We start from the raw sequence: 70,608 nt of genomic DNA on the forward strand, positions 1-70,608 counted from the left end.
GCCACAAGCATATATCGAGTTATTTGTGTTTATGTTCCAGGATCATGGTGGTCTTGGCTTGCTAAGGTGTTAGAGGGTCCCTTCATGTTTCCGGTCACGAGTTCTCTGAATTCACTTTAATCGTATTTTGCTTTGAAATCAGGATTTGGATAATGAGCCAGCATTGACCCCTTTTCTCTGTAGCATGAAAGTGCTGAGGTCTTAGTGCCCTGTTGTTTTCCTGGATCCCCTTCTTTGTCTTTGTCTGTCTGTTTGTTTGTCTCTGTGTCTTTCTGTCTCTCTCTCTCATGCCTCTCAGTTCAAGGCATGTTACCATCTTGGCTCCACACAAAGCCACTTTCTTTCCCCCTCCCTCCATCTCTTTCTCTCTTCCTCCTTCCTCTGTATCTGTTCCCCTCACCCTTTCTAATGTGTATCTGTATATGCTCTATCTGTTTGTTTTTTTGTAAGATATAATTTCAAGTGACAAAAAGGTAATGCTCAAGTCTCATCTGTATCACATAACGGAGGGAAGGTGCCTTCCTGGAATAACATCCTATACCTACACAACTCTGCATGCCTTCCTTGACCTGGGTTCATATTAAAAGAAATGACAACAGTTTTCTTAAAAATGACTTTAGCCAGTCAAGCAGGATTCTGTTCTGAAGGACCTTCCTCTAAAGGCAGACCTGAAGTCTGTGGAGTGGCCTGGTAAGAATTTTCTGTGTCTTCAGTACAGACAAATGCACTGTCTAGTGGGGAATTTAGTGAGATAAATAGCAAAGTTAAGAATAATGGCACAGAGTAGGAAGGACTGAAGCAGAAGCTATTAGGCAATGGAATCCATGAATAAATAGGAACCATCCCATGAAGGGTGAGCAAGTAGTCGAAGGAAGTTAGCATGAGTAGAAGAAAAGGAGAATAAGAGTAAGATGGAGCCGGGCAGCTCCCATTTATTCTTCTCAGTGAAGGAATACTGCCAAGGGCAGCTGCCTGTTAAGTGTTGCTGTCCTTGTGACCTCATAAAGGTTGTTAAATCCTCCTGTGGTAAATAAGGAAGGTGTTCACATGAAGAGGAACAGAGAAACAAGAATCATGGTAAGTGCACTCTTGTCATTGGAAGCCATTGTGGCCTGAATGATTTCCCAAGTCACCTTAGGACGACTCTTCTCTAAGTAGCAGGCATGTGTCCTTACATCAATACAGACTCCTATAACAGTGCAAGAGGATTCACAAAAAAGTAAATTGAAGATTACTCAGAAAATGGAAACTTGACAAGAAGTGTGTAACATGTTTCTGAAGTACAAGAAGCTTCTAATACTGAGCAAGAAAATGACACATGTCAGCTGTAAGGATGCCACAACAAAATGCGTGCTTACCAATGAGTAATTTCACTCTCGGGTACCATTTGACAATAGTCAGAGACATTTTTGGTGGTCGCAAAAGGATGCTGCTACTGGTGGACTGGTGTGTAGTGAGTGGAGGCCAGAGATGCTACCACAGTTCTGCAATGCACTGGACAGCTCCCTAGTGACAGAATCATCCAGCCCCAACATCAAGAGTGCCAAGGTTGAGAAACACTTTCCTAAACCAAGACACGTTGGTTCAAAACAAATTAACCTTTCTTAGTTCTAATTCTCACATATTTCAAATCAATTCTTAGCCCTTAAACTATGTGCTTCTACTATGAATATCACTAGTCATTATAATTGAAAACATCTGAAATTAAGTACATAAACTTCTACAATTTAAATGTATTATTTTGTTTTGAAAAATTCCACTCCTTATACAAGAAAAGGAATATTTTGAAAGGTTCTCTGAATTGTATTATTGCAGTGTTGCTGATGTAAGTAAAAGGAATAGGCAGAAATAGATATTTTCAGACAATAGGGAAATAATGAAAGTGATGAAATTGCAGAGTCAAATCTGTTACCTTTATAAAGCAAAATGTCCAAAGCCCATTATCCTGTAGCCCTAGTCCATCTAAACGTGCATATTTTGGCCTTCTGCAGACTTAATATACTTATTCAATAGCTGACTGTAGGCATGTAAGTGCTCAATAATGTAGCCATGTGAGAGTTATACATGGACGGGTAAATGTTCACCTAGTGTGATTTCAACTTCAGAGAGAAAAAGATATATTCCTCACTGACAAAGCGGAAATGATTGTCTTGTCTTTTCAAAGTCATTAGATTCTACCATTAGATATAGAAAAATCCTAGGCAGGATAACATACGGATTGAGCATCTTAATCCAAAATACTGAAATCTGAAATGCTCCAAAATCTGAAACTTTTTGAGTGCTGACATGATGCCGTAAGTGGAAAATCCCACACCTGACCTTAGGGGATGGGTCACAGTCAAAATGCAGTCAGATTTGTTTTTATGCATAAAATTATTTAAAATATTTTATCTAATCAGTTTTAGGCTATTTGTATAAGGTGTATACAAAACATAAATGAACTTTCTGTTTAGACCTGGATTACATCCCCAACATATCTCATTATGTATATGCAAATATTTCAAAGTCTTAATAAAACCCAAATCCACAATACTTCTGGTCCCAAGGTAAGGGGATCCTTAGCCTGTATAAAATTTTAATAGCTGTTACCATTTTAATAGGAATTAATCTTAGAATTTTTAGAGATTTAACAGAGGTTTACAATTCTTGTTGTTTTTAGGGTGGAGAAAGAAGAGAGCAATTTAGAACAGGGGTTCAGACTTCAGTAGGGAGCTTTCACAGGGCAGGGGGCAAACCATGAACAACATGAAGCTTTGAGGAAAGCGTAACACATCGAATGCTTCATAATTGAACTAAGTTTCTCCTAAATAGTTTACATTTATTTATCAATAATATTATTTTTATTTTCCTTAAAAATATCTAGTAAGGTAGCTATGACAATTTTACATGTGTGGAAACTGAGGCCTGATTAGGAGTTCATCAATGTGCCCAGGGTCACATAGTGAGCAGATGGCAGAATGGTTTTTTTTTTCTTTTTTTTTTTTACAGGCGTGAGCCATCGTGCCCAGCCACATTTGTTCTTTAAAGTAGTTTTTTTTTTAATTATTATTATTATACCTTAAGTTTTAGGGTACATGTGCACAATGTGCAGGTTTGTTACATATGTATACATGTGCCATGTTGGTGTGCTGCACCCATTAACTCATCATTTAGCATTAGGTATATCTCCTAATGCTATCGCTCCCCCCTCCCCCCACCCCACAACAGTCCCCGGTGTGTGATGTTCCCCTTCCCGTGTCCATGTGTTCTCATTGTTCAATTCCTACCTATGAGTGAGAACATGTGGTGTTTGGTTTTTTGTCCTTGTGATAGTTTGCTAAGAATGATGGTTTCCAGCTTCATCCATGTCCCTACAAGGGACATGAACTCATCATTTTTTATGGCTGCATAGTATTCCATGGTGTATATGTGCCACATTTTCTTAATCCAGTCTATCATTGTTGGACATTTCGGTTGGTTCCAAGTCTTTGCTATTGTGAATAGTGCCACAGTAAACATACGAGTGCATGTGTCTTTATAGCAGCATGATTTATAATCCTTTGGGTATATACCCAGTAATAGGAAGGCTGGGTCAAATGGTATTTCTAGTTCTAGATCCCTGAGGAATCACCACACTGACTTCCACAATGGTTGAACTAGTTTACAGTCCCACCAACAGTGTAAAAAGTGTTCCTATTTCTCCACATTCTCTCCAGCACTTGTTGTTTCCTGACTTTCTAATGATGGCCATTCTAACTGGTGTGAGATGGTATCTCATTGTGGTTTTGATTTGCATTTCTCTGATGGCCAGTGATGATGAGCATTTTTTCATGTGTTTTTTGGCTGCATAAATGTCTTCTTTTGAGAAGTGTCTGTTCACATCCTTTGCCCACTTTTTGATGGGGTTGTTTTTTTCTTGTAAATTTGTTTGAGTTCATTGTAGATTCTGGATATTAGCCCTTTGTCACATGAGTAGGTTGCAAAAATTTTCTCCCCAGAATGGGGTTTTGAATTGAGTTGTGACTGACCAGACAGAATGTACTTTAAAAAAAATTGTCCCTCAAAATCCTTTCATGAAGATTGTGCGAACTAACATTTAATGACTGGCCATAAAGTAAGGAAAACTACCATTACTTGATGATTTCTCTGCTAAATCCTATGCAAATATAGTATAGTAAATACTGTTCTAGTATAGTCTGTACATAAATTACTTTATGCACAATAATAGCTGCACAATTTGTTAGAGATACGCTCAGGAATAAACGAAACCAAAATTCAGTGGCTTGAACAAAAGAGGTTCATTTTACCTGTATCAAGAATCTTGGCTGGGCACAGTGGCTCACGCCTGTTATCCTAGAACTTTGAGAGGCTGAGGCGGGAAGATGGCTTGAGCCTAGCAGTTGAGACCAACCTGGGCAACATGGCGAGACCCCCATCTCTACAAAAAATTTAAAAATTAGTTGGGTATGGTGGTACGCACCTGTAGTCTCAGGTACTCAGGAGGCTGAGGTGGAGGGATCACTTGAGCCTGGGAGATCGAGTCTGCAGAGAGCTATGATCACACCATGGCACTCCAGCCTGGGCGACAGAGTGAGAGCCTGTCTCGAAAGAAAAAAAAAAGGAAGAAAAAGAATCTTATCCTATGTAATCAAGCCCTAGTATTTGTTGATTAAGTCCCTGAAAAGTCCACCAAAATCTCTTCATAAAGCAAAGGCAAGTTTACTGCTTACTGTTGTGTGGGACACCACCACTTGGAGAGCATCTTACTAGCTACTTAGAGTAAGGAGGCCACGGGCAGGACGGTTATGAGATATTTGGTGTCTGGTTTAACGTGGCTTTCTTAACGTGAGGCGTGCTTGAGACTGGGTAAACTTCAAGGTAGAATAGCTAAGGATTAGTGAACGCAGGAAGGCAAGGATTTGGAAGGGACTCTTGATGGGTAAATAGCCAGTTGATTAGTTGGTCTGGATAATCTATTGTCCTGAGAAGAGAGAAATGAGGATTAGTTGAGTGGTCTGTTGTTCAGATAAACAGATTAGGGGATGTTCCTGAAACTAACAATAAAGTAAGTTTCAGTGTTATCTTGGCAAGAGTTTCTCCACTGAGTAAAGTCACTTAGATGCAGATGTGTTGGTTCTCACATTGTAGCTCAAAAATTTCATCAGTGATTCAGGTTTCTTTATTTTTCCGTTCTTACAGTTTGAAGGCAGCTGGAACAGTTTCAAACGTCACACCCACATCCCAGATATTAGAAAGACAAGGGAAAAGAGAAGGGGCAAACAGCTAAAATCTAGGTCACCTGAATGTGTCCGGTTTTTCCAGAAGTCTTATATGTTGGTGTCATTCCATTGGCCACAAGGTCTCATGACTAGCTCTAGCCAGAAGGCAACTGAGAAGGCAAATCTTTAGGCTTTACAGCTTCTCCAGCAGAAGGAGTAAAAAGAGGTTATAAATTGATTTTGTGTTGCTAATACACTGTGATGATTACCCAGATGATTTTATCTAAATAATTTTCTAACTGGACAGTATTAATATTAGTAGGTACTGTGATGAATCATGCTGTATTCCCAGGCACGCTGCCAGGTTATTTACACGCATCACTTCATGGAACTTCACTCTAATCGTATTTTGTAGATATTAGTATTATTCCCTTTATGGATCAGGAAAGTGACGGTAATTAACTTGACTAAGGACACAGTTGGTGGATATCAGAGAAGGGATTAAGAACCCAGAACTATTTTACTCCAAAGTTTGTGCTACACATCCACTGCTTCTTCCAGTGTAAAGATGTAGCACTCAACTGTAATGGACATGTTAACTGTGATTCATTAATGATGATTAATTAACTCTCCTGTATCCAAACAATGCCAGTTACAATCAGAAACTCCTATAATCAGATAATAAATCAAATTTACCTACATATCCAGAATGTTTTTTTACATGATAAAATCTGACTTTAAGAAAAAATAAATTTCACCTAATGTGGAATAAAGTAGTGTAGCATTTTTTAAAATGTACCGAAGGCAATCAAATGAAACTGGTGTTATGAGCCATATTTTTGTTGGCAACTGTTATCACCCAAACACACATATTCAGAATTATTTCATCTTATTCAAAGATTCAAGATTCAAAAATATTTGTTAAAACTCATCTGAAAAACTCAGCTGCAGCCTGAACTTTTTCCTGTTTTCCTATAGTATCCCCACATCTGATTGTTTTAAATAACAATCTCGGTAAAATTACAAAATTAATAAAATTATTTTCTCCTGCCAAGCTGCAGATTCTTCCATGTTTGCACTGTAAAATCAACTAATCGAAAATTTGAAACACAGTGTTGCCTGTTACTTTTTCTGAGTCTATGAAAATATAAATTGTCATCTTTTCTTGCTGCTATTTTGCTATTCAGCGGGTACACAAATGCACATGACAAAATGAGGATCGCCTTATCTGTAAGACTGAAAATAAGGCTTGTGTTTCTCCCAAGTCGTGCTTGCATTTCTCACTGGCTATCAGGTGTCCCATCCCAGCCCCTGCTGTCTGCAGGGGAGCTGAGCAGCTGAGTCTTGCTCATTCCAGGACCTGGCAGCTACCCTGGAAAAAAACCATTGGCAAAGCTGTGCAGGCCCTCTTTGGAGACTAGAGGGCTTTCCTGGTGCCCTGCCTGGGCCGGCAGCTTCCTCACAAACACAGCACACTGCTGGGGACAAGCTACTGGCTTCTCCTGCCTCACACAGGGCCCCTTAGGCCTGGTCCTACGAGGTCATCATCCTTCTGGACAGCCATCTCCCGAGTGCCTTGCCCAGCCCATGTGGCCCCCATCGCCATAGCCCCAGGTGCCACCATTGTCCTGGGTGGTCAGCTCAGTGCCACCCTTACTGGCAGCCCACCCTCCCATCCCACAGCCCAGATTCCCTGGCATTAAGCTCAGTCTCTTGCTGCTACAGGGAGCAAGAACTGTGCCAGGAAGCTGGGGGGTGAACCAGGTGGAGGAAGAGGACCCTGCGTCAGAGGAGAGGTAATGTCCCGGTATCCAGGGCCAAACTGGTCTCTGCCAGCTCCAAGGCTGACAGCATCCTGAGGGGACAGCGGGTCCCAGATGCATGGAGAAGGGGCTGCTGCAGTGATAAACCCCAGACAAACACAGGAGTGATACAATTGTAAGAATCACGAGGCCGGGCATTGTGGCTCACACCTGTAATCAGCGCTTTGGGAGGTCCAGACAGGCAGATTGCCTGCTCAGGAGTTGGAAACCAGCCTGGGCAAGATGGTGAAACTCCGCCTCTACTAAAATACAAAAATCAGCTGGGCGTGGTGGCCGGCGCCTGTAATCCCAGCTACGCTGGAGGCTGAGTCACGATAATTGCTTGAACCCAGGAGGCGGGGATTGTAGTGAGCCAAGATCGCGCCATTGCACTCCAGCCTGGACAACAAAGCGAAACTGTGTCCAAAAAAAAAAAAAAAGAAAAGAAAAAATCACGGGTGATGGGGCAGCGCACATTAAAAAGGGGGATCCTGTGGCCAGAGAGCTGCTCTGGGTCCCGAACGTGGGTAGCACAGAGAGGCACGGCTCGCCTGCCAGGGCTGCACACTCTGCAGTGGCGCAGAGCGCCCGGCGCTCTGAGCGCAGGGTCCCCAGACATCGCGGGGCATCCTGCACAGCGGGGGTGCGGCCCTGACCCAAGAGCGGGGCAGGGGTGCTGAGGACAGGATCTCCGATGCCTCTGCTCCTCGGGCGCCCGCAGTGCTGAGCCGAAGCTCAGCGGGGCTGAGCTCCAGCTGGGGGCGGGGAGCCGGCAGCCTCTAGGCCGGGGCTCCCTCCAGAGGCAGCGTTGCACCCTGACCCTAGCTTCCGCCTGCGGCGTCCAGATGCCGAAAGCAGGGAGCCTGAACCCAAAACTGCGATCAGAGAATCGTGTGTGTGAAGGGTTTCTTGTGTCCTCCGTGTTCCCCTGTGGAAGCGAGTGGAGGTGCCTCCGGCCTGCACACAAGATGCTCTCAGGAGACCCTGAGCTCCCATTGCGCCTGTGAAAGGAAAATATTTGGGGCCCCCCGAAATTACTAAATTAAACTTAAGCTGGGAGCTGCTTAGAACAAACCTGCCTCCCATTTTATTTAAAGTCACTCCCCTGCTCACTGAGATAGATGCATATTTGATTTGCCTCCTTTGGAAAGGTGTTTGTGCTGGGCAGCACCAAGGCGCGGTGCAGGGAACGGCTCAGGACTGCGAGCAGATGCGGGCCAGGACGGTGTCCAGGAGCGGCCGGCGCAGGTGCTGCTGCGTGGTCAGCGGCGCCAGGGGCAGTCGGGGCGTGGGCACCTCCAGGTCATGCTTGCGTTTCTCCAGGGCGATCTCAGGCTTCCACAGGGTCCCCAGGGGACACTGCTGAGAGCGGACGGTCAGAGCGTCCAGAAGGCTCGTCTTACCGCAGCCCTTTTGCTGTCTTGGTTCCCGTGGATCCCGTTGCTCAGGCGGCGCAGGGGCTCCCTGTACTTGGGCAGCGGCTTTAGCTTGTCCAGGCACTGCTGCTGCTCGGCCTGGCTGGAGCCCGCTGGGCTCATGACTGAGCCGCGTTTCATAGGGGCGTTTAAAGATCCGGGTCATGGGACGCTGAAGTTCTGGCGGTGCGCCATCCCTGGGCTCTGGGAGGGTTTCGCTGAGGGGCTGGGCAGGAAGCTAGCCACTGGGCGCTGGGGCAGGGCCGGAGCTGATGCTGGAGTTGGGCTGTGAGACCCGGGCTGGCTGGGTTGAGAGGACGGCTGTTGGGGAGGGGACATCGACTGCAGGGTCTGCACCTGTTGGCCCTGCGACGGCGACGACAGCATGGGGAGGCTGCTCTGGCTACCATGGACTCCGGGAGCCACCACCTGGGGAGCCTCAGCGGTCCGCACCACTGTCAGCTACTGCATCCGGGACTGCACTGGCTGCAGCTGGGCTGCACTTGCAGCTGCCGAACTACCCTTGGAGCTCAGACAAATTGCAGCTGTTGCTGGGCATACATCTGTCCAGGGAATGCTTGCACTTGCCACACCAAAGGCTGGGTCTGTGACTGACTATGGCGGGAGCTGCAATGGTTGGTTCTGAGCAGCTGGAGGTTGCCGGGACTGTGGTGGTGTGGTTGATGTATCCCCTGCAGCTGCTGGGGCAGGACCTGGGAGGTGGCAGGCTGCAGCAGACATTGCATTGGTGGTTGCTGTATTGGCACTGGGCCTGCAAAGCCTGTTGCTGCTGCTCTTGTAGCTGCAGCTGTGCCCTGTGCTGCTGTGTCAGTTGCTGGTTTCGATGATTCAATATAACTGGAAATTTTATTAGTCTTGTAATTTTTTTAGTCTCCATTTCTGTTCTGATTTTGTTTTGTTTTGAGACGGAGTCTTGCTTTGTCACCCAGACTGGAGTGCAATGGCGCGATCTCAGCCCACTGTAACCTCTGCCTCCCCAGTTCAAGCGATTCTCTTGCCTCAGCCTCCCAAGTAGCTGGGATTACAGGCACCAGCCACCATGCCTGGCTGATTTTTGTATTTATAGTAGAGACTCGGTTTTGCCATGTTGGCTAGGCTGGTCTCAAACTCTTGACCTCAGGTGGTCCGCCTGTCTTGGCCTCCCAAAGTGCTGGGATTGCAGGCATGAGCCACCACCCTGGCCTCTGCTCTGATCTTTGTTATTTCTTTTCTTTTACTAATTTTGGGTTTGTTTTGCTCTTGCTTTGCCATTTCTTTAAGATGCAGCATTAGGTTATTTATTGGAAGTTTTTCTACTTTTTACGTAGGGGTTTATTGCTATAAACTTCCCCCTTAGTACTGCTTTTGTTGTATCCCATAGATTTGGTTACATTGTGTTTCCATTTTCATTTGTCATAAGAAATTTTTTAAACATTTTCCTCTTAATTTCTTCATTGACTCAATGGTCATTCAGAAGCATGTAGTTTAATTTCCATGTGTTTGTATGGTTTTCAAAGTTTCTTTAGTTATTTATTTCTAGTTTTATTCCAGTGTGGTCAGAAAAACATATTTAATGTAATTTCATGTTTTTAAAAAAATTTTTTGAAACGTGTTTTGTGGTCTACCATATGGTCAATCTTTGAGACTGTTTTATGTGCTGGGGAGAAGGATGTGTATTCTGAAGCTGATGGATGAAATATTCTGTAAATATGTATTAGGTCCATTTAGTCTACAGTACAGATTGTCTGATGATTCTTTGTTGACTTTCTGTTTAGCTGATCTGTTCAATGCTGAAAGTGGGGTGTTAAAGTCCCAGCTATTATTTTATTGGTGTTTGTCTCTCTAACCCTAATAACATTTGCTTTATATATCTGAGTGCTCCAATGCTGGGTACATATATATTTATAATAGTTATATTCTCTTGAAGAATTGATGATTATATAATAAACTTTATTATCTCTTTTTACAGTTTTTGTCTTCAAATCTATTTTATCTCATGTAAGTGTAGCTACTCCTGCTCTTTTTTGGTTTTCACTTCATGGAACGTCTTTTTCAACCCCTTCATTTTCAATCTATGTGTGTCTTTATAGGTGAAGTGGATTTCTTGTAGGAAGCCTGTAGTTGGCTCTTGTCTTTTCATTGATTGAGCTACTCTGTGTTTTTTGATTGGATCATTTAGTCCATTTACCTTCAGTGTTGTTACTGATAGGTAAGGGCGTACTATTGCAGTTTTGCTATTTCTCTTCTAGTTGATTGTCTGGTCCTCTCTTCCTTTCTTTCGTGCTTCCTGTGTTCCTTTGTATAAAAGTGAGTTGCTCTGGTAGTATGTTTTAACTGCTTGCTTTCTATTTTGTGTATACCTATGATAGGATTTTGTTTTTTGGTTACCATGAAGCTTGTAAAGAACATCTTATAACCAATTATTTTAATCTAATGACAACTTCTTTTTACTTTCTTCTTATGCAGAGTTTGAAGGTCAGAGGTGAGAGCTTAGTGTCTCCCTGGGTCATTCCTGATCACGCGCCTGGCCCTGAGCATCCACATTGCCTTCTAGATTCCCAAAACTGTTGCCACAGCCCTAAATTCCAAAGGGTATCCTTTCCAAGTCTTCTTTCCTAGGGTTTTTCAGCAAGACTATTTTTGCCCCAACTGACATCCTTTTCTCAGATGAGTGGGGTCAGCCATTTCCATTTAAATGTTTTTAACAGGCATTTAGTTATTGATTTGAGATTTTTCTGCTTTTTCATTGATGGAATTCTGCTATAAGCTTCCTTCAGAGCATGGTTTTCAATTAATCCTGTAAGTCTTTTTTAGGTTTTGTCTACTTTTTCATTTATCTTAAAATACTGTCTTATACTACTTGTGGTTTCTTTTTTGACCTTTTATTATTTTGGAAAGTTTCTGCTAATGTTCACATTTTTAGGAGTTTCCCAAATTTCTTCCTTTCATTGATCCCTAATTTGCTTTTCTTATGATGAGAAAATATTCTTTGTATTATTTTAATCCTTCAATTTAATTGATGTTTGTTTTATGGCTTTGCATAGTGTCTTAGAAAATGTTCTGTGTGCATTTGGGAAGAATACAGATTCTGCTGTAGAATAGTGTGTTCTATATGTATCTGTTAGGTGTATTTGGTTTATAATGTTGTTCATATTTTCTATTTCCTCGTTGTCTTGTTTCTAGTTGTTATACCCATTAGTGTAAGTAGGGTATTAAAGTCTCCAACTATCATTGCTGAATTATTTCATTTCTGTCAAGTTTTGCCTCTGTGTTTCTGTACTCTTTCCCTGAGTGCATATATGTCAATAAGTTTTACATTTTCCTGATTAATTTACCCTTTGTCATTATAAAATATCCTTATTTCTCTTAATATTTTTGTTGTTGTTTTAAAGTAAGTTTGTCTAATTTTAGACAATTCCTTTTGTCCCGTTAAGAAACAGTCTATTCAGAAGGTGCCGTGATTGTCCCTGGCAGGGAGGGTTGGTGCCCTGGACTTGGGGGAGATAGCAGCAATGCTGTGTCCACAGGGCTGAGTGCAGCTGCCTAACAGCAGGGACTCACAGTAACAGTTGCCAGGACACCTTGGGCACATTGGCCACAATGATACCAGTGAGGAATATGACAGAGTCCAGGATGTGATACTGCAGGGACACTGCCATGATGAAGAAAAGGGTGCCGGTGGAGATGGCCATTCCCGCCACTAACCAACACAGTGCCCCCTCTCAGTGGCAATGGCATCTTCTCATTTCCAACTCCTGAGATCAAGGAGGCAATATGACCAGTGATGTGCGGTCACTGTGCTGATGGCCATGCCGTGGCGATGCCTACCAAGGAAGTAGACATTTTATTCTAGGGAAGTTCAGCTATGGAGGAGCACACAGCCAGCTTGTAGCCCTCCCTCAGCGCTTGCATGATCCGTGAGCGTGTGATGTTACAAAGACCAAGCATGTGTCATCTAGGCCCTTCAGTTTCATCCTTCCTCTACGACAAGCTTTGTAACAAGGTTGTCACAAAGAACAGACATGAGGCCCCAGAAGGGAGAAGGGGTATGGGTGGGCATGCAGCCAGACAGCTAGCAGCCTCACCTCTCAGACAGGTTGGAGAAGAGAAACAGATGTTCTTGTTCCCAAGAGGGTCTCGTGTGCAACTCAGAGGAGCGGGCCGAGGGCTCAGACTCCCCCGTGACGGGCGAGTTACCCACCTAGAAGAAATGTGGAAAATAGATCAAAATTAGGCACCTTGTTCCTTGCCTCTTACACTGAGGTAGAGAAAGGTGGAACACCAGCTGCTGTAAGCACAGTCCCCAGGGCTGGTTCCCCTGCCACTTGCCCGACACCCCTGAGAAGGCAGCCCCTTGACATCTGCAGAGATCTGGTCTCCTCTTTAGCTTCCACAATGTCCACACCCCAGCTGCTCTGCAGCGACGATCTCCTCAGAATCTCAGATGACAAGAGCTTGCTGCAGAAGAAAGCTGTGACAGGCGCCTCAGATCCTAGAAGGACCCCAGCCCGCCTCTCCAATCTGTGCTGCAGCAAACCCCAGCACGGAGGCCTTGGAACCTGAAGCTGTCAGTTTGGCAAGAATACAACTGAAGATAGTTTGACCTAGGAGCTGAAGACTCGAAGAACTATTATTTCTTAAGCTCAAAGAGATGTTCTTGGAACCAGAAAAGGCTGCTGTCAGGCAGATCTAGCAAAGCAAGAGCCCTGGGCCTCATAGAAAGGGAAACAGGGGTGAGCTATACTGGCTGGGCACCTGGGAAGACACTGAAGGTGTTAATAATCTCGTGAGGGCCAGGGAAATTCTAACGAGGTGATCTCCTGCTTTGAGCTCAGCAGGAGGCATCCTTTGCACCTAGAACCTTCACTCCAGCCGACAGCTCCCTGAGCCAGGGCCAGCATGGCTTTCCTGCCTTGGACACCTGTCAGGGTTGCTGGGAAGAGGGGAGTGCTAGGTCCCCTCGCTGAGTGCATTTTGGGGCTCAGACTGTCTCAGAACAGTCACAGATCAACAATCCCAGGTGGGTCTCCTCTGCTGTTGGTTAAGAAACTCCCAGACCTTCTACAGGCTCCTCCCAGAACCCCCCAGATAACTGTCCACAAACGCTGGGAGCAGGCATAGATGTTGGACAGTGATTCACATTTTCCTGGATGGGAACACGCTTGATCATCAAAATCCTGTGAGGAACAGGGTTCAGAGAGATGTAACTTGCCCAAGCTTTCTCAGACAGGGAAGGGCAGGCCAGGGCTTGAGCAGGGACTCTCAGCTCCTGGGGGCCCAAGCTCCTACTCTGCTGAGGCTTCCTCACCTGGGAGTCACCAGAGACCAGAGGAGGGGTGGCTGGCACCCACCTGAGGATCATCTTAAAGAGGTGGACACGATGTCAGTGCTTTTTATCTCTTGCTAACAAGCAAAGATCCCTATCAAAATGACAACTAGGACAAGTACAGAGCCAAGTACCCCTGGGTGAGGAGCAGGGGCATCAGCCAGAGAAACAGGCAGCAGCAAGGACCCAAGCCTGGAGTCTGGGGCTCTCCATAGGAGGATGAGATGCTGGCAGCTGTGTCCTGGTGTAATTTACAGGCCACAGCATTCACCTATGTTAAGTGCACCATTTGTTGACTTTTTTGTAAGTTTGCAGAGTTGTGCCACCATCCTGCACTCCAGCCTCAGCATCTCCATGCTGCCAGCGGATGCCCCCTGCCCCTCTGCAGTACCCTCTGCTCCATCCCCAGCCCCGGCACCGCTGATCTGCTTCCTGCCCTGTGGATGTGCCTGTTCTGCACATTTCACGTCAATTTAATCCTGCGACACGTGGCTGGCTGCCTCTGGTTTCTGTCTCTCAGTGTCATGCGGCAGACTCAATTTTGTGATTTGATTTCCCAGGTCTCATCACCACACATGCTCTCCATGTTAAAGGGAAAGGCTAGCTTGGAGGAAACAGAGCCCAAAGGTACTTTACATGGATGCAGATTTTCTTCCTCTTAAAAATGCAAGGTGCTTCATGTCTGTCTCTCTCTTTTGTAAAATTCATGCACAGACTGCCTGTGAGACATTGGAAAGGCAGATACCATTTCTGTTTTACAGCAGAGGAAATGACTGTTTGTCCCACACTCATGCAGTGACAGCCTCTGTTCTCCCTGTTACTGCCTGAGCAAAACCAGGAGGGGACACTCAGGAGCCTTATAGTGTCCAGGGACTGTTGGGAGTGCTGAATCCCACATGCGACCCAGCACAGGAGGGCGCCCATCCACAGGAGGAGGGAGAACCTTCCACCATCTGCTTGAGGAACCTGACAATCTCTGGTGTCTGCTTGGGAGGCGTGAGGACATTGGGCCTGTGGTGGGCCAGCAGCTTGGCTGATCTGGTGCTGGAGAGACCCTGAGAAGGCCAAGCAAAACACACGCACAAAGAGAAATAGGAAGTAGACATTTCTCCTCCTTCAGGAGTTGGGTTGCATATTTTTGCAGCTTAGGGTTAGGCATCCATGTGCCCAAAGAAGGTCTTGGGAAAAGGGGGCCATGCCTCATCCCTCCAGCTGCCCACCCTTTTTGAAAGAATATGTAATGTCAGGCAATATGCTGTGTATACTCCCTTACTTATTCTTCAAAATAACCCTCCAAGGAAGGGACCGTTTGAGGTTATCAGAACTCTACATTTAGAAAATCACTCTTTATATCCTCTCCAGCACCTGTTGTTTCCTGACTTTTTAATGATCGCCATTCTAACTGGTGTGAGATGGTATCTCATTGTGGTTTTGATTTGCATTTCTCTGATGGCCAGTGATGATGAGCATTTTTTCATGTGTCTTTTGGCTGCATAAATGTCTTCTTTTGAGAAGTGTCTGTTCATATCCTTTGCCCACTTTTTGATGGGGTTGTTTGTTTTTTTCTTGTAAATTTGTTTGAGTTCATTGTAGATTCTGGATATTAGCCCTTTGTCAGATGAGTAGGTTGCGAAAATTTTCTCCCATTTTGTAGGTTGCCTGTTCACTCTGATGGTAGTTTCTTTTGCTGTGCAGAAGCTCTTTAGTTTAATTAGATCCCATTTGTCAATTTTGGCTTTTGTTGCCATGGGAATTGAACAATGAGAACACATGGACACAGGAAGGGGAACATCACACACCGGGGCCTGTCGTGGGATGCGGGGAGAGGGGAGGGAAAGCATTAGGAGATATATCTAATGTTAAATGATGAGTTAATGGGTGCAGCACGCCAACATGGCACATGTATACATATGTAACTAACCTGCACGTTGTGCACATGTACCTAAAACTTATACCCTAAAACTTAAAGTATAATAAAAAAAAAAAGAGAATCACTCTTTATATATTTTCAAACAACACATTGGTAAACATGTAATGCTGCTTTTTTCAGCATCTCCGAGTGAACAGCCAGTCTTTCATATACACATTGACAGAGAAATCTCTCAATCAACTCAGAGATTCAGAAATTAGTAAGTATGAAAACTTAGTTGCATAAAGAAAAACAGTAGATAACATAGATAGCTGATAAGAGAAGATTTTATACAATTACTGTGAGATATTCTTAGAAACTGACTTAAAATTTGAATTTATGGTAAGGCATTTTAAACTTTAATATGGAACAAATTTAAAGTTTCTGAATAGAGAAATTTCTGATGACTCAGGAATAGTAAAAATGGGTGGGGATCATGTTTCAAATCAAGGAAGGAACCCCATTTTATTCTGAACATGTTAGTTTTGACTGTTTTCACCCTGAAATTTTCACTACTAAATATATTTGAAAGCAAGTCTTTTTTCCTCATTTAACATTTGTTTCATACACAGAGAATAATACTGTGGGTCTGGGATTCAGATTTTGAAATGAAGCATGGACTCTGAGTGGCCCCTTGTCCTTGTGAAAGTGCACTGGTCTAGAGAGCGGCAGTTGGACCCCAGAGTGTGGCACGTGTTCCTGTGTTCATTGAATATTCTGTGATGACCTGTCACGGAGATCATGTGATGATGTATATCCTGCCCTCTATCCCAACTGCCATTGGGTTTCAACTGCCACCTGGGAGACTACTGACTGGTAGCGAAGGGAGGTAGCCTTTGCTGCTTTCCATCTTCTCACTGCAGTTTCTTCACATGGGCCACTTGTCCTTAAAATGTCTCCTTAATTTATTTTTTTAACTTCCCCAGCTCCAATTTGTCTACAGACTTACAAATTTGTTTTATAGTTTCATGACTCAATTTGTATTTTTGATCCTATGAAGCTTTTCGCCTTAAATACTTTTCTCTGTTTATAAAAATGTACTGTTTCCTAGGCCAGTTTTGTACACACTCTTCCATAGAATAGATGCAGAAGAAACACAACAATACTGCCTTCATCATATTAGGAGATCTTGATACCAAATACAGTAAGAGACATTCCATGAAAGGGGGCTTACAGGCCAAAGTCTTCTGAATAGAGATGTGAAAATCTTAAATCAGATATTGGAACAGCTTAAATCCAGAGTTTTTTAAGAAAATAAACAGATTTTCTGATGGGAAACATAATAGCCTAGATAAGAGGTTTCGGGGGATTGTTTTAAATTAAAGACATTTTTAAAAGATAAATACAATCAAGTGGATATAAAAAGTTACAAAATGAAAAAAATCATTAGAGGTTATAAAAGGTTTATGAAAGTCTTACTTCATAGTCAAAATTGACTGGGGTAAGAGATTTATTTACAAGGTCTTATTAAAATTAGCTACAATATTAAAAATACACTAATACCAAACTAAAATTTTGGTTTTAAAAATAAGCTTTTCTTAAGATATTAATTTGTTCTCAGTGAAATTACAAGAGGTAATAATTTTTCATTCTGAAATCTATTATTTTTTGAACTTCTCAGATTTATACCTCAGAAGTTCGACTTTTACTGTGTCTCTTTACACGTAATTGACAGGTCCCATATTATTGCCTTCTGTTTCTTTTCTCCTGAAAAAAGTGCATCTTTTCCAGGCTGGGATGATAACTCTCTCCTTCAAATTTTCATCAGCTCCTTTAACTCTGCCCCCCACCCCCCACCAACACAGTTTCTAATTCTGCTGCTGTAATACTAAAATGCTTATTTTTAAAGGTCTAAAATACTAATGTTTGTCTCAGATGCAACACAATTTTGTGCTCTTGGCTTTTTGATATGTCTTAATTGTTTCCGGTGACCAGGAAACCTCCCATGCTGTTCGTTAGAGCCAGGTGCCCCCCGGCTCAAGTTGCTAGCTCTTCTGCTTACATTCCTTCTATAGTACAATATTCACTCATGACTGAACACACGCCGTGTCTTGTTAAATTCGAGTGCCCTTCTCATCAGGTGTGACTTTGAAGTTATTCAATAAACTTCATTTAGACACTGCCCGCTCTCAGGCAGGCATTAGTTCAGACTGCTGAGATCAGTAGTCAGTGAGAAGACAGTGGGAGTCACCGATTTAATTCCTGAAATCGCTTAAGCACCAGGCTTGACGGCCACATTTCAGTTAACTTCCACACTCAGAAGAGGGAACTGAGGCACAGAAGGGTCTATAGAACTTCTCAGGTTCATGTAGCTTCCAAATAAGGACTTGACCCAGACCTTTGTGCACCAGGCCCCGTGCTCTTGGTCACTCTCATCTGCCACCTTTCTACCTTGTCTCATCTCAGTGTAGGGATTTGCCTACACAGTCGGTCTGCACAGTTTTAAGTGCAACCCACAGTGCAAGTTCTTCCTAACACCCAGCTCAGATTCAGGAGGCTTATTTCTGCAGATGGTGAACAGGGGACAATGGGTCAAACATTGAACTTAGTGGTCCCCAGCCTTTTTGACACTAGGGACCGGTTTCATGGAAGATAGTTTTTCAATGGACCGGGATGGGGTGGAAGGATGCTTTCAGGATGAACCTAGCACATTTATTGTGCACTTTATTTCTAGTATTATTACATTGTGATATATAATGAAATAATTATACAATTCTCGTAGGAGGGCAAACCCTACTGTGAGCTGCACAGGCCAGGGATCTAGGCCACATGCACTTTATGAGAATCTAATGCCATGGCTAATCTGACAGGAGGTAGAACTTAGACGGTGATGTGAGTGATGGCAGTGGCTGTAAATACACATGAAGCTTTGCTTCCAGCCACTGCTCAAGCCTGGTTCCTAACAGGCCACACACTATCGCTGGCCCAGGGTTTGGGAACCCCTGACTTAACCTATTTCCCATTTAGAAAATAAAAGTGCAGCTCACTGGCAGCAAGTGTTCTCGGGGAACACAGAAAATGGGTTAAACTGTGAATAAACGATGCCTCATTTCTCTGTGGTCTTCTGCAGCAAGATATCAAGAGCTGTCTTTATTTAATCCATTTCCCCGAGCGTTGCCTCCAAGATGCAAGATCCTGAGGGCTCCGAAGAATCCACTGTCCATCGCAAATCGATGGTCCGCCAGCTCAGTTTTAGAGACGTGATGCTCCACTGCAGGCCTCATCCTCTTGTGCACCCTGGCAGTCAGCCATCTGAAGGTACTATGGAAATTCAGTTACTCACTCTTGGGAGGAGAAGGATTCCAGACCATTCCTGTGTGCACTCTGGAAGGCAGCCATCTGAAGGTACTATGGAAATTCAGTTACTCACTCTTGGGAAGAGAAGGATTCCAGACCATTCCTGTGTGCACCCTGGAAGGCAGCCACCTGAAGGTACTGTGGAAATTCAGTTACTCACTCTTGGGAAGAGAAGGATTCCAGACCATTCCTGTGTGCACCCTGGAAGGCAGCCATCTGAAGGTACTGTGGAAATTCAGTTACTCACTCTTGCAAGTATAAGGATTCCAGATTCTTCAGGGTCCCAAACTTCAGGCAACTCTAAAATTGCTACACTATGTTCTTCTTTATTTCATGTGTGCCAATTTAAATGTAAAAGTCAATCACTAGTGCTGCAAATGCAGAAGTAAAGATGTATTTCCACTTCAAGTTTGGTTCACTTTTAATAGTAAAGAACACCTCAGACAAGGTTTAGATATTAATGCAAGGTTTAGATATAATGTCTAGCTGATTGTTAGACATTAGCTAAAATGGAACTCTTCCTGAGATAGTATTGCCACATTTTCAAACAGACATCATGTGAAACTTGTAAATTAACCTAAAAATTGAAGTAGTACAGAAAGTTCCTATATACCCTCCCCACTCAGTATCTTTTTTGTGATCATATCTTACATGAATGTGGTGCATTTGTTATAGTGGTTGAAGCAATAGTGGTATCTTCTTCTTAATGAAAGTCTAGAGTTTGCATTAAGGCTCACCCTGTGTTGTTCAGCCTATGGATTTTGACAAACTCATAATGTCATTCATCATCCAGACAGAAGAGTTTCACACCCAAAACATGACCAATGCTGAACCTGTTAACCCCTTTCTTCTTTTCCTAGGACCCCTGACTACTATAGATCATTTATTTTATTGCCTCTATAGATTTTCTTTTGCAAAATTCTATAGAATTGGAATCATAAAGTATGAAGCCACTTAGGACTAACTGATTTCACTTAGCAACATACATGCGAGATTTCATATCTTTCTGTAGCTTAACAGCGTACTAATTTTTATCAGTGAATCATATTCCATTGGGTCATGTAATGGTGTGGGTTGGTCCACTCACCGCCTGAAGAGCATCTCAGCTGCTTCCAGTTCAGGCAATGACGAATACAGCTGCTCTCATTCTTGTGCAGATTTTGCAATGGGTGTAATTTTAAAATTTAACTGGGTAAATGTTTAGAATTTTAATCAGTTGTTTGTATAATAACATTATGTTTCCCTTTATAAGAATTAGGTAGAATTCAGTAAAATCTACTGGGCATTTTTTAAAAAGGTATTGTTGATTTAATTTCTATCATAGATATAAGCCTGCTCAGATTATCTGAGTCTCCTTTGGGTAGTTATGGTTTCTGCCTTTGAAGGAATTTTGCTGTCAGATTTGTGAGCATAGATTTATTCTAAGTATTCCTTTATTATCTTCTTCATATTCATGGGATCAGCAGAAATGATTCCTCTTTTTATTCATATTATTTATAAATTGTGTCTTCTGTCTTTTCTTTGTGGTTAGCCTGGCTGGAGGCTTATCAATTCTGTTTATCTTTTCTAAGAAGCAGCTTTTGGTTTTGTTAGTTCTCTGTTTATTTTATTATTTCTATTATAATGAATATATTTTTTTCTTTGTTAATGTTCGGTTTACATTACACAATACTTTTTTCTCTAGTTTCCCAAGGTAGAAGGTAAGAAAACTGAATTAAGATTGTTTTTAGTTTCTAGATAGCATTGTGAATGGAACTGATGTCACAGAAGTGTGCATTAATAATCAAAATAATACATATTGTGTATTTTTCACCACAATAATGATTTAAAATCCAGTAATATAGATGGTAAGTGCAGAAGGAGCATATGTAGATTCAGGAACATTAAACATTGTAACTTTTTTTAAAAGAGGATATTTACCAGGCCTCTTTCTGTGAGGAGACCCTGTCCTGGAGTGATGCGTGCATTTGTGTGCTGCCTGGGTGAACACTGCCTACTTCACAGTGATGAGGGTGGCTTAGCCAGAGACCCGAGGCTCTGTCCCCCAGGGCTCTCCTGATGGTCTCCTTTGCCTTCCTTCACCACCAAGGAGGGTGGCCCAGCAGCAGCTCAGCCCGTGCTCTCACCCATCTCCTCCGCACACGCCTGTCCTTGTCCTCAGCACCCAAGGCTGCCAGAGGTCCTTCAGCAGCTCCCGTGGCTGACAGTGACTGTATGTTTCCTAGATTTCAGGGACCACCTGGCAGGGGAGCGGACCAGAGGGACTTCCTTGGAATAGGCTGTGGCTCTTCACAAGGTAAAATCTTCTTTCTTTGTCTGAGATGGCAATTTTATTTCTTTAGGTTTCTATTTCATTTGAACTAAGATATGCAAATCTTACCGTGGACATTGTAGATGACTTACAGAACTTCTTGGTGGGCAAATGTATGTGACAGCCCATTACCAAATTGGAACTTGGTCCAGGTGGCACTCATAGATGACAGCTTCAGTAACAAACTGCATGGCAGAGAGCATTTTCCTCAGGAGAAATGTGTTCTTCGTGAAAATAGCGTTGACTGTGCAACCAAAATCATTTTGAAAATCTTACACAAAACTCTTCGGCCTTTCCACAGGTGTCTTCTATGCTTTATTTGGGAGCCATTGCCTTGAGCGCTATTTCCCAGATGGTTTTCTAATGTCACCAACTGAAGAAAAGACCCATGCACACAGGACACAGCATGATCTGATGCTCACAGCATTTTCCTTCCTCTCTGAAAACGGACTCAGCGATTCTGTCAAGCAGTACTTACTCTGAGGTCACCCGTTTGCTAAGGAAAAATCTTAGCATTGAGAAAGGTGACACTTTCCTCCCTGCTTTTGCTAGAGAGACACTTTGGTTATGAGTTATTTCTAGCATAACAGTTTATTTCAGAAGTCCAGCTCAATAGCAGACCAACGCATGAAAAACACATGAAAATTTATGTTGGGAAAATATATATTGTATGTCTGCTTGAACTGTGGGTTCTTGATTAATACAAAACTGGTTGATGAAGGTTGTTACCTTCAGGAAAATGCAAATCTAGTGGAGGGACAAAACTCACAGAAACGTATTTCATCATAGCCACCATGAGGCAGTATATTACGAAGCAAGTCAGTGATGAATGACTGGCAGGCTGGTCTGTCATTTAAGCTACACTCTGTTTCCAGCTTCTGTTGCTTCTGCTGTCTCTCTCCTAACATCTGCATATTCTTCCACTTTGTGGTGGAGGAAGCATTAGGACTGATATAGGGGATTTCCAGTGAGTGTATAATTCAGTGTAGAATTGGCAGGAATATATTCCATGGTTAGGAGCTGGAGAAAGTAAGAAATAAAAATAGACCTTGAAGAATGGGTAGGATTTTCAAAATCAGAGATAAAGAAGCAAGAAAGAGAATTCACTTTTTCAAGTTTCTAAGCAATCATATATATATATACACACACACATATATATTTACATGCATAGACATTTTGCTGGTTTCTGTCTTACTTATGTATACTACACTGTGTCTAATCACTCTGAGGACTGGTATTTCGGGTCTGTTCGAGACACTCAGGAATCATTTGTTCAGCTTGTTCTATATGCTGGAAAGTGTTGCAGGGATGGATATATGCAGTCCTTGTCCCAAAGCAGCTTATGACTCCAAGAGCAAGGGATAGAATATGAACATGTGTCTTAGGGTTACTTCTAGGGGTAAGAATGAGTTCTGTGGGCAGATGCGTACAGGAAGTGGGGAGAGGGAGAATGAGATGCAAACTATCCAGGCAGGAGGCATTGCAGTAATCAAAGTGAACTATGAGAGAAGCCTGGGCTGATGTAAAAAAAAATAAGCTTTGTCATAAGTGGAATGATCAGATAAGTCTTAGAAGGCTGTATTGCAGCCACAGTTCTGATTGGCTACCAATCAGAAGAAGAGGGAAATGAGAATTCTTCTTGGCTTGATTACCTGAGTAAAGGATCTAACCATTCCCAGACAGGCGGCCCACAAGAGAGAAGCAGGTTAGAAGGAAATACCACGAGTTGTGTTTTGGTCATGTTAGGTAGAGGACATTTGAATGCAGAGTAAGTCAAACTCTTAGGGCAGGGGAGTCAAGAATGCTCCATTGCAGTGGTGTCAGCAAAATGGCGGGGAAGGCAGCTCTAAGCTCCCATCCTTCCATAGGAATGTTGAACCAACTTTGTCAGAACCGGGAAAATAATCAAAGGTGTACGGCAACCAAAAGAATGCTGGATCAACACAAAGGCAACTTAAAAATGATATGAAAGCTGTGTGGCATTTTTGCTTGTCCCACAAGCCCAGCTTGGTGATAGTCTTGAAGACGGCAGGCTGGATTCCCAGGCTGGGACCCTTATCCCTTGTTCCAGAGAGGAGAGCACATCTGATTCGCAAGTGATTGTGCTTGTCTGTTTTAATCTTTCCAGAGGCTGCCTGAACATGGTATTCATCATCTCTGTTTTACCTGACCCAGAAACCATTCTGCTAGGAAAAACAGTGGGCATTGCTTGAAAACAGTGTTCTGTGGTTGAAAAACCCACAGTCACCTTGGGCTGGTGGGAATGTAAAATGGCGCCTCTTCTGGATCATCGTTTGGCAGTTTCTCAAAAGGTCAAACATAGAATCACTATTTGATCCAACAATTCTACTGCTAGGTATATCCCCGAAAGAATTGAAAACAGGGACGCAAACATACGCTTGTACACTAATGTTTACAGAAAAAATATTCGCAATAACCAAAAGGCAGAAACAACCCGTGTCCAATAACAGAAGAATTAATAAACAGTGTGATATAAACATAAATGGAATATCTAGCCATGAAAAGGAATTAAGTATTGGTACATACTGCAACATGGATGAATCTTGAAAACATTTTGCTAAATGAAATGTCAGACACAGAACACATTTTGATGCTTTCACTTATATTAAGTACCTAGAACAGGCAGTTGTAGAGATAAAAGGTAAATTACAGCTTGGGGCTGAAGGAAGGGTGAAATTATAAGTTATTGCTTAATGGGTACAGAGTTTTAAGTTGATGAAATATTTTGGAGATAGTTTGTGGTGATGGTTGCAAACCACGTAAATATCATTGATACCATTGATTTGTACACTTAAATGGCTGAAATTGCAAATTTTATACACACAACCCTGACATATTGCCAGAATTAAAAAAATAGTAACAAAAATAGTGAAACAAGGAAGAATGATTTCCTAGACAAGCACAAAACTCCCTTGTAAGATAACTCTTCAATACCCCTTCCAAAATGATGCAAAATTAAGCTACTTTTACATTTTTAAAAGAAAATGCATGTAATCTTAACATCAAAACCCTTAAGTAAAAGTAAGCATTTCTGATCGGAGTGTAAATTAGTTCAACCATTATGGAAGACAGTGTGACAATTCCTCAAAGACCTAGAACCAGAAATAACATTTGACCCAGCAATCCCATTACTGGGTATATACCCAAAGGAATAGAAATCCTTCTATTATAAAGATACATGCAGGTGTATGTTCATGGCAGAACTATTCACAATAGCAAGACATGGAATCAACCCAAATGCCCATCAGTGACAGATGAGATAAAGAAAATGTGGTACCTATACACCATGGACTACTATGCAGCCATTTGCAGGGACACGGATGGCATTGGAAGCCGTTACCCTCAGCAACTAATGCAGTAACAGAAAACCAAACACCGCATGTTCTCACTTATAAGTGGGAACTCAACGATGAGAACACATGGACATATGGGGGGGGGGGGACAACACACACTGGGGCCTGTCAGGAGAGGGGGCAAGGGAGAGCATCAGGAAGAATAGCTAATGGATGCTGGGCTTAATACCTAGGTGATGGGATGATCTGTGCAGCAGACCAACCCGGCACACATTGACCTATGTACCCTGCACATCCTGCACATTTGTACCCCTGAACTTAAAAGTTGAAGAAAAAAGGCCGGGCACGGTGGCTCACGCCTGTAATCCCAGCACTTTGGGAGGCCGAAGCAGGCGGATCATGAGGTCCAGAGATCGAGACCATCCTGGCTAACACGGTGAAACCCCGTCTCTACTAAAAAGAAAAATACAAAAAATTAGCCAGGCGTGCTGGCGGGCGCCTGTAGTCCCAGCTATTCGGGAGGCTGAGGCAGGAGAATGGCGTGAACCCGGGAGGCGGAGCTTGCAGTGAGCCGAGATCGCACCACTGCACTCCAGCCTGGGCGACAGAGCGAGACTCCGTCTGAAAAAAAAATTTTTTTTTTAAGAAAAACAGTAAGCCTTTAATAAAGCTTTTAAAGAGATATTTTAAAATAAAGGAAATTTTTTTTTTCTAACAAAATCTAACAATAACAGCAAGCTCCCTAATCTCTTTCCTGGGCATCTCCGACCTGAGAGTCCTGCTGAACCCCTAGCTGCTCCCCCAGGCCACCCCACAGCCCCCTTAACACTCCAGCCTGCCCGTCATGTGCAGATGGAGCTGCTCAATCAGTCCTGGGGTCTTTCTCAGCCTCTTCCAATTCTCTTTCTCACCTTTGGCCTAACCAGCAACTCTGAATCCTGGAATGGGTTGGGTAGAAAGCTGTGCTTGCTCACAAGTTACTGTTTTTGACCCTGTCACAAATGTTTGTTCATTATGTAAATGTTCTATGACTGCTTACTTGCTCAATCAGGCTGTCTATAGATAAAGAAAAAGGCCCATCTCCCAGTTCTGATTTGTGTGCAAAACTCCCAATATGGAAACTGGTAACTGCTTAAAGATTAATATACAGCACTGTCATTTATTTTATTATGCAATCTTTATTTTTCTATAACTTTGAGAAGATAATACATAAGTTCATATCAACATATAATCATTTGGCACAGCTTCCTGGGAGGGATAATAAGAAAAACATGCTTTGGAGGAAAACTCACCTCAAGACAGAAAAATGCATGGCTGTGCATCATAACAATAAAAATGTAATCCCCAAACAAGTCTTAATGTTTATATTTACCTGATCCTTCAGAAAAGGTTTAATGTATATAAATGCACACAACATACAACAAGATAATTCGGGGAGGAGCATGGAATGTGAAGAAGAAGACAGTAGGAGAGATCAAATAAAGCCAGGAGTGGAGTTAAATACAAATGCATATACTGCCTATTTAAAATGGGTCAAAATTTTGACTCTAAACTTTCTTGCAGAAAACTCTGAAAAGCTGGCATATACATTTATATAATTTGCAAGCTGCAGGACAATGCAGGCTGTGTGCCTAACTCCCTGATGGTAAGATAATGCAGATGTCCCCAGTGATAGGAGGTAGTAAGCCAATTTTGTTTTTGTTTCCTCTGTAACGATGTATTCTGAACAATGTTTTCTGCAGTGGTATGCTCTTAAGCCCATAGCCAGAGTAATATGCAGTTCCCAGCATGTTAGCTGTGACACCCTCCTTTCCATTCCACTCAGGAGAACATACTGGATTACAGACGAGTGAGAATAATGTTGAATGATTAACTTTCTAAAGTAATTTCTTAACTCTAACATTAATAAAATTAAGACTCACAGCCGGGCGCAGTGGCTCACGCCTGTAATCCCAGCACTTTGGGAGGCAGAGGCAGGCAGATCACTGGAGGTCGAGAGTTCGAGACCAGCCTGACCAACATAGAGAAACTCCATCTCTACTAAAAAAAAAAAACAAAATTAGCCAGGAATGGTGACGCATGCCTGTAAACCCAGCTACTTGGGAGGCTGAGGCAGGAGAATTGCTTGAACCCAGGAGGCGGAGGTTGCAGTGAGCCAAGATCGCACCATTGCACTCAGCCTGGGCAACAAGAGTGAAACTCCATCTCAAAAAAAAAAAAAAAGACTCACAAACTTTGATCCTTTGGCATTAGTAACAGATTACTCCAATATTTTCATATTCCAACATAATGTTTGAGAAGCATAATGTTTGTGAACAGCGTTAAATTATACAAAATCTAGTTATGTACATGGGAGTTATCAGTAAGGATATTTCTCAGTTTTTCTCCAGAATGCATTAAAAAAAAAAGTAAATCAATTATTGGCTTCCTTTAGATTGTGTAGAGAAATAAGTACAGTAAATATCTCACTTCCCTCACTTCCTTAACCTTCCCTGCTCCTGCAGGCTGAATATTATTATCTGCTGCTTTACATGGCCTGATAGTATTTGGGTATTAACAATATAATTGTGCACTGCTATTGCTTCAAGAGTGGTCCGGCTCTTTGAATGCGTTGGAAAAAAAAAAAAAAAAAAAAAACACTCTCTTAAACGTGATACTGTATTTTACCAGCAGAGGGCAAGCTACACTCAGTTGTGCCTATATGTGACTAATTCTGTACAAAGATTTCGTACGCAAGACATAAAGGTCATTTCTTTCGAATTGAAGTAAGTAGCCAGAAATCTAATAATATCTAAAGAGATCTATCCAATTAAGCTTTAATTTGAGTTCATCTGGGTCTCAAGGGGATTGAATTTAGTGGGTGGAACACAGCAACAAGAGGCAGACATGCAAGGACTGGGGTTGGCAGTACCTGGAAATATCTTCTTCCCCCTGGGGAAGAAAGATTTTAAAAGGCTAGAAAGTCACCAGGGCCTCAGCTTAGTGGGCTGGTCTTGAAATTTAGCTGGACTTTAGGCAGTAAAATCATGTCCTGGGCCATTGTGGCTGAGGCAAGTAAAGACTGAAAAATCAGTGGAAAAACTTGGAGCTTGGGGCTGAGAACTGTCAAGAGATGAGATACCCATTTGGTGGGATGTGGGTCTGAATTCAGGGACAGGCTCAGTAAGTAGGCAATGGGACACCTGTGCAGGAAGCGCCTCTATCCCCACAGCCAAACAGATTAGGAGGATCTTGCTGGGATGAGGTCAATGTCTGCATGAAATCCCCCAGACAGAACAGTCCCTATTCTTTAGTACTGGCTCAGTCATGCACCTTGACCCTAAAGCGAGTCTCTGATGGCCCCACTCAGTCCCTCCAGCCCTGTTCCATGACGGGACACCCAAAGCATTCTTGATTCAAGCCTAATGCTCTCCAGCACCTTCCTGGCATGCCCTGTGGAAAATGGACAGATTTTGTAAAATATGCTATCCTCTATTTGCAGCCCTCTAGCTGGACTGTCTTGGTCCCCTTTCTGCACAGTGAAGGGGATCTCTGACACTGACACCTATCGGTACTATGTCTTAACCTGCTGACCCATTGGAAGCTACTTTGGATGACCTCCAAAGTGGGACATTTTATGCTTTCCAAAAAGGGAGAAAATTGACTCAGGAATTGTCCACGTGATTTTCAGCTCCTGAAATACTTCAATGACATAATAAATATTTTAAATGATTGGAGTTATTATGAAAATGTTAATGAACTTTAAGAATCCATCAGTTTGAATTAACAATGTTATTTTAGATTTCTTTTGGTACGATGATGAAATTTTATTTATAATACCTTTTTTTTTTTGCTTAACTTAAAGTCTTTACATCTTGTTATATTATTCAAGTTCTCATAATTTTATAATTTGATGAAATTTAGAAATAGTTCTCCGATTATGAGTCCTCTCTGTTAGCTAAATTTTTTTTTTTTTTAATTTTTTTGCATACAAAAACAATAAACATTTTCTAAAAATACATACAAACAAAAAGATGCGTATCAAACATATTAGGAAGGTTGCACATGGGAAGTCGGGGAATAGAAATGGGAGTGGGAGTTAAAATAAATGAGAGAGGGACTTTATATGGATCAGTGATAATAACTCAATCCTCTATTTGACAAAGAAGAGGGAGAAGGAAGAGGAAGAAAAAGAAAGTGGGATAAAGGATCAGAAAGGGAGGAAAATAGAAAAAATTAGAGTATGACTCTAGGGTAGACCTGTTTTGTTGTCATTGAGTTGGTTGGTTGGTTTGTCTGTTGTATTCTTCATGTTTCGCCAAGTTGGCCAGACTGGTCTCGAACTCCTAGCCCGAAGTGATCAACCCGCCTCGCCCCCCAGAGTGCCGGGACCACAGGCGTGAGCCACCACGTCCAGCCCCCACATTGCTTCTGGCCTCCGTGGTAGACCTCCCAGACAGAGCGGCCAAGCAGAGGAGCTCCTTAATTCTACCCAGACACGGGGCAGCCGGGCAGAGGGGCTCCTCACTTCCCAGACGGGGCGGCCAGGCAGAGACGCTCCTCACTTCTTCCCAGACGATAGGTGGCCGGGCAGAGGCGCTCCCCACTTCCCAGACGATGGGTGGCTGGGCAGAGGCGCTCCTCACTTCCCAGACGATGGGCGGCCGGGCAGAGGCGCTCCTCACCTCCCAGACGATGGGTGGCCGGGCAGAGGCACTCCTCACTTCCCAGATGGGGCAGCCGGGCAGAGGCGCTCCTCACTATCCAGATGATGGGTGGCCGGGCAGAGGCGCTCCTCACCTCCCAGACGATGGGTGGCCGGGCAGAGGCGCTCCTCATCTCCCAGACGATGGGTGGCCGGGCAGAGGCGCTCCTCACCTCCCAGATGGTGGGTGGCCGGGCAGAGGTGCTCCTCACTTCTTCCCGGACGGGGCGGCCGGGCAGAGGCGCTCCTCGCTTCTTCCCAGACGGGGCGGCCGGGCAGAGGCGCTCCTCACTTCCCAGATGGTGGGTGGCCGGGCAGAGGCGCTCCTCACTTCCCAGACGGTGGGTGGCCGGGCAGAGGCGCTCCTCACTTCTTCCCGGATGGGGCGGCCAGGCAGAAGCGCTCCTCACTTCTTCCCGGACGGGGCGCCCGGGCAGAGGCGCTCCTCATTTCTTCCCGGACGGGGCGGCCGGGCAGAGGCGCTCCTCACTTCCCAGACGGGGCGGCCGGGCAGAGGAGCTCCTCACTTCTTCCCGGACGGGGCGGCCGGGCAGAGGCGCTCCTCACTTCCTCCCGGACGGGGCGGCCGGGCAGAGGCACTCCTCACCTCCCAGACGATGGGAGGCCGGGCAGAGGCGCTCCTCACTTCCCAGACGGTGGGTGGCCGGGCAGAGGCGCTCCTCACTTCCCAGACGGTGGGTGGCCGGGCAGAGGCGCTCCTCACTTCCCAGACGGGGCGGTCGGGCAGAGGCGCTCCTCACTTCCCAGACGGTGGGTGGCCGGGCAGAGGCGCTCCTCACTTCCCAGACGATGGGTGGCCGGGCAGAGGCGCTCCTCACTTCTTCCCGGATGGGGCGCCCGGGCAGAGGCGCTCCTCACTTCTTCCCGGACGGGGCGGCCGGGCAGAGGCGCTCCTCACTTCTTCCCGGACGGGGCAGCCGGGCAGAGGCGCTCCTCACTTCCCAGATGGGGCGGCCGGGCAGAGGCGCTCCTCACTTCTTCCCGGGCGGGGCGGCCGGGCAGAGGCGCTCCTCACTTCTTCCCGGACGGGGCGGCCGGGCAGAGGCGCTCCTCACTTCTTCCCGGACGGGGCGCCCGGGCAGAGGCGCTCCTCACTTCTTCCCGGACGGGGTGGCCGGGCAGAGGTGCTGCTCACTTCCCAGACGGGGCGGCCGGGCAGAGGCACTCCTCACTTCCCAGACGGGGCGGCCGGGCAGAGGAGCTCCTCACTTCTTCCCGGACGGGGTGGCCGGGCAGAGGCGCTCCTCATTTCTTCCCGGACGGGGCGGCCGGGCAGAGGCGCTCCTCACTTCCCAGACGGGGCGGCCGGGCAGAGGAGCTCCTCACTTCTTCCCGGACGGGGTGGCCGGGCAGAGGCGCTCCTCACTTCTTCCCGGACGGGGCGGCCGGGCAGAGGCGCTCCTCACTTCCCAGACGGGGCGGCCGGGCAGAGGCGCTCCTCACTTCTTCCCGGACGGGGCGGCCGGGCAGAGGCGCTCCTCACTTCTTCCCGGACGGGGCGGCCGGGCAGAGGCGCTCCTCACTTCTTCCCGGACGGGGCGGCCGGACAGAGGCGCTCCTCACTTCCTCCCGGACGGGGCGGCCGGGCAGAGGCGCTCCTCACCTCCCAGACGATGGGAGGCCGGGCAGAGGCGCTCCTCACTTCCCAGACGGGGCGGCCGGGCAGAGGCGCTCCTCACTTCCCAGACAGGGTGGCCGGGCAGAGGCGCTCCTCACTTCCCAGACGATGGGTGGCCGGGCAGAGGCGCTCCTCACTTCCCAGACGATGGGTGGCCGGGCAGAGGCGCTCCTCACTTCCCAGACGGGGCGGCCGGGCAGAGGCGCTCCTCACTTCCCAGACGGTGGGTGGCCGGGCAGAGGCGCTCCTCTCTTCCCAGACGGTGGGTGGCCGGGCAGAGGCGCTCCTCACTTCCCAGACGGTGGGTGGCCGGGCAGAGGCGCTCCTCACTTCCCAGACGGTGGGTGGCCGGGCAGAGGCGCTCCTCACTTCCCAGACGGTGGGTGGCCGGGCAGAGGCGCTCCTCACTTCCCAGACGGTGGGTGGCCGGGCAGAGGCGCTCCTCACTTCCCAGACGGTGAGTGGCCGGGCAGAGGCGCTCCTCACGTCCCAGACGGTGGGTGGCCGGGCAGAGGCGCTCCTCACCTCCCAGACGGTGGGTGGCCGGGCAGAGGCGCTCCTCACCTCCCAGACGGGGCGGCCGGGCAGAGGCGCTCCTCACCTCCCAGACGGGGCGGCCGGGCAGAGGCGCTCCCCACCTTCCAGATGGGGCGGCGGCCGGGCAGGGGCTGCAATCCCAGCACCCTGGCAGGCCAAGGCAGGCGGCCGGGGGGTAGAGGTTGCCGCGAGGCCAGACCACGCCACCGCACTCCAGCCCGGGCAACACCGAGCACTGGGTGAGCGAGACTCCGTCTATGACTGGAGGCTGAGGCGGGCAGAGCACTCGGCATCAGGAGCTGGCGACCAGCGTGGCCAAGATGGCGAACGCGTGCCTGTATCCAAAGGAGAAAAGGCAGGCAGCGGTGGTGCGTGCCGGCAGTCCCAGGCAGTTGGCGGCGCGGGCAGCAGCAAGGCGAGTAGATTGTAGCCTGCGCCAGAGAGGGAAAGAAAAGAAAAGAAAAGAAAAGAAAGAAAGAAAGAAAGAAAGAAAGAAAGAAAGAAAGAAAGAAAGAAAGAAAGGAAGGAAGGAAGGAAGGAAGGAAGGAAGGAAGGAAGGAAGGAAGGAAGGAAGGAAGGAAGGAAGGAAGGAAGGGCAAAATTTAATTGTTAGTGTAGTATATTCTTTTCCCTTTTCTTTCTTTTTTTTTTTTTTTTTTAAGACGGAGTTTCGCTCTTGTTGCCCAGACTGGAGTGTAATGGTACGATCTCGGCTCACTGCAACCTCTGCCTCCCAGGTTCGAGTGATTCTCCTGCTTCAGCCTCCTGAGTAGCTGGGATTACAGGTGTGTGCCACCACACCCGGCTAATTTTTTGTATTTTTAGTAAAGACAGGGTTTCTCCATGTTGGTCAGGCTGGTCTTGAACTCCTGACCTCAGCCTTGGCCTCCCAAAGTGCTGAGATTACAAGAGTGAGCCATTGCGCCCAGCTTCTTTTCCCTTTTCGTACTATGTCTTTAAAGTGAGCCATACTGGCCACTATAAAGTAGTTCTCATTGAGATACTGCAGGTGCATGTTTTGGTTATAAAATTGTTCTCATACAAATATCACGACTAATACATTAGACCTATGCTGTAAAGGCAAAATTACACACCATGGCTTTGTTCTTGCCATTAATTACCTTTTTGAAAATATTTTATTACATTCTAGTAGAAAAAGATTTCTCTCAGGTAGCAGAGCAAATAAATACCGTAAGATCTATAGTGTGATCAACATATTCTGTCTTCAATAAATTTGAAATAAAAAAGACATGAAAAGGCATGAAGACAACAGTTCAAGGTTTAGGGATTAAATCGTGTCTGGCTGCCAATTACAGAAATTGACAGAGACATTTTGTTGCTTGACACTACTTTATAGATTGTGCTAGAAAATGTAGTGGTCAAATTTTAATGTTTTTATGATTGTCATGCTGTGATGACTGTGAGAATGAGAATCACAACCTCCAACTACAGGACAGGAGCCATAATTAAGGGTTCTATTATATCCCTGCACTCTGAAATTCATTGCCACCTTTGCAGCAAGACCACTCTACCTGTGGGTTGCTCCCAGTCAGTGACTGAGCACAACAAGATACTTAGAGCTGCCCCTGGGAGATGAGGGATTCCTTTGACACATGACTGGCTCAAGACTCCCAAACAGCCTTGCCAAACCTTCTTAGACATTGCAGCAATCCGGAATGCTTCCACCCAGCATTCCTTCTCTCTTCCCTCTCTCCTTCACTCATGGTGGACATCCATTGTGCCCTGACAGCGCTCCCAGCCCTACCCAGATCCGCCCCCCATTCTCTCTCATGGGCATTTTGCACATTTAATTCTGTTTTGGCATTTGCTTCTCCGAGGACCCAGATGAAAACACATATGATCAAGGGTATAGTTTTCAAGTTAGCATGTCTAAATGACTTTAAACCAAACTACATTCTATGTCTATCTCTGATAATATTTTTGTAGTATCTGATAATTATAAAAGTAACACATGTTCATTAGACAAAATATAGAAAACATGTAAGCCTTGCCCTTTTTTATGCCAATGTTTTTTATGATCTTGAGTATTCAATAATGGTGGAAATTTATTTGTGTCACAGCAACCTGTCTTACCCTGGCGTGTCTTGGGAACCACATTTAAAAGTCAGTTTTCATAAATTATTGGTAAAATAAACTCATACATCTACACTATGCAACTGTGCAATATAAACATACTGTTACGTTTCTTTACATGGAGAAATTTTCATGCTGCCTTACTAAGTTTAAACACTAAAACAGAAAGAAAGCCCGGGAGGATCACACCAAAATGCTACCTTTGACATTTTGAGTAGCTACTTTGAGATTTGGGGTGTTTTTGTTTTATTTTCTTGCTTATCTCTGTTGTTTGAATAATGAAGGCAGATATTTCATTGCTATCCTAGGCTTAAGCATCTTCTTTAGGGTAGTTTAAAGTAGATACTCTTATCTTGGGTGCTTCACTCATCTGGAGAACATGGCATGCTTCCTTACCAGTTAACTCACAAAGTTGGCAACTGATATTGTTGGTTGACATGTCTTTGACTATGATGTCATACATATTTCAGGGAACAATGCTTTTCAAAAGTATTTTCCATTAGGAAATATCATTAGTTATTAGCATATATCAGACTATAACAAGAAACAGAAATTTTATTATCCCGTTGCTCTTTTTATGATGCTAAATAAGTAGTTCCCCTAGCAACCCAGATTTATGTTACCAAAAAATCAGTACACTTTGGTTTGTCAAATTAAAATTCAGAAGACTCGAGGGCCCAGATCTGTCTCTAACTAAGTGCGAGAAGTCAGATGAACTTTCACACAGCCTTTCTCCAACAAGCGAGGTTATGACTTCTGAGGTCTCATTCAACCGTTTCATTCCATGATTCCAAATAACCATTTTTGCTTTTTGAATTGGTGATAATAGCAGGTAGAAACGTGGTAAAAATAGGCCCTTCGGCCGGGTGTGGTGGCTCATGCCTGTAATCCCAGCACTTCGGGAGGCCAAGGTGGGCAGATTACAAGATCAGGAGTTCAAGACCAGCCTGGCCAACATGGTGAAACCCCGTCTCTACTAAAAATACAAAACTTAGCTGGGCATGGTGGTGCGTTCCTGCAATCCCAGCTACTCGGCAGGCTGAGGCAGGAGAATTGCTTGAACAGGGACCTGGGAGGCAAAGGTTGCAGTGAGCCAAGATTGTGCCACTATACTCCAGCCTGGGCTACAGAGTGAGACTCTGTCTCAAAAAAAAAAAAAAAGTGCCCTTCTTTTTCACTCAGGGACTGGTTCCCCCAACAGGAAACACCCTCAAGCTAGTACAAGTCCAGGGGTTCTGTTGTAAGAATAGGATAATGTATAGATATCGAAGGAAAGAAACCAAAATTATGGTCAGTCTGCATTGGTTTAGAACTGGAAAGTAAGAGCTAAGACTATTTCTGTAAGTTCTCATGTATCTTAAAAGGAGGCAAGGCAGAGAAGATCTATTGGCAGCTCTGCTATTAATTCTTTGGTTTCTCTAGTTAATCAGTTACATTATTATTAAGTAATAATAATAATTATTAAGTGTTATTATTAAGTGTGATTTATATTATTATTAAGTGTGATTATTATTATTAAGTGTGAGTCATTAAAAAATAGAGGAGGTTGCATAGGCGTTTCCGGCAATTAAGAAATCAACCATCCATCCATTTAGCTATATACTTTGAGATGCTCAAATCACTCATTTTCCCAGCTGCCAGGAGTGTTGGAAGTGCTGACAATGTTGTTAGCTGTTGGCTCACAGATGAAGGGAGGCGGCTTGCCCAAGGTGGTCACCAGTTCCAACTTTAAATAACAAAATATGGAGAGGGAGAAACAATCTTAGGGGTTGAAAGTCAGCATTTCCACACACTGATGGTCCAAGCATTCTGGGGCATAATTGACAACATGATGAATAATTTTCCTTACTGAGCATACTCCTTGGCCCAACAGTGCTATTTAAACAAACTTATCCCAAGGCACTGATGAAGGATGTGCACAGATGTTTGGCTATTGAGATGTTTACTCGGTATGGTCAGTGAAGAAATAAACTAAGTATCCAAGAGCAGAGGGTTTGTTGAGTAATGCCTACTATGGAATATAACACAGCTGTTAGAAATGAGGTGGTATCCGCTTTCTTGACATGATAACTGATCTCAATAAGGACCGAGAGAAGGAGGCAGGTTAAGAAACACATGTATAGTAGGCTCCTAATTTCATTTGTTCAAATCATTTTATAAGTGCGTAAGAAACACTTGGAGAATTATATGTCAAAATACTGATAGTGATTACCTCTGTGTAGTGGTGAGTGGGATTAGATAGGATTTTAATTCCTCTTGACATTGTGCGTTTATTGAATGCTTTATAGAGAATACATGCTTACTGTGTTAGCAAAAGGCCAATACATTTTTTTTTTTTTTTTTGAGATGGAGTTTCGCTCGTGTTGCCTAGGCTGGGGTTCAATGGCATGATCTCGGCTCACTGCAACCTCCGCCTCCCGGGTTCAAGCAATTCTCCTGCCTCAGCCCTCCAAGTAGCTGGGATTACAGGTGCCCACCACCACACCCAGCTAATTTTGTATTTTTGATAGAGACGGGGGTTTCTCCATTTTGGTCAGGCTGGTCTCGAACTCCTGACCTCACGTGAGCTGTCTGCCTCGGCCTCCCAAAGTGCTGGGATTACAGGTGTGAGCCACCGCACCTGGCTGGCTATTCTTATACTTGAGAGTTGGCCGACTAATTAGTACCTGAGTCCTAATGGGACAAAGTCACTTTCTGGTGCTGCTCAAGACGATGTTGACAAGAAGCATCATGATCATGAAATCAAAGAATGTCTACCATGGCAGTGTAACCAGAAAACAGGAATCCAGACACTTCTGTCTCTTGTATTTATTTTTCTTTGTTATTTTATTTTCAGAGTTTCTAGCTAAAAACAGAGCAGAAGTCTTTGTAAAACACACACACACATAAACACATTATAATTTTCCATGTGCTACTTCTCTAGATTTTTCAAAAAACCCCTCATCACAAAAATCCTTCTGCAGACCGTAAACACATGAAGATCTTTTAAATATTCATTCCACTAGCTTTCCTCCTTAGAAGCATTATATTTTCAATCACATTTTAAAACACTAACATTGTAACAACAGAATTCAAATGGAAATAAAACATATTGTAAAAAGATAGGTGTTTTGTTTGAAATAATGGTGTTTATTTTACAATGCATATAATTAGGTCAAATTGTAAAAAGCATTTTTTTCCCCACACAGAGATTTCATAAAGTATGCACACAGGTTATCTGGAATGCAATAGCCTTTTCCACCAGTTTTAATGCACCTTTTGTACCAAAGGGCAAACCTACCACTCTGGCTTGCGGTGGCTTAAAAAGAAAAACAAGCATAACATTAAGACAAATGCTGCAAGATGTGTCTATGAAGAGTACTGCAGTGAGTTGTTAGGGCAAGGGGCACATGGCCTTACAAAGGCTGTCCCAGGAAATGCCCGGCCTCATCCTCTGAGGAGGTCTCCGTTTTGGAAAACAGCTCACATTCTTTTCGGGTTTGTTCATTCCTGGATGCTCCTAGTTTTACTGTGTGGGAGCGGGCGGCTTTCCCTTTGGTTTTAGGGGATTACCTAAATCCCCTAAAATGTCTGGTGCACCCTGCTGTTTTCTTCTTGTCCCGAATTGTTCTCTGCTGTTCCTGCAGCCTCCCTTCCCACTGCTGGAAAGCAATTTGTAAACATGACTATCAAATCATCTTACCCTTTATGCTGTTCAGCTAATATGAGAATTAAAGCAAGTTTTTTACTGTAATATACTAATATCGACAACAATTGTAACAGCTACCCTATGTCAAGCACTTATCATGTACCAGGTGACTTGGAAAGTCCTCAGTATGTGATGAAGTTTTTTTTTTTCATTATACAGCCCTTTCTTCCCATTATTTATTTATTTTTTTGCAAATAAGTCATTTTGACCCAAATCCAGCATAAATAGCTTTTCACCAATTCCTAACTTAAGACAACTAAAATTTACAATCATGTGGCAGTATACATTTTAAAATTACACTTTGACAATCAAGATAGTCTGAAGTACAAAAAAGTAAATTGCCCTTTAGCTGAATTACCTTTTAAAAATAGGCCTGCTAGTTAATCTACCAAAAAAAAAAAAAATACAAGTTTCACGTGTTCTTCAAATTCCTTTTGTAGTTGTCATCTGCTATTAAACAACACATGCAGGTTCCTAAAATTTTTTTTTCCCAGTCTATTCATGACATTCAACAGAGCTCTTTATATGGAAATATTAAAAACAAAAACTTCTAGGAGATTTATTTACTTTTGAATGGGTGTGTTATTTCCCTTTGTTTCAGATATGAGGCACAAACTTCTGAATTTAAGCTCTGTAAGGCATAGTAGAAACTTCCAATTTACAAATAAGGAATTCTCTGGGGGTTAGAACTGCCATGTCACGCAAAAAGGGAAAAATCATCTGTAAACTGGTACACTGCAATGTGTTAAGTGAGTCATGAAATGGCTGCTTGCCTTGGTATGCTGAAGAAAGGTTTCTGTGTTTTATGTTTTTGTTTTTGAATAAGACATGCCCAAGTCACCATAAAACTCACCACAGGCCTCCATTACCTAAGCATCAACAATAGGAGGCCAGTGGCACACGCTTATAATGCTTGCAATCACAATATAATATAAAGCATGAGTAAACTTTGTTTTTATACAAAACTGAAAAGAATCCCGTCCCGCCCCTAGCCCCTTCAATAAAACCACAAAGAAACAAAAAAGAAAATCCTTTAGCTTCGATTGACTGGTGTGGCTAAAATTAGTTTTCTATGCATCACTGCTGCTAGGGTGATCAATTTTTTCCTTTCTCAAGAGAAGGGATCTTGTCATCTTGTCGTGCACCCTACAGGAACAGTGAAGCCACAAACAAGCCTCAATTCTGCATAGCAAATTCCATCCCAATTTCATAAAGACAAATATAACAATCTTTCCCTGTTTTGCTCAGCTTCTTCAAGCTTTGAGAACAGGTTTGACTACATCTACTATAGCTCTATTAAATAGAATATCTTGATTCCCTAAAACTGTAACACTTATGACCTTGTGACGATGTTATCTCTGTACACACTGTAGGCCTTCAAATGTTGTTGTTTAATTTTTTTTTTTTTTTTCTGCAACAAATTTAAGAACGCCCTTTCAGGCAAGCAGTGGTCTCTAGCTGTTAAAACATTTCCTTAGTGGATCACAATAGCTTCTAAAACTGCCTTTCTAGTAAAGGCCATCAGAGAGGTAATACTAAACTGTGCATTTGCCAAATAAGAATACGAATTGTATAAAAGCTCATATTATAATCCTAGATCAAATGGCAAAAGTTCTACAAAGTTGGTTTCCATGTTTGTATAAAAGCTCCGACTGATTTTATGTATTTTGCTATGAAATTACCTTTGGGTCTTATAATCAGTATACCTCTACTCAGGAACGTGCTAATGATTTTATACAGCACGACGCTAGTAACGCTCTGTACGACAATAAGGTTTTTTTTTTCTTCTTTTCTAAATGGAAAGAAAATATCCCTAGTCAGAAATGAACTGACAAATTTACATTCTCCTCTCTTAAAAAAGTAAATAAAATAACATTATTCAAAATGTGAATTAGCTATAGACATACAATACAATTACATAGATACATATCAATACAGCACATTCAATCTGCCAAAAAATTAATGATTACAAAGCCAGTATGGATGCTGCAATATCAAGAGAGATGTATGTACAATGATTAGAGTATTTGTAATTGCACTATACCTACAGGCAGTCTGTTTGTTAAATTACAGGTGCTTTCTGAGCAAGGGAAAAAAAAAGTAACCTGCGTTGTTTGAGGCTGGGAGAATCAAGAATGAGAACATCTCATTACTGTTTGGTGGCTTTGGTACTCATCTAACAGGCCGTGATTTTTCTCCCTCCCCTCTTTTTTGTTCCAAAAGAGTGATTTATATGGAAGTTTAGACTAGTGCCAAATACCACTATAGTTAAAATGAGACCAGTATCATGGCCTAATTCTAACGTCCCAGCAGCTTTAAACAATCATGATTTATTTTCTTAAATGAAATTTCAACTCAAGCTGCTTGACAGAAGCTTGTCAATACATGTGCTGTATTTTTTTTTGCATTTGTTGAAAAATTGCACATATAGAATTCCAAACATTTCTCCTGGTAGGTTCAGTTACACAAATACATGTTCTATAGAACACTGAGAGGTTACTTTTAAGTCCACAAATCTTCCGTAAGTTCAACCTAATCAGTTACCAGTTCAAGAAGATCTTGAAGGTGGTCAACTAGCAGGAACTTCAGATTTTGGAAATTAAAGGTGTCAGAATAATACTATCAACCAATGTTCCTGGCAGACTTAATTGAACTGAAAGAACCATTGAGAGTAAAACTGGTTTCAAATAAAGAGACATAAACAGATTTCCTGTTAAACCACACAGGATACTTTTTACATTACCGGTTTGGACACTGAACATGGGACATGAACACTAACAATGTCATCTTAAGGACAAAGAAAAGAATGGACTGTGAGAATCAAATTTACAGTTACAACAGTTTGTCAATTGGCGTTTCTGATTCATTCTCAGCCAGTCATTTTGGGCTTCACAGTCTTACTCTCTCACATTTTAAGATACCAGCTTTTGTTTTTTAAGTTCTTATTCATTTTATTTGACAAAAAGCCAGCTTTGGCAACACCTACCCATAATAAAAGTCATTTTAAAATTGTGGCCCAAACACTAAGGAAAAAAAGAAGAGGAAAAGCTTGAACAACAACAACAAAAAATTAAGAAGAACCTATAAAAAGATTCTGGGTAGCAGCCATTAGGGTCATGTAGTGTCTGTTGGCATCTTTTTTGGCATCTGCAATTGAAAGAGAAGGTAACAAAAAGAAGCAAAGAAGGGAGGAAAGACAAGGACGTGGCATTTCAAAAGAAAGGACTCCTGCGTGTCTTTGATCCTGCCTTCTGCATATTTCTCTGAGCAATCAAGCTATGGCTGAAGGTAAACATCTAAAAGAAAAGGCCGGGCGCGGTGGCTCACGCTTGTAATCCCAGCACTTTGGGAGGCTGAGGCGGGCGGATCACGAGGTCAGGAGATCGAGACCACGGTGAAACCCCGTCTCTACTAAAAATACAAAAAAATTAGCCGGGCGTGGTGGCGGGCGCCTGTAGTCCCAGCTACTCGGAGAGGCTGAGGCAGGAGAATGGCGGGAACCCGGGAGGCGGAGCTTGCAGTGAGCCGAGATTGCGCCACTGCACTCCAGCCTGGGCGACAGAGCGAGACTCCGTCTCAAAAAAAAAAAAAAAAATGACACTTAACTGTTGGACAGGCATCCATTGTCCCAGTCCAAAGTGAGACAAGACAGTATATTCTATTAAAAAAGAAACTATGTGTGTATCCAGAGCAACACATTTAAAACCATAGTATTAATACATATAATCCTTCAGCAAAAACTACAAACTTACATTAAGCTGATGATGGCTTAAATCGAACGATGTGTCCTGACTGTATCATTTGAGAGAAAAACTTGACCAAGAATGGAACTAGGATAAAGGCCATTGTAACCTGGGGAAAAAATCAGGAGGGAGGTATGAATTAGGGGGAAAAAAAAAGAGAAATCAGCTTTGTTTTGCTCCATAGAAAAGAAAAAGAGAGAAAGAGAGAGAGAGAAAGAAACAAGTCTTATCTTTGTGAGTGCATGACTGAGAATTTAAAATACATTGAGTCACGAGATTTCGCCAAAAAAAAGACAGAGAGGAAATGTGCTGGAACTGTACTTCAGCATCCTCTGTTTTTCCTCTGAATAGTTTAAACAAAATCATAATATTTACTACAAACTCTGTGGACACGCTCACACAGAGTCCAGGACGGCAATAAATTAGTATTATGCAAATTGTTTTCCACAGAAATACAGTCCCTCTTGTGCATCTTCAATAGCCCACCAGGGCAGGGCAGGGCGGCAGCATCCTCTGTTTTTCCTCTGAATAGTTTAAACAAAATCATAATATTTACTACAAACTCTGTGGACACGCTCACACAGAGTCCAGGACGGCAATAAATTAGTATTATGCAAATTGTTTTCCACAGAAATACAGTCCCTCTTGTGCATCTTCAATAGCCCACCAGGGCAGGGCAGGGCGGGTGTCTAGGAGGCATAATTAGACCAGATTGTAGTCCTTCAGGTTCAACTGGAAGATAGTGTCCTTGACGGCAGCAAAGACAAAGCGGATATTCTCGGTGTCTGTGGCGCATGTGAAGTGGGAGTAGATAATTTTGTCACTGTCTGGGTTCAGGTCCACGAACATCTTCAGAATGAATTCTCAGGCTGCCTGGGCATCTCTCTGGGGTCCATCATATTCTGTGAAGTAGTCGACTAGATGGGAATACATGATTTTCTCCTCTGGAAGATCTTTCTTGTTCAAGAACAGAATAACCGAGGAGTTCTGGGACCAGGGATATGTGATAATAGTTCTAAAGAGAGCCTTGCTTTCCTCCATTCGGTTCTCACTGTCTGACTCCACCAGAACTTGATCATATTCACTAAGCGCTACTAGAAACATGATAAAGGTGACATTTTCAAAGCAGTGTATCCATTTTCTTCTCTCTGACCTTTGGCCCCCTACATCGACCATTCTGAAAATGGCACTTTGTAAGTGAAAGGGGTATTCGATGATCCCTGTGGTGGGGACTCGAGCTCTAAGCACATCTTGTTGAGTAGGCAGGTAGGCAGGGTCAGCTACGCGGTCCAAGTCATTAAGATAGTATTTGGTAGAGTCAGATAATTGATATTCTCGTCGTCTATCACAGCATTCCTGATTCCAGGATCATTCCATAAACTCTTCATTGCATCTACATATGGATTCTCAAAAGCAGACACCTTCTCCACATCAACTTCTCAAACTAATGGTGCACGAGCCTTATTGTGCTCATACTTGTACGGGATCTTGAGTGTGTCCATGGCTCTGTTCATGGCCTGCCTGGCCGTGAAGATGTTCTGATACACCAGCTTGGTGAAGCCCCTTTTATCTTCGTCAGAGTATCTTGACCCATGGATGATTCTCAGCTGCTTGATAAACGTACTCTTGCCACTGTCTCCTGTCCCGAGCAGCAGCAGCTTGAGCTCCCGGCGGGCATCCCGCCTGTCCCTGCGGAGCTGCCGCTCGATCTCGTCGTTGATCCGCCGGGTTTCCTTGGCCTCCTCGCTCAGGCAGCACGCCGTGATGGACTCCAGAGTCATTCTTCCAAAGTGCCTCCGCTGCAGCCCCGCCGGCACCCCTGCTCACAGCGCCCACACACAGCCTCCCGCCATCGCTCGCCCGAGGCAGCGGTGGCCGCCGAGCCCCCGCCGCCCGGCGAGCGTCCCGGACGAGCTCCGGGAACCGCCGCGGGGGCGGCGGCCTGGGCTGGGGCCACCAGGTGGGCTGGGGGCGCGGTGGAAGCGGATGGTCTGGGCCGACGGGAGAAGCGAGACGGGCGCGGGAGAAGGGCGCTGGCTCGGGGGGCGCGTGAGAGAAGGCCGCCGCCGCCGCCTACGAGGCCCCCTACGCCGTGCGCCTGGTGGCGAAAGCCTATCCACCGGGGTGTCCCCGCAGCGAGCGGCCGCCGACGGCTCCCCGTGCCCGGCGCGCCCGCTCCTCGCCGCCGCCTGACACGGCTCCCGGGCGCCCTCGGCCCTGTCCGCGCCCACAGCCCGGCTCGCGCGCAGACCCGGTTCGCGGCCCGCCCGGCAGCCCAGTGATGAAGTTGTCCACATACGTTCATTTCATTGAAACAGAAGTCTCATAGGCACCATTGGCAGGGGCAGGAAACACACAGGTTATTTGCAGAACACCACAGAACTGGCAAATGACAGAGCCAGGATTCAATTATAAAATGGGGGATTCTTTTTCAAGAAAAATTAAAACGTCTAAAAGCTAAATTGAAAACCTTTGATGAGGAGAAAACCAAGTAAGATAAAAGCTGTTTCTAAAACACTTCTGTCATCACATTAGTTGACGGGCATGTACGGGAAGCAGTTGCAACGTGGTCTCTTTTTAGAAAAGCCCTCTGCTTTTGCAGAACTTTCTGATTCTGAAGTGTTACGTGACCTTTTCTCAGTAGCTGTGGCATCTCTGAGGGCTTGGGATAATAAAGTGAAGATGTAGACTGGTCTGTCTTGAATCATCTTAGGACATTTTAATAACCTTAAAGTGGACATTAGAATGATGGGAATAGGCAAAATGTGACATCTCAAGCCCAGCGTAAGTGTATGCTTTCGGCCGGTGCGGTGGCTCATGCTGTAATCCCAGCACTTTGGGAGGCCAAGACGGATGGATCACCTGAGGTCAGGAATTCAAGACCGGCCTGACCAACATAGCAAAACCCCGCCTCTACTAAAAATACAAAAATTAGCTGGGGGTGGTGGCGTGTGCCTGTATTCTCAGCTACTTGGGAGGCTGAGACAGGAGAAGCACTTGAACCCAGGAGGCAGAGGTTGCAGTGAGCCAAGATAGTGCCACTGCACTCCAGCCTGGGTGAAAGACTGAAACTCCCTCTCAAAAAAAAAAAAAAAAGAAGTATGCCTTTATGTTGTTTCTTATAACTTAAACCTCCCTGTACTTAACACCTTTCATAATTTCCTCCCAGAAAGCACACATTCCTATCACCATAACTGTTGTCACATAAAAAATAACTAATAGTGCTGCAAAGATGTTTAAGACGGATTTCAAAACTTCTAATATCTTGGCACTGAAGACATTACTTAGATCCATATATGTCTTATCTTTAATACCAACACATATCATGGTGATAGCAATCCTAGAATCCTTTCTAGCTCAAACTGTCTAACTATATCCTAAGCAGCAAAAAGAGGTGGAGAAGGAAGGGGAGGAGGAGAATGAAAAGAATAGGAAGAAGAGAAGGAAGAGGAGGAGAAAAAAGAAGAAGAAAGAAAAGGAGGAGGAATGGAAGAAGGAAAAAAGAAGAATGTAGGGGAGGAGGAGAAAGCATTTATCAGCATAAATTCTCAGTCCAAAGGGCTGTTGATACATACTGATGAATAAACACGAGAACGGTGTAAGCCATAAGGAAGCAGCACTTTAGAGAATTTCAGTTCAGATGCCTCCCCTTTACGTTTCTCTAAATTAGGGAATTTCTAGACTAACTGTTCTTTCCTGAACCATGAACCTTTGGCCCCTTCTATCAGAAACTTACAGCTATTCCCTGCCTGTGCACCTCACAGTAGATGCTGCTGTTCAGTGAGAAAGAAAAATAGCCTTAAAGAGAAAGCCTGCTGGTTTCGGGAATAATTTCTCTGCTTTTTCAGTTATATAAATTTGAGTTTTATTTTGTCTACTCATAACAACTAAAGTTTTGTATTGTGGTATATTCAAGTGTGTAGAAATTGAACCTCAAAGGACTCTTGAAGTTTAACTTTGTATGGAAATTATATTATCATGCAGGTAGTCATTGGATAATAATGGATTATCAAGTAATTTTGGAAGCTGTCAAGTCTATCTTATTGTTTCTAAACCCAACCCTTACCTTCCCAGTTCAGTCATTAGAATTCTGTATTTCCTGAGTCAAGAAAAACAGAAACAGCTTTATTGAGATAATTCAAATAGCTCAGATAATACAAGAACGATAGTCTATTATGGCATTTGCAGTAGATGTTCCTCGAGTAGAGATAAGTAAAAATTTTCCCCAGACTCCTGCCATATGTAATCATTTAGTACAACCAGTCTGCTCAAAAATAAGTTTGTTGGCCGGGGGTGGTCCCAGCACTTTGGGAGGCCAAGGCAGGTGGATCATGAAGTCAGGAGTTTGAGACCAGCCTGGCCAATATGGTGAAGCCCCGTCTCTACTAAAAATACAAAAATTAGCCAGCTGTGGTGGCTCATGTCTGTAATCCCAGCTACTCAGGAGGCTGAGGCAGGAGAATCACTTGAATCAGGGAGGCGGAGGTTGCGGTGAGCAGAGATGGCACTACTGCACTCCGGCCTGAGTGACAGGGTGAGACTCCATCTCAAAAAAAAAAAGTTTGTTAAGTTTTCCATTTAGATGAATCCATGTGTCTCTAGAATAGTGGAGCAGCAAATCTACTTAACAAAGTCAGACATAAATGGGCTAAATTTAGGTGCCCCAAACTTGGAAATAAGATTAAGCTCTGTGATTGGAAATATAAGAACAATACCTAATGAATGAATAAATTAGCGATTTAGAGATATACACCACAGAAAGAGAGGGTCTTCACGTTTTGGGCTAAAAAACTGGAGAAATTATGAAGTCCAGTGAAGGCAAGATTGCCATTGAAATGCAGCCTCATCAGTTTCATCAGAATTGGGCAGATGTAAAAAAATACTGGAATGCTGTCATTTTGTCAGAAGACGGTGTTTTAGCAGAAGGAAGTTGGTTTACGTGGAGTTTAGTTAGGGAATCTAACACCAAGGATTTGGCAGTGTTTATCTAACTGTGTCCAGGAGAGAAAGATACGAAATCTGGCAGTCACACACAGAATGTTCTGGACAATTAGGAGATAAAAGTGATGTGCTGTTATTTTAGCTGAGATTTAGGAATATTTCACTACCCTCTCCCTGTCAAGGATCCACAACGGAGCAAGCTCAGGAGACAAAGCAAAGCAAGTCATCACCATTACTAAGCTGGAGCTCTGGCCCAAGCACTTCTGTGGACCTCTAGTCAATCAGGCTAGACCAAGTGGAGGAAGTGGAGGCCAAAGTAGCCGCAGGCCAGAACAGGCGAAATTACTAGTTCTGTCCATTCTACTGCAAGTCCCAACACAGGTAGATTTTACCACTCCCAGTTCAGCAAAAGGGCACACAGAGTAGACCCACCAGCAACAGAGGAAAAGGAGCAAGGACAAGAAAGGAAGTTTGTGCCTTGGTGCCCGGTGCTGCCTTCCCCAGACCCTAGCTGGTCAGAGCAGTAGCCGACCTGCATGAGAGGAACACCCAACACAGACAGAGAGATTTAGCCAGGCAGAATCCAATAAACTCAGAATGATCCCTCCAGACTAGGTGGATTTTCTTCTGATTGGAAATTTTACTTCTCGAGTAATTTTTAAATCATAACTGAATATCCAAAATGGCAGATTTAAGAATTCCACCCACTGGAAAGGTTTGAAACATATTGTGAAATAATGCATGGCTTTCTGGTTTACTTCCCAGTCTCCTAAATTAAATTGCTTAGTGCATGTCAGCCTGTGAGGAAGGCTGTGCCATGTAGTAGAAAGAATGAGGGTTTGAAATCATATGTACCTGAGTTCAAATGTGATTCAATCCCTTAATAGCATTGGGTGAGCTTCAAGTCATTTGAACAGTCTATGAGCCTAAGTTTTCTCCACTTCTTACAAACAGGCAGTGTACGGGAGTTGTTAGGGTTAAATGAAATAGCATTTATAGTGTGTAGCACACAGGTTTCCAAGCAATAAATGCTCAAAATGTTAGATGCCTTCTACCTCTGGCTTTCCCCTGAGATCCTGACAAATCCTCCATGGACCAACAAAAATCAAACCTGCATGACTGCATGTATCTGCTATGGATTAAAGCTGGGTCCTGGATGCCTACAAAGGCAGTGCCCTCTATGGGCTCCCCTGGACCCATCAGCTGGACCATTCCCTAAGGTGTCTCTGTCTGTTCCTCATTGCTCACACCCGTGTGCAGAAACATGCACCCACCCCTAGCCACACTCAGGCAACATCAGGTATGATATACATATAGTTTTTTAAAAAAGCAGTAACTTCCCCTTAGTAAATATACCTCTCATGAGCCCTGGCATTTTGCACATAACATTTTAAAGACAGAAGAAAATAAAAGTAGTCTCAACCTCAGTCTACATCAATGAGCACTTGTTTTGTGTCGGGTTCTTTCCAGAGTTTTTTAATTCGAGCACAGCAACCGCCTTTGGATTAGATACTATCATTATTATGCCTGTCTCATAGATTAGAAGACAGAAGTCCATATCAAGTGGCCTTGACTTGGAAGGATAATTGATAATTTTCTTTTTTCTTTTTTGAGATGGAGTTTTACTCTTGTTGCCCAGGCTGGAGTGCAATGGTGAGATCTCAGCTCATGCAACCTCTGTATCCCGGGTTCAAGAGATTCTCCTGTCTCAGCCTCCCGAGTAGCTGAAATTACAGACATGCACCACCACACCCAACTAATTTTTGTATTTTTAGTAGAGATGGGTTTTCTCCATGTTGGTCATGCTGGTCGATAATTTTCAACTATGATTTTATTTACTGGGTACATGCTATTTGTGCATTACTTATAGAAGTCATGTTGACTAAGTGAAGAAAAGACTGAGGAATATGTTAAAACACATTTCTCTAAAACTGACGTTGAATGCTATGAGCTGAGAATAAAACTACTTCAGTTTCACCTTTGTTGTATTGCCAGCAATGCCTGTGGGCTTTTAGGCTATGATGAAACCTTATCTCTACCCAAACTTCATGGTCATACTTCCATTTAAGCACAAAAAAGTTATAAAGTCACAATACATAAAGTTATTTTTTGGCACTGGGAACAAGAAATGCCCATCAGCAGTTTGCCAACCTGTGCAAGAATTATCAGTCACTGGCCATCAAAAGTCATCAACAAGGTCATGACCATTCCAATTCCAGGCTTTAAGAGGTTCCAGGGCAAGCAGGAGTAAGGTAGAAAAATGTTGCCACCCACTTCTGCCAAAAGTCTGGCTCATCCATCAGAAAGCCAGCAGTTATCTCCTTTACTGAGAGTTGTATTTGTGGCAGCTGAAGCCACCCCTTTATCCTCAGTTTTCACCCCACTCCTCTTCAACAGCACCTCTTTCCCTGAATCAGTGTCAGATAATACAAATTGTGGCAGCATCCAAGAGTGGAATAGGACAGGTAATGGGGCCATTGTTAACAGTTCATGAAGTCTGCAAAAGAGAGAAAAAGATCTGAGGATTGTAGTTTTCAGGCTAAAGAAGTATAGTATCACTGGCTCCAAATGATCAGGAACCCATTCATTTATTGAGCATTATTACTGAGGCCCTCCTACATGCAAAATGTTCTTCTAGGCACTGGGGATACAGTCAAGGACAAAGTCTTCCCTTCACGGAGCCTGCATTCTGCTGAGGGGTAGACAGACAACACACAGACAATTTAAAAAACCAGAAAGTGACAAGAACTACCCAGAGAATGGGTGGATGGAATGGAGTGAATAAATAGTTCCTTATGATGAGAATAGTCAGGGAAGGCCTCTTTGAGGAGGTGCCTTTTAATTTGAGGTTCTAACATCGGGAAGAAACTGGTCAGGAGAAGTTCCAATGGGTCACATTTCTAGGTAGAGGGAATAGTTGAAGCAAAGGCTGAGGCTGCAAGGAGTTCATCTTGTTTGAGGAACTGTACAGGCCAAGTAGATGGAGCTTGGTGGCTGAGACCTTCAAAGAGAGTGGATCCAGATGAGGCAAAAGAGACCAGGGAGGGCAAGACCTCACGTGCTGGAGCGTCCACAGTGAGTCTGATCTTTTTCTAAGGCCAATGGGAAGTCATCGGAAGGTTTTCAGTGATGACTCACAAGATCTGATTTATATTTTACAAGATCCTCCTGCCTGTTGTGTGGGAATGGATGGTAGGGGTGTGAGAGAGAAAGCGAGAGGTCAGGGTATGTTTGGAAGAAGAGTCAGTGGGACTTGTTGACGGATTAACGGTGGAAGGTGAGGGAGGAAGGAGGAGTTGACGAAATCCAGTCCAGTGTTGGTCATGATTATATTTACATAATATTCAGAAAACTAGATAACAGTGGCAGGAGGAAACCTCTCAATCTAGTATCTAGTGGACTAATGTGTGTGTGTGTGTGCTATTAGAACTATGGAGAAAATTTTATTATGAAATAATGTGTATATGTTCATGCTTGTGTCTGTCTGTGATGCTATGTAATAAGAGTATCAAACAGATTTTTTTCTGTTTTCATGGCTCAAAGCCAAGGAGACCAGCCACATCTTGCTTTTACTGAAAGGCACTAATGAAGATTTGGCTCTACCACTAACTCCTGCATATGTCTCCTCCCTCTTCCTGTAAGCCAAGGTCCGTGAAGGGAGAAGTCTCACTGGGTGTGCACAGCTTCCCAACAGCAGATCTGCCATCCCTGGCCCACTCTACTCATGAAACTGAGTATGTTTGTCTGTCCTCTGGTGAAACTAGCATCTTGCTACTCATGTGAGCATCTGCTTAGACAGAAAAAAATTTGAAGATAAATATTTTAAAAATCAATAGTTTCCTAAATACCAGAAATAATTAGAAATAAAACCAAATAATTATATTTACACCATCATTAGGAAAACAGAATGTTAGGAATAATCCTTACATTTGTGAAACCTCTACTTAAAAAAATACATGCACTTTATAAATGCACAGCAGTATGTAATGATTTTTAACCAATTTTTAAATCTATCTACTAGTTTACAGAAATATGGTTTTTTCAATTGAATATAAGGGTTAAAAATATCTAATTCCAATCCCAAAAGGATTTTCTTTGCAATTTGACAAAATAATTTCAAAGTTTGTCTGGAGAAAGGAACAGTTGAGATTAGGGGGAAAAAAGGAAGCAGAGTTGTGGACGCTCCCTGTGAAATGCTATGTATGAAACAAAGTGTTCATAGAAAGCTGCACAGACTCTAGAATTCACAGATAAACCGCTGAGCACAATGATCTTAAAATAGAAACATGATTTAACATTTCATAGCGAAGCATCCTAAAGCCATGTAAGGGATAGGCTTTCTTACCAAAGAGTACGTGGAAAGTCATCTATTTAATTCAGGAAAGAAGTCTAATTGGAGACTTAACTCATACCACGCACTGGAATAAGTTGTTGTACATTAAACAGATAGATGTAAAAACAATATGAAACCACTCCAGAAATTTTTAAAGCTGCTAAAATAAAAAGTAGGCAAACATAACCTAATCTTGGTTTGAAAAAATTTAAGAAAAAAGAAAGCATTGAATGAAACCACACAGGAAAAAGAGAACTGACAATATAAATCTGTCCATGTGTACATACACATATCAAAATAGAGGAGATTAAAAACAACTGGAGAAAAATCTTATAATGTATTTCCTACATAACATGACATTTTACTAAGCAATTGAAATATAGCTTATTAAAAAAATAGGTAAAAGATACAAGGAGACTTCCATAAAAGAAGACAAAAAGCTAATAAATGGCGGGGTGCGGTGGCTCATGCCTGTAATCCCAGCACTTTGGGAGGCCGAGGTGGGTGGATCATGAGGTCAGGAGATTGAGACCATCCTGGCTAACACAGTGGAATGAAATCTTCGTTAGTGTCTTTTGTATAAAAATACAAAAAAGTAGCTGGGTGTGGTGGCGGGTGCCTGTAGTCCCAGCTACTTGGGAGGCTGAGGCAGGAGAATGGCATGAACCTGGGAGGCAGAGCTTGCAGTGAGCCGAAATCACGCCACTGCACTCCAGCCTGGGTGACAGAGCGAGACTCTGTCTCAAAAAAAAAAAAGCTAATAAACATGTCCAACACCAACAGTAATCAAAGAAATGCAGATTAAACACTAATACGCCATTTTCACTTCCGAGATTTGTAAATATTAAAATGTTTATAACCGCCAGAGATGTGAAAGGGTTGATGATAAGTATTATCATATGCCATGGCTGGCTATTCTTTTTTAAAAAAATAAAAATTAAAAAAAATTGGTTTTGGGGTACAGGTGGTTTTGGTGAAGTTCTGCAGTGGTGATTGCTAAAATTTTAGTGCACTCATTACCCAAGCGGTGTACACTGTACCCAATATGGAGTCTATTATCCCTCACCCCACTCCCAACCTTCCCCCGGCCAAGTCCCCAAAGCCCATTATATTACTCTTATGGGGCTGGCCTATTCTTTGGCTCATTTCTGGAAAGCATGTTCATGATGCAAAATTGAAAGCCTTATAAAATTGCTTAAGGGCTCCCACTCCCCAGCTCCTGCCTCCTCACAGGCAGAAGCCACAGCCAAGGAGAAGAGAGACATGGGGGAAGGCAGAGATGAGGGAACAGGAAGGGAGGAGGCAATGAGGAAAGAGAAGGGGAGGGTAAGATGCGGAGGGTGCAGGTGGACGGGGATGAGGGGGCCAAGCATGGACAGCGGGAGGGGAGAAGGCGGAGGGGCCAAGAGGTGGCTGTGCAGGAGGGCCTTCAGGCAGAGTTGAGGTCCGCGGCCTTGGGCTGGGCCTTGCGGGAGGTCAGCTCTGACAGCTTCTTCAGCCGCTTCTTCAGCTCCAGCGGGAACTTCTCGTAGCACCTCTTACACACGGGCTTCATGTCAAACTCCACAAACTTGTTCCTGGGGAGGAAGCTGGGCTGTCAGCAGAGCCCCACGCCCACCCCTTTAGCCCCGGACAGGTGACCGTGGAGTGGGCTTCCCTCAGCCCCCAGCCTCCCCACACCAGCCTCTCCTAGCCAGCAGGCCAGGCCCTAGGGTGAGCTGGCCAGAGAGCACAGGGATGAGAAGGGCCTTGAGGCTTCCCTTCTCTCCCAGAGGCTTCTCTCAGGTTCTGACACCCCAGAACCCTCTGTGCCTCCCCACAGCCCTTGGAAACCTGGACGACATCTCTCCTCTCCCAGCTCCAGCCATCCCATGCCCGTCGAGGCTTCCTGGATGAGCAGCTGACACTGCTGCTTTTGCATATGCTGTTCCCTGGGATGGAATGCCCTTCCCTCCCCAGAGCCCAGGCTTCTGGCAGGTGTGTTGGAGACACGAGTGTTCCTCCTCCTCTCACTGTGCCCTGGGGTCCCTGGACCCCCTAGACCCCCTGGACCTGCCCCCATCTCCCTGGGTGGTATGAGGCTGGGCTGCCCCTTGTCCCCACCATATCCCCAGGACAGAACCAGCTGGTGTGCAGGAGGGCTGCTGAGAGGAAGGACCTGCAGCAGCCCCCTCCACCCTGAGCCCCATCCCACGATCACAGGGACTCACTTCAGGGTGAGCTTGCTGTTGCAGGTGGAGCAGGAGAAGCAGCTCACACACCAGGCCTTGTTGAGGGCCGACACCACTGTGAGGGAAGCGTGGGTCTCAGCAGGCCTGGCTTGGCTGCCGCAGGCCCAGCTGGGCTCACAGCTGCAGCACCCAGGCCCCAGGAGAGCAGGTGGGGTGGGGGAGGGAACACAGGGCCTCACCATCGCCTTCAATCACATGGCTGCAGTTGTAGCAGACGTCCCCGAAGAGCTGTGGGCCGAGCAAGCTGTCAGAGCGGCTGCAGGCAGTCACACCCCAGCCCAGGGCCATCATGCAGCCAGCCTGGCCCTCCAACATGGCCCCTCTCAGGCATCTCCCAGGCCCTGCCTCCCAGGGCCCAGCTCCATGGCTGGGTTGAGGGCACTGCAACCCATTAGAACCACTCCCTCAGGAAAGACAACAGGCTGGGGCATTGCTCCCCAGAAGGCCCCTTTGCTCTGGCTGCTGCTGTCCTGCGAGGAGGTGGGCCCAGGTGGTGACCACATCCCATCATCGCCCCCCGCCTTCTGTACCAGAGCACGGGAGGGAAGGGGTTGCTGGCACTGTCAGCCCCATGTGCCCAGGACCTCACACCAGCCCCAAAACATTCTTCAAAGGAAGACACTGAGGCTGAGAGAGCTGCCCGGGTCTTGAGACCCCAGGCCGAGAGCCAGGGCTGAGGATGCAGGTCTGGGCTCAGCACCTGACAGAGCTCCTGAGGGGGTGCCCACAGCCTCCCTTGCTCACGGCAGCTCTCCTGGCCACCCCTCCAGACCCACATCCCTGAAGGCTCTGCACTGGGCTCACCTGGTTGTAGTGAGTCTCGCAGTAGGCCAGGCCCTTCTTCTCATAGTGCCGGTGCCCCAGGAATGGCTTCTCACACTTGGCGCAGACAAAGTGCTGCGAGGACAGAGGGCAGGCCAGGCGGCATCAGGGCTAGAGCGGTGACCCCGAGGGACAGTGGTGACCCACGGACAACAGTGACCCCAGGAGCCAGTGGTGACTCCAGGGGACTGCAGTGGCCCCAGGAGGCAGCGGTGACAGAAGAGGACAGGAAGCAGAGTCTGGGCAGGTGGAGGCCTTTCAGGATTCACCCTGGGCAGAGGGGGCTGACACCTCTGTGAATACCCTGGGGTCAGCAGACCCTACCCCTCCTCTAAGGCACTGATGGTAACCTTTCGAGTCACCATCCCCTCCCAGTCTGGCCTCCCCCTCGGCAGCCTTAGCCCCAGGAGTCAGGTGCCGGCCCAGTGCTGCGGCATGGTGGGCCCTCACAGGCGGAGGCGGCCCTGCCTGTCCACGTGGGGCCTCCTGCAGGCATCCCCTGCAAGCCTGGGTTCACTGAGCAGCACCTTGCATTCCCCCAGGGATCTGCATGTGAGGATGAGGGGCTGGGTGCTGGGGGCTGGGGCCTGCATCAGGGCAGGATGGCATGGCTTCCCACCCAAGCTGCCACCCAAGGCACAGCTTCTGGACACAGCGCTGGCCAAGTCATCAGGGAAGGTGGTGGGCTCACTGTTTCCAGTGTACCCATGAGAACATGAGAGCCTACCACCCAGCAGGGGCACTCCAGGTGACCCAGTGCTCACACCTGAGGAACTCTTCAACTCCGTGTTTGCACAGGGCTGTCCATGCAGTGGGTTCTGTCAACCACAACCCCCAGGCACCCTGGGCAGACTGCCCCCAAGGTTTTCTCCTGACCTTGGAGTCTCTTAGAATGCCAGCAGGGGGAAGAGGAGAGGTGAGCACAGCTACCCAACCACGTGTGTGCACTCGGGTCTCCTGGCTCCGGTGGGCAGGCTGGGGTCCCTGGCTGAGCACAGGGAGGGGCAGTACCCCAGAGGAAGAGCCTCACTGGGAGCCAGTCACCCGCCCTGGGCTGGGAGTGTGGAGGGGCTTCAGGGCTCTGACCGTGACCCTGAGCTGGGGCACCCCCCAACCTGAGGCCACGTGTCCACCAGCCTGGCTCACCTCCACGTGCCACTGCTTGCCCAGCGCGTTGACCACTCGGCCCTCAATGGGCCGGCGGCAGGCCCCGCAGATAGGGACGCCCATCTTGTCATGGCAGGGCAGGCAGTAGAGCTCACCCTTCAGCTCGCGGGCCTCAGCCGTCAGCTCCTTCCTGGAAGACAGCATGCAGCCCCCAGGTGCCGTCCCTGCCCTTCTGCAGAGTCATGCCAGCAGCACCTCCACCCTGGGGCACAGCTCCCCGAGGGGCCCATTCTGTCCCCGCAGAGCCAAGGCGGCAGCGCCTTCTGACCTCTGGGCCCTTTGAAGACTTCCTGTGCCCCAGACAGGCCCTGGAGCACAGACTTCCCACACAGCCCAGAAGAGTGGCCTGTGTTCTGCAACCAGGCCTCTGAGAAGCAGGTCTGTTCTTGGGCCCCCCTCCTCCTCCAAACCAGACTGGGTGTCTCGATAGGCACGGAGAGGACTGGAGGGGACAGTGAGGGTGGGTGAGGACAGGGGCTGAGGGGCTGCCTGTGCAACTCCTCTCTCCAACACCAACACCAAGCCCACTTCCGGTCTCTTGCCCTGCCCCTCTACCCCTCAGGTCCCTTCTGCTGCTCCATCTCAACTCTCGTCTGCAGTCTAGGGGCCCAGCCCACCCGCCTCCTGAGTCTCAAGTGCTCCCTGAACAGAACCCTGGAGAGAGAAGCTTCCTGCCATGGCTGCTTCCCGGCCCCCAGCCCACCTCTGCTCTGCAGCCTTGCTCTCGGGACCCCTCTCTCTGCCCACCCTGCTCACCTCTCCCTCCTCAACACTTCCCCAGGTGGAGGCCCCACCGCCCTTACCCTGGGCCAGCCCTGGCTCCCCGCCCCGCCACTGCAGGGCTGGGCCGCGCACCTACCCACAGTGGGTGCAGTTGAAGTGGTCAGGGTGGTAGGCGTCGCTCCTGAACATGAGGGGCTGCTCGTCGATGACCAGGTGGCACCGCTGGCAGATGTACCTGCCCAGGCCCTTGGCCTTCTCACGGTTGTGGCAAGGCCGGCAGAGATGCCTGCGGGGGGCGGGGGGCGGTTAGGGGCAGACCCCCCACTCCCACAGCCCGACCACCTCCAGGAGAAGAGAGCCCGGACCCCTGCAACTTCGCTGAGCAGCTGGGGGCTTCAAAGGGGCTCAGCCCAGGGTACGGAAAAGCAGGCTGCCCTGTCACAAGGCCCAGAAGGCCACAAGTGTGTCCTGGAAATGGGAGTCATGCTCAGCAGGAAAGACGCCAGAATGCTCGAGGTTACTGTCTCTGGATGGTATTTTTCCTCTTTCTAATTTCTCTAAGCCTGCGGCATGCTGCGGAATACAGTAGACATTTAATTGGTATCTGCTGAAAGCATTATTTTCCCAATGTATTTAACACACACGAGTTATAGTGAGTGTCACTGTGCCCAGCAGAATGGCCAGTGAGTGTCCCGGGAGGCCCACTCACCCCCTTCCTTCGGGGTTTGCCGGATGAAGAAGGGCCCAAACACGTACAGGCGATTTCTGTCCCCAAAGACAAGCACAGCTATGTCAGATGGAGGCCCCCAAACCCAGGAACTGTCGCTACAGAGTCTTTTTGTGAAGACCTCAGAATAATTTCTGATGCTACTCGCTGTGTTGGATGACAGCTGTGTTCTCAACAGAGAGACAAATCAACATGGTTTCTGTTTCCCTGGACCTCAAAGGTGGCAGGAATCTAGATTCAGAGTCCCCAGGCAAAGATACACAAAGGCCCCAATCCAACACCCCGGCCCCTGTCTCCACCTGCCACCTGAATCTCTCTCTGGTGCTCCTGCTGCACCCAGGCCTCCCTTCCCAGGCCCCCCAGCCCCAGGGGCCCTCTCCACCCCTCACCAGCCTCCACAGCTGCCCGACGCCCAGTGTTGGCCCTTCTGACAGGCTGGTCAGGGAGGATATTGAAGAGATCCAATCTCAGACCCAAGATCCCCACCCAGGTTATGGTGGGCAGACCCCAGATGCCAGGGCCACCCGTTCAGCATCCCTCCCTGGACCCCAGGACCTGCTACTGCTGGGTCTAGACTCCATCCTGCACAGCACTGTGCTCCATCTGCCCCGGGGTGCCTCAGCTGTGTGCAGGGCAAGGGGCCCAAACAAAGGCCCAGCCGCCACTTGCTAAGCTGCCGACTGGCTCTCTGTGCCTCCTCGAGACCCTATGTGCCCAGCAGGGGGCAGCAGCTCAGGGGCAGTTGATTGAATGCCTGGGTGAATGAATGATTGTGCAAGAGAGGAAGGGAGCCACGGTGGGCATCATCTCCCCTCGACAACTGGCCAGGGCCCTGGCTCTTACGCCCCAGCGATGGGAAGCAATTGTGGCCTGTGACTTCAGTCTTCATCACCACAATCCCTGAAGCCCACCCTTGCCCAGACACCTATGCCCCAGGCCCAACCCCAGGCCACCTCCTCAGCAGGTCTAGGGCTGAGCTGCCCCAGCTGGCACCTATGGCGGCCAGCCCATGCCCCCTTCGGTGCCTCTGTTCCAGACTCAGCATTTAGGCCTCATGACCCCACTCCACATTCTGGTGACTCCTCCTGAGAGTCAGGACAACACTCAACCCACGAGGAATTACTTCTGTTTCGAAGATACAGAAATCAGCTCAATGCCTCAAAACTCCATCACCACGGTCAATGCCCTTGAAGCCATCGACAGTGATCACCCCAATAACAGAAGGCCTGTGAGCCCAGAAATGCCCTGCTCAGGGTGGTTAGCTTCAAGCCGCCACCTTTCCAACCAGCCTGGGCCAATTCTTCCAGACAGCCGCCTGCGGGCACAACAAGAAAGAGACCTGTGCCCCAGCTCAGACACCTCACACCCGGCTGGCTCTCAGGCCAGACAAACTGGGAAGCCCATCTCTCTTGAAGGAAGTCCAGATGGGAAACAGCTTCTCAACAGACCAGATCACAGCTCCAGATCTAAAGGTGACCTTCAGAATTCTTTTTCAGGTTGAATTAGGCTCAAATCTAAGAATTCTAAATTCAAAATGCAGCACAAAAACCAAACAAACACACACACGAAGGCTAAGTTCTGGAGTGACGCATGCTTGGGTTCAAATCCTGGCTCTGTCGCTTCCTACTGTTTGCTGATGGGGGAGTTTCTTCATTTGCCTGAGCCTCAGTTTCCTTGTCTGTAAAATGGGGCAATAATCCCAGCTGCACAGGGTGACGTGAACAAATTTAAGATACTGCCCCTTAAATGCTAGCCACATACATACAGTTTTCAATGTTTAAACAACAAAATTTAAAGTCTTTCGAAACCAGGAAGGGTGATCTGGTTTCCCATGTTGCTGGATGTATCATTTTTAGAAAGAGAGAAACAAACTTTGTTCACTCAGTCTCAGAGGCGGCCGCCAGCAGCATTCAAAGGCACCCCAGCCCGGGGCCACCCCAGGGAGGAGCCCCAGGGCCAGCGGTCGGATTCATGGGCTCCCGTGCAGAAGGGGAGCTGCACCGGTGGGCACCCGGCCCCTGAGCTGAGCCGCATCCCCACGGACAGGACAGCGCCCCATTATGAGGCTCCTGCAGCTGTGCCTCGCTCTAGATAAAGGCCATGATTTATTCCGTGTGCCCAAATGGGGCCTCATTATACAGGGCAGGACACAAGGACCCTACAGCAAGTGTCCTCAAAGAGTCGCCTCTCACTTGGTGAGCAAGACTCCTCGGCCTCCCACCCTCCGTTCACAGGCCCCCTCCACTGTCTGCGGGCACAGGCCTGGGAGCGCTGCCTGTTGCCATGGCAGCCGGCCCCTCCCTGCCCCCCATCAGTAGGAAATCATCCCCTTCTGAAACGTCCTGTTGTGTCCCTCAGCTCCAGCCCAAGCCCCCCACCCAGCCCCCGCCTGCTCTGAGTCTCTGAGACAGTCACACACTCAGCCTCTGTGGCCAAGCTGGGGGCAGGGGGCACAGGCTAGGGACACACTAGAATATTCACACTCCGGTGGCAGCAGCAGCAGCCAGAGGAGAGGCTCGACACACAAGGGACCCCTCAGGAATGAAGCAGCCTTTCAGGGCCAGAGGGGCCGTGGTCTCCCTTCCTCTCCTTAAATAGCCAGCGTTCCACCCACAGCGGCACGGAGCCCCCTGCCACCACTGACACCCACGGGCGGAGATCACCTGCTGCCCCACAGACCCCTGTCCCTTCTTCCCGGACCAGCAGCTAGAGGTAAGGGGCAGGCTGGGTGGGGCAGACTGGAAGCCCAGGGCTAAGCAGAGTAAACACTCAGCGGGGAACCCTGCTCAGGGAGACAGGCAGCAGCCTGTCTCGTCCCATCTCTTTGGTGATGGTCTGACCTGTGCATTGAAGGCTGACCTCACAGCAGCCCACAAAGCGGTGTTTTGTCCCTCTGACGGGGGCTTGCAGAGCGGAAGTGGCTTGCCCGCAGTCCAGGCTAACCATTAGGCAGCCTTGACCCATAGAGGAGCCAGATGCCTGGGAGAGGGCTCAGGCCAGGGATGGAGTGGCGCTAATGCAAAGGAAACTGCCACCACCTGGCCATGGTGCTGCCACCACAGGCCCTCCCTGAGGCCGTGCATGCCCACCTGCCACCTCTACAGAGGCCTAAGACCTGTCCTAGATGCTCAACTCACCCACAGCCACAGGACCCAACGCTGCTCAGGCCCCGGCCCATTCCACACCCTTTCCTCTTAGGGACACCCGTTCGGTGGCCATCTGAGCAGTGAGCCGTGAGGAAGTAGCGAGTCTAGGCTGAAATTCGTTTCTAAAGGGCAATGGAGAGTGAAGCGAGGTCCATCTCAGACCAAACTGCAACAATCAGTATGAGAACTCCTCAAACGGGGGATAGAAAGGGAGGAGAAACCTCAGCAAACCTGAAACAAACCAGAAAGCGGTTTAAAATAGAGTCTCAGTCCCAGAGAGAGCGAGGGACACGCCCTTCGGCCCGGGCAGGAAGCGGAGGGCAGTGCCCAGGCTGAGGCCCCCAGGCTGGAGGCAGGAGGCACCACAGGCCCACCTAGTGCCATGAGATATGCTACCCCTGCTGTCACTCAGGACCCTGAGCCCAGTAACGCTCTGCTGTCACTGTCCTGAAACTCTTCCTTTTTGAACAAGGGGCTGCACATTCTCATTTCACACATGGGCCCCTAAAATTAGGGAGGGGTCTCAGGCCAGGAGGTGCTGAGCCTGGGAGACAACTCCATGGCAAGCTCTGAGACTCACACTCCCTGCCCTGGCCGAGGCGCCCTGGCGGTCTTCCAGGAAGTGAGACGGTTTCCCTGGTCTCACTTCCAGGTCCAGGGCCAATGTCCCCTGGTCAAGTGACCTAGGGCAAGTTAGCAGACACTCAGCCTTGATTCCCTAACCCGTAACATGGGGCTAAAACTGGTTTGAGCCAGCACAGGCAGGTCCCCACCATGCCAGGCAGAGTGGTCAGTCGTACCTATGAGCTGCTCTCTCATGGGGCCAGGTGATGCCTGCGCTGTGGGGCACAGTACAGGCCCGACAGACAGCCTGGGGTGGAGGGCACCCACCTTGGCCCCTTCCCATCCCCAGGTTCTAACAAGGACCCCTCACTCACTGGGCCCCCTCTCCTCTTCCAGTCTCCAGGGCCTCCCCGCACACACCTTCCTCCTCTCCTGCCAACCTGAAAATAGCACACTTGTGTGCCCCTCCCGTCTACCATGGGCTGTCCTCTCTGCTTGCCCATGCGCCTGCCCTGGAGCCCTGTTCCTCCAGTCTCTGGGTCCTCACCCCCAGCACACGCCAACATGACACCCTCAAAGTCATGGGCCCCCCTCCCCCCCACCGTCCCACTGACACCTGTTCCCTGTCCTCCCCTGCCTCACAGGCCCTGTCAAGGGCTGTGTCCCTCCCTCCTTTTACCTCTCCTCCACAGCTCCCTTCAGAGCCCTCAGCCCTTCCCCAGGGCTCCAGCCAAGCCTGTCTCCCTCTCCCAAGGATCACTCACCCCGCCTTCTTCGGCCCTTAGCTCTCCGCCCTCACCGTGGTTTTAGCAGTCCTAGGGAAAGCGCCAGCCGAGACCATCCAGCCCAAGTCAGAGGGCTGTGGAACCTGGATTCCTGGGGAATGGGGTCCCCATGAGGAAGTCCACATTGGACTAAGAACAGACCCTGTTCCTGGAAGCAGCAGGAAGCCATCTCTGGTGTTAGAACTTCAGGCATCTTGAAACACTCTGAAGCCGGGGGCAATCTTTTCAGGTAGGGGAACCTGCCTAGAGAAATAGCTAGAGGGTAATATTATTAGGTAGTTGCCCTCCCCTTTGCTTGAGGACACTGATGGCCGGTGCTCGGGCCAGCTCTCACCCTCCGTGTGAGGGCCACAGCAGCTGGCCGCTCGCTCTCCTGAAGGAAGGGTGCGGCCCACCCTTCCCTAGGGCTAGGGCCACCACCATGCCTGCTTCTCCTCCATGTGAGGATGGTTTTAGCCTCCTCCTCGAGGGGCTGCTGTGCCCATGAACAGTCACCATGCCCTCTCTGCCTGTGCCACCAGCATCCTGACACAGCCCTGTGGAGTAAGAGGAGAGGGGCTGGGCATAGTGACTCATGCCTGTAATCCCAGCACTTTGGGAGGCCAAGGAGAGAGGATCACTTGAGCCCAGGAGTTTGAGACCAGCCTGGGCAACATGGCAAAACCCCGTCTCTACCAAAAAATACAACAATTAGCCGGGTGTGGTGGTGTGCGCCTGTAGTCCCAGCTACTCAGGAGGCTGACGTGGGAGGATTACTTGAGCCCTGGAGGTTGAAGCTGCAGTGAGATAATTGCACCACTGCACTCCAGCCTGGGTGACAGAGCGACACCCTGAAAAAAAGAAAGAAAAAGAGAGGTGGGGAGGGGAGGGGAGGGGAGGGGAGTGAAGGGGAAGAAAGAAAGAAAGAAAGAAAAAGCAAGCAAGCAAGCAAGCAAGACAGCAAGCAATGTGAAGCGAGAGAAAGAGAGAGAAAGGTAGGAAGGTAAGAAGGAAGGAAGGAAGGAAGGAAGGAGGAAGGAAGGAAGGAAGGAAGGAAGGAAGGAAGGAAGGAGGAAGGAAGGAAGGAAGGAAGGAAGGAAGGAAGGAAGGAAGGAGGAAGGAAGGAAGGAAGGAAGGAAGGAAGGAAGGAAGGAAGGAAGGAAGGAGCAGGGAGAAACAGGTGGGGAGAAGTGTGCAGAGTGTATTTGCTGCAGGCAGGACCCCGGCTGCTCGGTGCAGAGCCAGGCTCGCCCAGGATGAGGACCCTGCCAGGGCTGTGGCCCGTGCCTCATCCCCTCCTGCTGCCATCCTGCAATGGGCACAGGCGGGATGCCAGCTTCTCTTCTGCAAACCCCTGTCCAGCCTCTGCTTCAGCCTGGCTGTGCAGGGTGGGGATTGTGGATAGTGGGAAGCCGGGTAACCAGAGGAGCCCCAGAAGCTGTGCCATCATCAGCACCCACCTGGCCAAAGCCCACTGGTGACTCCAATTCAAAGGCAGGCCAGGCCCGCTGTCCTGCCCTGGTTCCAGGCTGTGGGCTGCTCTGGCCCCACCTCCTGCCCACACCCCCACTCGCAGGCCTGGGTTGGGAAAGAGGGGTGTTTGGGCCCCCCACTCTCCTTCTTGAATCTTCTGAGTTGACTAAAATCAAAACAGGTGTGATTTTGTGTCTGCTGAGGGTGGGGAGAACCCTATCCAGACCCAGGGTTCACCAGATGGACATGACTTCTTACCCAGGACTGTCACAGGGCTCTGTACTTGGCCTTCAAACGTGGGCAAGCCACGGGGCCTCCAGGCCTCTCTGGGGCTGCAGATCTGACCTGAACAGCGCTGGTCAGTGTCTCCGACTCTGGGTAAAATGGGTCTTCCCCTCCTGGAAGAGATGCTGCCCCCTGGTGGTGGATCTACTCTGGGAGAGAAAATACTCCCAGCTGGCCTGATACTCAGGCACAGGCTTCTCCTAAACACAGGTCTCCCCACCTGTCAGGATGTCCAAACGGAGTTGGTGGGCTGGGTCCAGAAAGCCTCCAAGATGCTGAGACTCTCAGGTGGGTAAAAAGAGCAGACCTCTGACGTCCCAGGGCACAGCCCTTGCTGCCATCCTGGGGACACCCTCCTAAGTGCCGGGGAAGCCATGGTCAGGGGAAGCAGAAAGTGGTGACACCCCGGCCACTGCACCTGTGGGCAGGTGGGTCAGGGAGGGTCCAGGCACTCAGGATGAGCAGAACTCACCTGCCAAGGCTTGGGCTGAGGAGGAGCTGGAATCCCGGAGACACGCTGCCCCCGCCCCTCACCACCCGTCACTCAGACAGCACACCTCAGGGGCAGAACAGAAAACCCAGAGCCTCACCCAGGCAAGGCTCACGTCCCACTCCCCGCCATGGCACTGACCCCATCCTCCCAGCTCAGAGAAGCCTCAGATCTCCCGGGTGGCAGGGGTGCAGCTGCGTGGTGGCGAAATTCCAAGCCCTGGTTCTGCGTTTGCCTTGTGCTGAAGTTCAGAATGCCTCTGACGCTCATGCACCCCAAATGGACAACGAGGTCCCCTCAGCAGCCCCGTGGACAGTGCTGAGCTTGGAAGTGGGAGGTTCTGAAGGCATCGGAGGCCTGACTTCTGGACTTTGGAGAGCGTGAAGCTGCCCAGGTCACAAGCTCATTGTGAACTGTTTGCTTGTTCCCTCCAGGCTCTGACTCCAGCCAAAGCATGAATGGCCTTGAAGTGGCCCCCCCAGGTCTGATCACCAACTTCTCCCTGGCCACGGCAGAGCAATGTGGCCAGGAGACGCCACTGGAGAACATGCTGTTTGCCTCCTTCTACCTTCTGGATTTTATCCTGGCTTTCGTTGGCAATACCCTGGCCCTGTGGCTTTTCATCCGAGACCACAAGTCCGGGACCCCAGCCAACGTGTTCCTGATGCATCTGGCCGTGGCCGACTTGTCATGCGTGCTGGTCCTGCCCACCCGCCTGGTCTACCACTTCTCTGGGAACCACTGGCCGTTTGGGGAAATCGCATGCCGTCTCACCGGCTTCCTCTTCTACCTCAACATGTACGCCAGCATCTACTTCCTCACCTGCATCAGCGCCGACCGCTTCCTGGCCATCGTGCACCCGGTCAAGTCCCTCAAGCTCCGCAGGCCCCTCTACGCACACCTGGCCTGTGCCTTCCTGTGGGTGGTGGTGGCCGTGGCCATGGCCCCGCTGCTGGCGAGTCCGCAGACCGTGCAGACCAACCACACGGTGGTCTGCCTGCAGCTGTACCGGGAGAAGGCCTCCCACCATGCCCTGGTGTCCCTGGCCGTGGCCTTCACCTTCCCATTCGTCACCACGGTCACCTGCTACCTGCTGATCATCCGCAGCCTGAGGCAGGGCCTGCGTGTGGAGAAGCGCCTCAAGACCAAGGCAGTGCGCACGATCGCCATAGTGCTGGCCATCTTCCTGGTCTGCTTCGTGCCCTACCACGTCAACCGCTCCGTCTACGTGCTGCACCACCGCAGCCGTGGGGCCTCCTGCGCCACCCAGCGCATCCTGGCCCTGGGAAACCGCATCACCTCCTGCCTCACCAGCCTCAACGGGGCGCTCGACCCCATCATTTATTTCTTCGTGGCTGAGAAGTTCCGCCACGCCCTGTGCAACTTGCTCTGTGGCAAAAGGCTCAAGGGCCCGCCCCCCAGCTTCGAAGGGAAAACCAACGAGAGCTCGCTGAGTGCCAAGTCAGAGCTGTGAGCAGGGGGCACCATCCAGGCTGAGCAGACTGTTTAGGACTCAGCAGATTCAGCAAGAGGCATCTGCCCTTTCCCCAGCCACCTCCCCAGCAGGCAACCTGAAATCTCAGCAGATGCCCACCATTTCTCTAGATCGCCTAGTCTCAACCCCTAAAAAGGGAGGACTGACAAAGGGGATCCATCGGCCACCCTTCTGCAGGGGCTTGTGATGCTTACAACGGCTCCTAGACACTCAACGACTTCATCTGTGGCAGGGAGAGAGGAGGCCGGAAGAACGTCCCCTCAACAATGGAGGCCTTTCTTTCCTGCTAGGCCCCCCGCCTCCTTCCCGCTACAGAATCGGTCAGCGGGGAGGCTCAGCAGAAAGACCCGGAAGGCAGGCTGCAAATGACCCAGAAGAGGGACCTGGGAGTCCTGGTGGGGGCGGAGAGAGAGTCTCAATATTCCTTTGCAGTGCAAGGTACTCTGAGTCCCCTCTGTAGTGCCTCTGCCAGACACACACTGCCTGAGTTGAAGGGACACAGGCCACACATTTCAGGCTGGTTGCCAGCGGACATCAGCACTCACAGCCTGCAGGGACTCAGCACAGCTCTGGATTCTGGCTCTCTCCTGCTGTAACCCCACGCACAAGCCTGCAACCCCCAGAGCTCTTTGACAGGCTCCTGGGCCTCCCAGTCCTGGACAAGCATGTCCTGTGCAGTCACGGGAGCTCAGCTCAGGCCAGGGCTGGGCTGTGAACCTGCCTCCCACTGACCCAGACCCACTTCCTCCAGAGAGGCCTCTCTCTGCCTGAGCTATTTCCCTTGCTAGTGTGCAGATATTTCCCTAACATGTCCTTTTTTGTATTTGTTTGTACAGACCATAAATATAACTGTAGCTTTAAGACTACACAGGTTATTGTGTTTGGTCAACATGAAGCATTTCCCAGAACTTCTCTCTCTGACCCAAGAATGGCGAAGTGGTGGTATGGTGGCAGAGGCAGCCTCGTGGGCTCTCTTGCTGGGGCTCTGGCAGCTCACAGCACATCGGCCCAGATTCTGAGGTTCTGCACCGTGGGGCTGGGAGGGCCGAGTGGGGGCCCTCATTCCTCACTCTAGCTGCCGCCCTGCACTATCCTTACGGCAATACGCTTTGTAGCATGTCTGACTTTGCAAAACGTTTCCAGCATCTTTCGGATTTCCCCAACCAGCCCTTGGGGCAGTGGCCCTGTGCAAACCTTGGCTCAGGAAGGAGATTGGGCTCGCTCCACACACCCTGTCGGCGACGTTGCTGGTCAGCACGAGCCCCTGGTGCTGTCCCTCGGCCCCTGCACTGCACCATCTGCCCCTCAGCCCTTCATTTAGACAAGTTGCTCAATGCCAGGCACCGCCCGGCTCCGAGGACAGTGGGCTGGACACCAGGCACCAGGCCATGTGCCTCTCTCGTGGGCAGCACACGGACAAGAGTTCAGTGTCGGGGAAGCATCTCGGAGGAGCTGCGGGAGGGAGCAGAGTGCCCGGACAGAGAGAGTGTGGCAGGGGAGGCATGGCTGTGGCCTCTGGGGGGCGGCGCTGCCTCTCACTGATACAGGGGACGCATGCAGAGGCAGCCTTGGTGGTCAGCAGAGGAGAATCCCAAACTGCTTGTGCCCCACTGCGTTTGGGATGCCTGGTGGACACCAAGTGGAGGTGGCATGTGGGCAGCTGAGGACAGCGAGAGAGAGGCCTGAAGTGGAGCCCAGAATTGTCCAGACAAATGTGCCATTTCGGGCTCTAGGATTCTGTCTGCAAGGGCAGCCATGAGGGCCGGACACGGAGCCCCAGACGACCCCCCATGGAGAGACAGGGAGGAAGGTGGCTCAGAGGAGGGGAGTGAGCGGGTGTAGCTGTGGGGGTGGGCAGAACCACAGGAACTCAGGGTCCCGGGTGCCAGAAGGGGGGCGTTTCTGCACCTCAGCAGCTGTAGTGAGGGCTGCTGAGGGGTCAAGAGGAGATGTGGGTCCCTGGGCAGATGAGGCCAGGGTAGCACAAGCGAGGGGCGGCAGGTGTGCTGGGAGAAGCTGGGGAGGAAGGCCAGGCAGTGTTTTTAACCCAGCTCCCCAGCCCAGTCCTTCAGAAAGGACGAGAGAGTGGCGTGGAGAAGGGAGCCCTGGAGAAAGCATGGGGATGAACAGGGCTCACAGACAGAGGCGGGGCTGCACGGGATCTCAGAGCTAGGGCCAGGGGAGGTGGGAGACAAGGCCACCTGCTACAGGGACAGTGCTTGGGAAGGGAGGATGAGAGACCAAGGGTTCGCAGAAGGTGGGAACTTCTGGAGTACCCATGAGGTCTGTGGCCCTGAATTTAGAGTAAATGTGGGCCTCTCCCTCCAGCCACACTGAGCTGCACAGGTACAGCAGAAGAAGGTGGACAGCTGGGGTCAGCAGATGGGGTGGCCAGGGGGGTGGCGGAGTGTGAGGATTTCTCATGGCTCCCGAGAGGCTGCCAGGAGCATGCTGAGCATGGGACCCTGTAAACTGGGAGCTGGACTATCCGCCCCGAGGTGACCTGGAGGGAGGGCAGCTACATCAGTGCAGGCTGCAGCACCGGGACACTGCTGGGCCCTCAGCAAGTGGGTAGCACACAGGAGGGGTGGCAGGTGTGCTGGGAAGGGCTGTGGCCCAGTCCTCTCTGGCCCGACGCGGCCACCTCACCTGCCGGCATTCTTCACAAAGCCCAGGTCAGCCAGCTCCACATCACACAGCTCGCAGCGGAAGCAGCCCGGGTGCCAGTTGTTGTTCATGGCCTTGATGACGCGGCCAATGATGAACTCACCTGGAAAAATACAGGTCCCTGCTGGCCAGGGGGCGCGTGCCCATCCCCTCTTCGGACCCTCCAAAGCCCCATCCACCTGGCACTCCCCCAGCTCTCTGCCTGGCCCATGGGCTCCCCCGTGGGATGGTGATGCCTGTAGGGGGCCTGAGGGCTGCCACTCAGAGAGGCAAGGTGGGCAGTTAGGAAAGAGCTGGGCCAGTTCTGTGTGCCCCCTCGGCCCCCTGCCTCCTGCCACTGCTGCCCACTTCCCAGGCAGCCCAGGATGTGTACTGTCACCAGCCTTACCGCAGGATCCGCAGCACGGAGCAAACAGCATTTGGAAGTCGTGTTCGCAGTACTTCCGGCCTTCAAACTGCAAAGGGGTCGCAGAGAGAGGACAAGCAAACCACCCATCATCCCCACGAGCCGCCCAGGCCCTTGTCGGGTCAGGACCTGACAGCAGGGGATGAGGCACTGAGATAGGGACATGCCAGGCTGAGGCTGGAGCAGCAGGTCCCAGGCCTGGCCAGAGAGGACACTGGCCCTTTTGGATGGTGGGGTGCAAAGGGAGGTGCCCCTGTGGAAGCTGGAGAGGTCGGCGAGGCCACCTGTCAACGGGCCACTGGTGTCTACTGAGGATCTGGACCCTGTTGGTCCAGAGAACAGGCTGGGGGCGAAAAGGTTTTAAGCCAGGAGGGATGAGATCCAGTTTGAAGGGTAGTGTCACTTGGTCCTATTTCCTATACCTTCTCTGTGGGAGTAGTCCAGCTCTCCCAGAGGCCATGAAAACCCAGGTACGGGAGACAGAAGGAAGGGAACACAGGAAGGGCCTAGGCATGGGGGAGTGGGAAGAGCTCAGGACTGCAGCCAGCAGGAGCCAGTGTGCACACCCTCCAGGCGGCAGCTGCCAGCGAGGGCCCCTGTGCTGGCCACAAGCGGGGCCAAAGCCTGCCTCTGCTTTCCTCTAACAATTGTATTTTCTATGTTTTAATTTGGTTTTTCCCTGTTCTCTAAAATGAGTGTCTTATTAGACTGAACCGGATATAGCCCTACCCAGTGACCTGTAGAGGCAGGAAGGGCTTAAACTCTTTCAGCAACGAAAATCTTCTGGGCACCTACTGTGTGAGAGGCTTTGTTCTGGGCATATGGCCACCCCTCCCAGAGCTTTGCCCACCCCTCCTGCTGCCTCTACACTTAGACAGCATTTCTCAGGAGGCGGAAGGCACCATGAGGAACAGCGGCTCTTGCTCTGCCAGGCGGACCACAGGCCCCACATCCATCCACCAGCCAGTCCCATCAGCTCTACCTTGAAACAGAGCCAGCATCTGACCCCTGGCCACCACCACCACCACAACCACCAGTGATGTGCTGGTAAATGTTGAACAGCCAGCTCTCTGGGGGGCAGAGGCAGGCCCTGCTGTGGGGCGTTTGCCAGTGTCCATGGTGTGAATATTCCCATCACGACATCGATGTGGACTTGAGGGGAGATGTGCAGTGGCCACACCAGCACAGTGGACAGAAATGACCCCAGCAGCATAGACAATAGTAAAGTCGAACAAAATAATTAGCAAGTAGGATGCTTTGAGCAGGATGCTTTGAGCAGGATGCTTTGAGCAGGATGCTTTGAGTATTTGTTCCTTCTGTTTTAATAAAATTATATCCCATTGTACGTTGATATAATTTAATTTTTAAACAATAACTCTGTTGCCCAACCAGCTTGCAAGATTGTTGATGATTTAACGACTGCTCTTGTGAGCTGGTGGGGGCCCCTTCACTTTCATCTGGGTGATTGCACTAATTCAGCTCCTGGTCCCCCCGGCCTCCTGGCCCAGCCTCTGTTCCTGCCCCGCCTTACATCCTCTCCTCAGCACAGCGGCCACAAGCCTCCTTTTTTTTTCTTTTTTCTTTTTTTTTTTTTTAGAAGGAGTCTTGCTCTGTCCCCCAGGCTGGAGTGCAATGGTGCGATCTCGGCTCACTGCAACCTCTGCCTCCCAGGTTGAAGTGATTCTCCTGCCTCAGCCTCCCGAGTAGCTGGGATTACAGGCACCTGCCACCATGCCAGGCTAATTTTTTGTATTTTTAGTACAGACAGGGTTTCACCATGTTGGCCAGGCTGGTCTTGAACTCCTGACCTCAGGTGATCCATCCGCTTCCACCTCCCAAAGTGCTGGGGTTACAGGCATGAGCCACCGCGCCTGGCCAGGGCACCTTTTCAAATGTCAACAGATAGTGTGACTCCTCTGCTCCACACCCCGAGGTGGCTCCTGTCTCTCACAGAGCGGAAGCCTGCGGCTCTGTAGAGGCCCAGGGAGGACAGCCACCTCCCTGTCCTCAGCTCCTGGCCCTCTCCCTCTCATGCCCTCGGCTTCCATCACACCAGCCTCCCTACTGCTCTCCACACACCCCATGTTCTCCCACCACAGGGTCTGTGAATGTGCTGTGCCCTCTGCCCAGTGCTCTTCCTGCAGAGATGTGTACGGCTCCCTCCCCTCAGGTGTGCCCAAACCTCACCTTCCCTGAGCACCACCCCACCCCACCCCGTGAGCCCTGACCCCCAGGGCATCAGCCCCAGCTGGTGGGCCGTGCAGTTGCTGTGCTCACTGTCTGGTCCCCAGGGAGGGCAAGCACCACCAGGGCAGGTTCTTCCTGTCCCCAGAGCCTGCCCAGCATCTGCCCAGAGGAGGCTGGTGAAAGGTGGCTCTCTGTTAGCACCCAGGGCACCCGGGGCACTGTTCACATCTCACAGGTGAAGGATGGGCCCGTGCAGGAGCTCAAGCCTGGTTCTGGGCTGGCTCCAGACCTGGCCCTGTCACCAGTCAGGACCACTGCATGGAGCCCGGCCCACCCACTCGTAGAGGGCAGACTCTGAGCTGGGTCTGAGAAAGCCCTCAGTAGTGTCCTCACCTCATAGAAGAGCCCCTCGGGGAAGGGCCGGAAGCACTGGGCACACACGAAGCAGTGCTCATGGTACAGCTCCCCATTGCTGTTGACGATGCGCTCGGCGGGGGCGAAGCGGGCCTGGCAGCGCTGGCACACGGCATTGGCCAAGGCATCCGACATATTGCTGGGGGCGGGAGACAGGAGGGGTGAGTCAGAGCTGGTCAGGGGTGCAGATGGGGCAAACGCGGAGGCCTGCGCCCAACAGACACACCTCGTATTAAAAAGTGAAGACGCTCTACGGGATCAGGAAAATCGCTCTAACCCAGGGTCCAGGCTGCTCAGTGCTTGTAGTGCCCACCCCTTGGGGTGTCAGGGGCCCAGTCAACTCCCACTTGGGCCCCTATTACCCCCTCTTCAGGGACCAGAGTCTCACGCACAGAACACCACCCAGCACAGGTGAGCGTCTCTGTATTCGCACTCTTATTTAATCCCCAAGGCAATACTGCAGCTACTATTATTACGGCCTCTTCCAGAAAAGGAACCTAAGCCTCAGAGAGGTTGAGTAACTTGCCCAAGCTCACACAGCAGAGCGGGGTCCACACTTGAACCCAGACTGCTCAGTCTTCCATGGTTCCATCCTCTGCACCATGAGTTAGTTTCAAATCGACTGCCTCCAATAAACACATAACCACCCAACCACGGAGAAGGCAAGAGGGTAGCCAGGTGCACGTGCAGTGGCTCAAGCCTGTCACCCAGAGCACTGTGGGAGGCCAAGGTGGGCGGATCCCTTGAGCCCAGGAGTTCGAAACCAGCCTGGGCAATATGGCAAGAACCCATCTCTAAGAAAAATACAAAAAAACA

At 48.0% G+C, this 70,608-nt stretch overlaps 2 protein-coding genes and 2 pseudogenes across 4 annotated transcripts in view; 1 reads left to right on the top strand and 3 right to left on the bottom strand.

Annotated features, from left to right (window-relative positions):
* Nucleotides 1-8,199: 8,199 nt before the first annotated feature.
* LOC129472160 (mediator of RNA polymerase II transcription subunit 15-like) lies at nucleotides 8,200-12,107 on the bottom strand (annotated as a pseudogene).
* Nucleotides 12,108-41,272: 29,165 nt separating this feature from the next.
* On the bottom strand, nucleotides 41,273-42,738 carry LOC129472083 (guanine nucleotide-binding protein G(q) subunit alpha-like; annotated as a pseudogene).
* A 4,976-nt stretch (nucleotides 42,739-47,714) lies between these two features.
* The window catches only part of LIMS2 (LIM zinc finger domain containing 2), a 39,872-nt gene continuing 16,978 nt past the window's right edge, over nucleotides 47,715-70,608 (bottom strand). Inside the window, 12 exon segments of the mRNA XM_055261473.2 lie at nucleotides 47,715-51,498; nucleotides 51,500-51,643; nucleotides 51,645-51,695; nucleotides 51,697-51,808; nucleotides 52,442-52,517; nucleotides 52,642-52,690; nucleotides 53,267-53,359; nucleotides 54,431-54,581; nucleotides 55,311-55,460; nucleotides 66,768-66,888; nucleotides 67,174-67,240; nucleotides 69,772-69,931. Of these exon segments, the coding sequence (XP_055117448.1) occupies nucleotides 51,427-51,498; nucleotides 51,500-51,643; nucleotides 51,645-51,695; nucleotides 51,697-51,808; nucleotides 52,442-52,517; nucleotides 52,642-52,690; nucleotides 53,267-53,359; nucleotides 54,431-54,581; nucleotides 55,311-55,460; nucleotides 66,768-66,888; nucleotides 67,174-67,240; nucleotides 69,772-69,931 (1,246 nt within the window). The 3' untranslated portion in view covers nucleotides 47,715-51,426.
* Nucleotides 58,330-64,984, top strand: GPR17 (G protein-coupled receptor 17). Of its 3 annotated transcripts, none has more exons than XM_055261483.2 (2): nucleotides 58,330-58,613; nucleotides 63,058-64,984. In XM_055261483.2, the coding sequence occupies exon 2, from the start codon at nucleotides 63,078-63,080 to the stop codon at nucleotides 64,095-64,097; it is 1,020 nt and encodes a 339-aa protein (XP_055117458.1). In that variant the 5' UTR covers nucleotides 58,330-58,613; nucleotides 63,058-63,077; the 3' UTR covers nucleotides 64,098-64,984. The 3 variants fall into 3 exon arrangements, with proteins under 3 accessions (XP_055117458.1, XP_055117459.1, XP_055117456.2); XM_055261484.2 differs by having other exon boundaries at nucleotides 63,071-64,126; XM_055261481.2 differs by lacking the exon at nucleotides 58,330-58,613 and adding an exon at nucleotides 61,454-62,421.

This window comes from Symphalangus syndactylus, chromosome 22 (genome assembly GCF_028878055.3).
Source record: "Symphalangus syndactylus isolate Jambi chromosome 22, NHGRI_mSymSyn1-v2.1_pri, whole genome shotgun sequence".
NCBI lineage: Eukaryota > Metazoa > Chordata > Mammalia > Primates > Hylobatidae > Symphalangus > Symphalangus syndactylus.

What these genes read in the sequence shown, in the direction of transcription:
- GPR17 (XM_055261481.2), top strand. Translation starts at nt 62,232, where the DNA reads ATGGGTCTTCCCCTCCTGGAAGAGATGCTGCCCCCTGGTGGTGGATCT. An exon ending in CAAGATGCTGAGACTCTCAG is followed by an intron (nt 62,422 to 63,057) that starts GTGGGTAAAAAG and finishes TGTTCCCTCCAG; the next exon opens with GCTCTGACTCCAGCCAAAGC.